Source organism: Heloderma suspectum, chromosome 2, assembly GCF_057233095.1.
Source record: "Heloderma suspectum isolate Gila_16-S chromosome 2, 16-S_ref, whole genome shotgun sequence".
In the NCBI taxonomy this organism is placed as follows: domain Eukaryota; kingdom Metazoa; phylum Chordata; class Lepidosauria; order Squamata; family Helodermatidae; genus Heloderma; species Heloderma suspectum.
Window position 1 is genome coordinate 402,570,886 of NC_139459.1, and position 72,089 is coordinate 402,642,974.

The following is a 72,089-nucleotide window of genomic DNA, read 5'->3' on the forward strand; positions in this document are numbered from 1 at the left end:
GTGTGTGTTTACTCTTTACAGATAGACGGGGCGCTCCTACTCGGCTTGAATTTAGCCGGCGAGGGATGGGGCGCCTCCCCCCCGGACTGAATTAGGGTCGGGCGAGGCGGGTCACCTCCCCCCCTCGCCTGAACTTCAGGGGGAGAACCGAAGCACCTCCCCCCCACTGCGAAGCAAGCTGCGGGACGAGGTACGTCCCTTTCATCCATTCCTACATGTGAAACCCCTCCATGTGAACCAGGATCAAGATCAGTGGCATTGCTAGCTTCTTAAAAGATCAGGGGCATAGGTGAATAACAGACATTTGCATCTATCTATCTACCTATCTATCTATCTATCTATCTATCTATGTTGAAGCGCACCTCTAATATATATATGGCTGTGCATGTGGCGTGCTTGTGTATGTATAGAGATTATATGCATACATACCTAAGAGGTGCACGGTCAGACACCCAGTTCAGCATATTGGAAAATATCGTGCTTCTGCTCAGGCCAATTGGTAGTCAGACTGTTTCAGCTCATCACAAAACCTGAGTCAATGTTTGGAAAAATGAGTCTTTATGCTTCCTGTTGACTACCATGGAAAACTAGAAAAAACTAGGGATGTCGGAGAATTTCTCCACGAATCTCCAGGAGGCTGAATGCCAATGCATTCGGCCCCCCGAAATTGGTGGAGAAACGGTCCGTCACCCCCCCGCCACCCCCCGGGATGGGACTTACCTTGCGACGGCGGTGCGGCGGCTGCGGCGGCCGGTCTTCAGACCGGCTGCCACCGCCACCATTTCTAAGTGAAAACAACAACAACAACAAATGTGATAGGCTACGTAAATCTTTACGTAGCCTATCACGGGTAGATTTTCAAAAAACACCGTGATAGGCTACATAAAAGTTTACGTAGCCTATCACGGCTGACTGCAGGCCAGTGACGGAAACAGCGGCGACTACGGCTGCCGCCATTTGCTTCCCGGCAGACGACGAGGTTTCGCAGCTGGGGAGATTGGGCACCTCCCCACCGGCCAGAATTTCGGCAGGGAGGGGCGGAGTGCCTCCCCCCCACTGCAAAGCAAGCATCGGGATCAGGTAAGGGACTTTCGTCCATCCCTAGAAAAAACCTGTACCTTTTTCTCTTGGTCAGAACTGGATGATAATTTCAGGCACAGTAGGCCCTAGGAGGGGATTACATCTGCCCAACGTCAGAAAAATAGGTGCAGAGTTTATATTTTGATTTTCTTTTAAAGGGAACTGCTAATAACATTTTTATTACTTGGAAGAATTGGATAAAACCTTCAGGATTCATTGCACCATCAGAGGAGATCGTGTCTGCCAAAGTTCAGAATGATAGCCACAAGGGTTTGGGGGTCTTCAAATGAGGACATACTTGTCTCCCTATATTCCTTGTGGACCACTGCTGTGAAAATTACAGACAGCCTAGAGTTGTCCCTAAGTAAGAAACCAGCAGAGTTTCAGAAGGATAGGTGCAGCAGTTCATGTGGAAGGGGAATTCTCCAATTTGGGGGAGGGAGTGATTTGCTTTCCCTTCCCCCATTCCCCAATATGTTTGGGTAAATTTGTATGAAACTGCACAGGTCATGAGAGGTGTCCCCCGGGCAAGAAACCTCCAAAGTTTCTCAAGGATACATGCATGAAAAGTTAGAGTCACTCGAATTTATTTACATTTCACCAATGTTAGCTGCAGGGGAACATGGGTGGGAAGGTGCTGTTGCACTCATGCCCTGCTTGTGGGTTTCCCATGGGCATCTGGCTGGCCACTGCATGAACAGAATGCTGGACTAGATGGACCTTGGCCTGATGCAGCATGGCTCTTCTTATGTTCTTACATAGGGAGCATGTGCAGAATGTTTTTCTTTCAGCACTGGGCACTGACATTCTCCCCCTACCAATTCTATCCCCCCCCCATGCAACCATCCCTCCTCATCCTGCCATCCTCCAGCAACTCTTCATCAAAACAGATGTCTTGCTTTGTGCAACTCTCCTCTACCTCCTCCTTGTTCTGCACAAGCTCTCACTGCATCTTCCTCCCCATGAGTTAATGTGTGCCAAGACTTCGCCAGGATTCAGCCAATGAGCCTGTTTTCAAAACTAGGGCTAAGTTATGGAGAATCTCTGAGCATGTACTAAGCGCCTTTCCCTCACCACTGAACCGAGAGTTCATGCAAAAACAACAAAAAAACACAAATGACAAAATGACACAAGACTGAGCAGGAAGGGTAGTCAATTCCTTAGACACAATTGGGTAGGCATTGTATTAATCCTGCAGTACCATGCTCACAACTCAGGACTTATTTCTGAGTAAACATGCAGAACATCAAGGTGCAAACCTCCCTGCAAAAGTAACTTGTGCTGGAATCCTATGCACCCTTTCCTGCAGGTAAGCCTCATTAAACATAATGGGACTTCAGAGTAGGCGTACATAGGATTGCATAAATTGGCAATATTTATCTCCCTGCACTTAAATAACAAACCAAAATCTCCTATTTCTATTAAAGCTTTCTGTTTATAGGAACATAGGAAGCTGCCTTACATGGAGCCAGACCCTGGGTCCATCTAGCGCAGTACTGTTGACACTGACTGGCGGCATCAGCTGTCCGGGGTTTCAGGCCCGATTCTTTCCTAGCCCTCCTGGGAACTTCTGCTACAGCCCTTCCTGTGGCTGGATAATGGCAACTGACAAAAAAAACAGCCCCAGATTTGTGTCTCTGCAACCCCGTGAACCCACTTTTCTCGAAGGCTTGAGTGAGAAGAAGGAGAAAAAAAAACACTCTTGTCTGTTTAAAGTCAAAAGATCAGTACTTCTCTTCCCCACCAAAGAGAATGTTCCTTAAGAATTCCCTGAAATATGCTCTGGATGGAATAAAGGAGAGAAAGAAAGAACAGGATAGGGGTGGGAAGAAGGAAAGAAGAATGGGGCTTGGAAATGCATGCATAGGTGGGGGCTAGGGAGAATTCCCTAAGCCAAGTGGCTCTGATCAGAGAGGTGGTACTAACTAGGGATGTCAGAGAAATCCACTCAAAAGTCAAATGGGACCGAATTCAAACACATTCGGCCCGCCGAACCATCCCCCTTGACGGGGCACCCCGGTCTACTCAAATCGGATCTCACGCGATACTTTTTTTTTTCTCTGCCGAAAATTTTACGAAGGAAACTTTGCAAATTGGGATGAAAGATGGCGAAAGGGATTTTACTAAACTATTTAATAAATATGCAGTTTCCTGCTACGACGTGGCTTTCTTTCGCTGAGAGGGACAGGGTCACGAACTGCATGTAGCCTCATCTTTTGTTTTATTGTCTGTGTGTGAAGGTGAGGTCAGGTTCAGGTCAGGTGAGGTCAGGTGAGCAAGATCCCTCCAGGCCACCCCCCCACCCCCCAGGAAAATAACATCATTGACGGGAGGGAACTTCTTGACCATTTATCCCGCGGAGTCCCACCTTCACAAAGGACGGCGGTGTATGTCCAGCAGCCTCAGTTGCTCCAGTCCAGACTCCAGAGTCCAGACTTGAACAGAGGCACCGCTACTGCACACAGAGTGTCCGTCCCAGCAGCTGCAAGGAGTGTGTTTCTGCATCCCCCCATTATACGGCACTGCAGTTCAGTGAAGGTATGTTTACTTTACCTGAATGTGCCACTGTGCATAGTGATTTTGGGGTGAGTTGGAGGAGCAGGGGGAACTGGGTGGGAAGGCATCCTCTCTCCAGCAGCCTTTGTTAGTGTGCTGGGCAGGGAAGGACTCCATCCCCCAGCATCCTGGGTTTTTCAGGATTAATCCATGTGCCTAGGTATTTCTGAGTGGGTTGGGGTGGGGGGAACTGGGTGGGAGGGAAGACATCCTCCAGCAGCCATTGTTAGTCTGCAAGGACTCCATCCCCCATCCTCCTGGGCTTTCCAGGATTAATCCATGTGCCTATGCATTTCTGAGTGGGTTGGGGTGGGGGGAACTGGGTGGGGACTCCATCCCCCATCTTCCTGGGCTTTCCAGGATTAATCCATCTGCCTATGTATTTCTGAGTGGGTTGGGGCGGGGGGAACTGGGTGGGGACTCCTTCCCCCATCCTCCTGGGCTTTCCAGGATTAATCCATGTGCCTATGCATTTCTGAGTGGGTTGGGGGGTGCGGGGAGAACTGGGTGGGAGGGAAGGCATCCTCCAGCAGCCTTTGTTAGTCTGCCGGCCCCGGGAAGGACTCCATCCTCCAGCATCCTGTGTGTACTGTAGGCCTGTGTTTTTCAAGCTGCATGGATGGACTCCATCCTCCATCCTGGGCTTTTCAGCCTAATCTGCTGTACAATATGCCCCTATTTAGTGAGCATTGGATGGCTGGATTGGTGGGTAACTACTTCTACACTGCACTATATCTGCGATTGTAGGCTGTTCACATGATTTCAGCTTTGCCACATGCATTTTTGTCTCCTTCTGCCCAGAGACATGAACATGGAGAAAAGAGGAACTCGTGGTCAATCCGGCACTCAAAAGAGGCGTGGATGCCTGGCGAGAACATACACCGCTGAGGTTGCATTTCAGCGGTATTTTAAGAATGAGATGGAAGAGGAGGAAGCCCAAGGTGTGACCAGCAGCGACAGCAGCCCCAGCCCCAGTCCACCCTGCACCCGTAAGCAGCGCACACCACCAATTTCTGCTGCAGAAAGTGGCACAGGCACAGCCGGCCACAACTCCAGAGGAAGAGGAAGAAAGTTCATGGATGGTGAGCGGAAGAGCAGTGTCTCCAAAGCGGATGAAAATGTTCCCAAGGAGACTCTACAGCAGCGGAATGAAGGTCAAGATATCTACGTCATTCCAAAGGATGAATCTGGTAAGACTCTGTCATCACAGGCGCTTGTAAATATCTGGATACAAATACATATCTTCGAATATTTGAATAGTCCCTACATTAGCCTTCTGCAACCTGCAGCCTTCCAGATGTTTTGGGCTACAACTCCCAGCACCGTTGACCATTGGTCATGCCGGCTGGGTCTGATGGGAGTTGAAATCCAAAACCTTTGGAGGGGACCATTTGGGGAAGGGATCTTCTTCTTCAACACGACAAAACATACACGACTGTTTTACATTCATTCATATTCATTGCTGTGAACATATTTCATATTATTTAAATGTTACATGGTACTCCAGTACTGAAGAAAACCCCAACTCTTTAAAAGAACTGCAATACTTTCTCAAACAATGCACCTTTTTGGTGGGAAACACTAAAGTGTTTTGTGCTTGCTTTGTTTCCAAAGCCATTCATCACAGTCTGCTGTCTTGTTTGGCCTTGATCTCTTTGTCATGCTGGCCCCCCCGGCCAGAATTTCGGCTGGGCGAGACGGGAAGACACCCCCCCTCACATGAACTTCGGCGGGAGAAGCGAAGCGCCTCCCCCCCACTGCAAAAAAAGCTGCGGGACAAGGTAAGTCCCTCTCGGACATCCCTAGTGGCATAGCCATTCCAGCCCTGGCTTCTGAAATCAGACGGGTACTCCAACAGGCCCCTACATGGATCACTGCCTTGCTGTGGCGAAGGGGCTTACATAACTCAGTGAAGCCATAAGCTATGCTGTGCAGGGCCACCCAAGACGGACAGGTCATGGCAGAGAGTTCTGACAAAATGTGGTCCACTGGAGAAGGAAATGGCAACCCTTCCCGACCATCTGCTCCCATCGGTAGTACATGCCTTGGTCTCCTCTTGTTTAGACTCCTGTAATGCGCTCTACGTGGGGTTACCCTTGAAGACGGTTCGGAAACTGCAGCTGGTACAGAACGCGGCAGCTCGCTTGATTAAAGCCAGCTGCCGGCGAGATCACATCACTCCAGTGCTGAAGGAATTGCACTGGTTACCAGTTGTTTTCCGGGCCAAATTCAAGGTGTTGGTTTTGACCTTTAAAACCCTATATGGTTCCGGCCCAGCCTACCTTAAGGAGCACCTCCAGCAGCACCAGACAGGCCGCTTAACAAGATCAGCCTCGGATGGCCTTCTCTCTGTCCCATCAGCCAGTACGGCTAGACTGGTGGGGATGAGGGAGAGGGCCTTTTCTGTGGTGGCCCCCACTCTGTGGAACTCCCTCCCTAGGGAACTTCATCATGCCTCCTCTTTAATGAGCTTCCGTTGTGCATTAAAAACGTGGTTGTTCAGGCAGGCATTTGGGGTGGGTTAGGGTATTTTAGAAAATGTTTTTATTGTAGAATTTTATTGTTTTAAACTGTTTTTATTGTATGTTGTACATCGCCCAGAGTGGCTGGGTGACCAGCCAGATGGGTGATTAATAAATTTAATAATAATTAATTAATAAATAAAATCATGGAGAAAGCAAGAGAATTCCAGAAAAACCTCTATTTCTGCTTCATTGAATAAGCGAAAGCCTTTGATTGTGTGGATCACAACAAACTGTGGCAAATTCTTAAAGTGATGGGAGTAACAGACCACCTTACCTGTCTCCTGAGAAACCTGTACGAGGGTCAAGAAGCAACAGTAAGAATCAGACATGGAACAACCGATTGTTTCAAAATTGTGAAAGGAGTACGACAAGGTTGCGTATTGTCACCCCGCCTATTTAACTTATATGCAGAGTACATCATGAGAAACGCCAGGTTGGATGAATCACAGGTCGGAATTAAGATTGCTGGGATAATTATCAACAACCTCCGACATGCAGACGATACCACCCTAATGGCAAAAGCGAAGAAGATTTAAAGAGCCTCTTGTTGAGGGTGAAAGAGGAGAGTGCAATAGCTGGTTTGAAACTCAACATTAAGAAAACGAAGATCATGGCATCTACCCCCATCACTTCCTGGCATATAGAAGGGGAAGAAATGGAAGCAGTGACAGATTTCACCTTCTTGGGCTCCAAGATCACTGCAGACGGTGACTGTAGCCATGAAATTAAAAGACGCTTGCTTCTTGGGAGGAAAGCTATGGCAAACCTAGGCAGCATAGTAAGAAGCAGAGACATCACCTTGCCGACAAAGGTCCGTCTAATCAAAGCTATGGTTTTTCCAGTAGTAATGTATGGCTGTGAGAGCTGGACTATAAGGAAGGCTGAGCGCCGAAGAATGGATGCTTTCGAACTGTGGTGCTGGAGAAGACTCTTACGAGTCCACTGGATTGCAAGGAGGTCAAATCAGTCCATCCTAAAGGAAATCAACCCTGACTGCTCATTGGAAGGACAGATCCTGAAGCTGAAGCTCAAATATTTTGGCCACCTAATGCGAAGAGAAAACTCTCTGGAAAAGACCCTGATGCTGGGAAAGACTGAAGGCAAAAGGAGACGGGGATGGCAGAGGATGAGATGGCTAGATAGCATCACGGATGCAATGAATATGAACTTGAGCACGCTCCGGGAGAGAGCGCAGGACACGAAGGCCTGGCGTGCTGTGGTGGTCCATGGGGTCACGAAGAGTCGGACATGACTGAACGACTGAACAACAACAACTCCAACAGGATTTGAAATGTGCAGTTGGAGGAAGTGTACATTTAACGAGTAACACATGGACAAGTAACCAAACAAAGTCTTATCTGTGTGTCACCACGCAATGGGTATCCATCAGTGCGAGCAGCCAACTGACTCGGAGAACATCGACATTGTCCCTCACAATGCTCTCAGAGACCCACACAGCAGAAAACTTCAGCAGTAGCATCAGTGGTGTTGTTCAGTCCTGGTTGCCCCCTTTAAATCTAACAGTGGGCTGTGTAGCAACAGACAATGCCGCCAACTACCTAAAAGCAGCCCGCATTGCATGGCTAAACCACGTTCCGTGCATTGCGCACTGTTTGAACCTTGTGGTGCGTTCCGGATTGAGCAACGCATCTCCTAAAATAGGCAAGCTCCTTAAGGTGGCTCGATCCATTTACACCCACTTCAGGCAGTCCTGCTCAGCAATGGAGGCAATCGGTGCCATCCAACGTAGCCGTGGCCTTCCAGCACACAAATTCATTTTGGATGTGTGCAGACGCTGGAACAGCACATTGCATATGCTCCAGAGACTCTGTGAGCAGAGATCAGCTATAAAAGACTACATTACTGAGAAACAACACCACTCCAAATTTTTTGTCACACCACATCAGTGGCTCTGGATGCAAGACCTGGTGGACATTTTAAACATTTTTGATGAATGCACAACGGCACTGAGTGCAGACTATGCCACACTGGGCCAAGTTCTACCTGTGCTGAAGATTATAGAGGGGGTGCTGAGAAAACGGCATGCTGAGCTTTGTGAGCACATCAGTGCTGTAGGCAGTCAAGTCCCCAATCCTGCAGTTAGGCTTGCTGAATTCCTTCTGCAGGAGCTGGGCACCAACAAATACATCACTTTGATGAGGGGGAACATGAAATACATTGCTGCTGCATTCCTTGAACCACGGTTCCGGGATAGCACAACAAGGGCGGTGCTGCCAAACCAGAACCCTGACTTCCAAAGTGTAAAAACATACATCACAGAGAAAGACATGGAGTGCTGCCACAGCCAGAGAGATCTGCTGGATGAGAAGGAGCTGGGGAAGAGTGAGGCTAGTAGGACTACTACCTCCCCTGAAGATAATATGTGCAGCAGTAGCACCATCACCAGCAGGAGGGGTGATGATGACGCCACAGCAGCTGCACCACCAACACAACATACAGAGTCAGACACAGGGGCATCTTGTCTCAAGTTCAACTTGGACTCCTCAATGGCAGTAGGGATGGACGAAAGTCACTCACCTGATCCCGAAGCTTGCTTCGCTGTGGGAGGGAGGCGCCCCATCCCTTCCCCCGAAATTCTGGGTGGGGGGAGGTTCCCTGTCCCTCCCCCCCAAAATTATGGGCAGGGGGGAGGCGCCCCATCCCTCCTCGCTGAAATTCTGGCCAGGGGGGAGCGCCCCACCTCTCTGGCTGCGAAAGTTCTGCTCCTGCCTGGAGGCCCGGTACTCAAATGGTGGCGGCCATAGCCACCGCCGTTTGTGTCCCTGGCCTGCAGTCAGCCGTGATAGGCTACATAAAAGTTTACGTAGCCTATCACAGCTGACTTTAGGGGGGAAAAGCGCGTACGCAAATGGCGGCACCCATGGGCACCGCCATTTGCCTTCCTTATTTTGGCACGGGTAGTCTACGTAAACATTTACATTTAAGCAAATAGCGTTGCCCTTATTTTCTCCATAGTCTACGTAAATATTTATGTAGACTACCTGTGCCAAAATAAGGAACACAAATGGCGGCGCCCATGGGCGCCGCCATTTGCGTACTCGCTTTTTTTTTTTTTCAAATCTACCCATGATAGGCTACATAAATCTTTACGTAGCCTATCACGTTTGTTGTTTTTTTTCACTTGGAAATGGCGGCGGCAGCAGCAGCCAGTTGGAAGACCGGCCGCCGCTGGCCCCGCCGAACCGCCGCCGGGTGCCGCCGCCGCGAGGGACATTTGGCAAAGGTTATTCCCATCCCGGGAGGGTGGCGGGGGGTGGTGGACTGTAGCTCCATCAATTTCGGGGGGCCGAATGTGTTGGCATTCGGCCTCCTGGAGATTCGTGGAGAAATTCTCCGACATCCCTAAATGGCATTGGAGCTCGGTGTAAGTGGGAGCAGGCAGGGGGAATGTGCCGAAGCAGCCAGGAAAGAATCAGCTTATGATGTGGCTATCCAGGAACTGGAAGCTTATTCCAGAGAGAGTTTCTCGGGAACACAGAGCAGCCCAGAGAGTGATCCTCTCCTATACTGGGAGGCAAAATGTGGCGTTTGGCCAAATCTGACCAAAGTCGCCATTTGGCATCTATCTTGCCCTCCCTCGAGTGTGGCCTCTGAAAGGCTTTTCTCCACCACTGGCAACATTGTCACCACCCACCGAAGCAGACTCACGCCACAACATGTCTCCACCCTCGCCTTCATACGCTCCAACAGGGGATGGATTCCCGAGGAGCACCTCCCCCCCCCAGCTGTCAGCAGAGTGGAGCAGTCAACAAGTGACGAGGAGGACCCCTGGGATGATGATACTGCTGCTAATGTGAGCCAGAGTTCTGAGGGCAATGAGGCAGAATGATAAAATTTGTGAGTGTGGTCACACTGAGGTGTCCCTCAGAACTTTGTCCAAACAAGCAGTCCCTGTCTGGCCTGGGCAGAGCCCAAAGCACTGGCAATATGTGGCGGAGCTTTATAATACCTCACATGCAGAGTCCAGTTGCGCTGCCCGACTGTGTGTGGCAGACTATGCAACAGCGTACATCCCTACTACACACACACACAGAGTTTTCTATGCATCCCAGTGTACTTCGCTATCGACTGTATATGTGTATCTTTACCCCTCTGAATGTTAGTATGATTCTGATTCCTCAAATGTATGCATAGTTCTAATTCCCTTGATGTGTGCTTTTAATTCATTTAAAATTCTTTCATAAATCAAGGAATTGCTTTCAAAGTCCTTGTTGTGGTCTCTCTCTGGACTCCCTCAGCTTTTGATTTTTCCTAAGCACCGAGAGTTCTATGTGAAAAGATCCCTCTGGTATGTGTCCAGTTTACATGTATGTGATATGCACCTCCACGTAAAACAAAGCATACTTCATAGAATCATAGAGTCATAGAACCAGAGGGTTGGAAGGGGCCTACAAGGCCATCGAGTCCAACCCCCTGCTCAATGCAGGTATCCAAGTCAGAGCATCCCTGGCAGATGGCTGTCCAGACTCGTCTTGAATGCATTCATTCGTAACATCAGGGATGCTGACTGACCATCTCCCCATGAGGAAAGCTTACAGCAGCTGGGCTTGTTTGGCCGGGAAGGCATTCTTGTTGCGGTTAACAGTAAGCAAACACCGAGATCATTGTGTACAATGATCTAGATTTAAAAAATTAAATCTGTGGACTTGAACCAAGGAATTCTTAGCTTTTTTTTAGAAAGAACTTTATATACAAACAGAACAGATCAAAACAAAACACAGAAACAATTGCAACGTTGGGCTGGGCACTGGCTGGCTGCAGGCCTCCATTCGTAGTAGGAGGATGCAGTTCCCGCTCCATGGCCTCCACGCTTCTTTGAAGACCGTCACCTGTGTGTAGAAAGAGCAGAATAAAGCACAATGGTAATATGCATCTTGCAGGCAGAGTTGTTAGCTCAGGTCAGGTGCCGTTCTGTAGTACTACTTACAGGTCCTCCTGAGCATCCGGACGTCTCTCATCAGACGCATCAGGAGCACAAGAGGAGGGGCTTCATCTGTGGAAGAAGGGTGGCCTTCCTCCACAGATGCTGCTCCTCTTGCTGCTGGCTCTTCCTCCTCTTCCTCTTCCTCTTCTTCCTCTTCCTCCTCCTCCTCCTCCTTGTCCTCTCCCTCTCCACGCCCCTCAGTGCCTCCTCCACCAGCAAGGCACGAGGCGCAGCTGGGGGATGTCACAAATGCTATTTGCGTTGCCCTTATTTTCGCTGTAGTCTACGTAAATCTTTACGTAGACTAGACATGCCAAACTAAGGAATGCAAATGGCGGCACCCCATGGGCGCCGCCATTTGAGTACGTGCTTTTTTTTCCCCCAAAGTCACCCGTGATAGGCTACGTAAATCGTTACGTAGCCTATCACAGGTGTGTGTGTGTGTGTTTTTACTTTACTTTTTTTTCGCAGCCGGGGAGACGGGGCGCTCCTCCCCGGCCTGAATTTTGGCAGCGAGGGATGGGGCGCCTCCCCAGACTGAATTTCAGCTGGGCGAGGCGGGGCGCCTCCCCCCCTCACCTGAACTTCGGGGGGAGAACCAAAACGCCTCCCCCCAACCACGAAAGAAGCTGTGGGACCAGGTAAGTCCCTTTCGTCCATCCCTAATATTTAGTTAAGCTTGATGATGGGATGGGATAACTATAACTTACCAGGCATATACCTCTGCAAAAATGGGGGCTGGCCTGCTTTGACCCACACTCCATGGATGCGCCAGTAGTAGGTGGGGGGTTGGACAGTGGTGCCCTCCTCTGGGCAGCAGCAATCTCCTCTCTGATGAAGGACTGCTTTAGTGCCTTCCATTTGGACCTCAATTGTCCACCTGTGCGATGGTGGCCCGCTCGCTCCATCCTCCTCTTTATCTGGGCCCAATAAAGTTCATTGCGGCAGGAGGAGCTGCCAAACAGCACTGCCACCGCCTCGCTACGCTTAAAGTTGATGAGGAGGGCCTTGGTCTCCTCATGGTCCCACCTCCTGCCACGCACTGGTGCAGCCATTTTAGAGCAGCCACACCACTACTACACACAAACACACACACACAACAAGACAGCCATACACAACCACTACTTAACTACATGCACACAGACCAAACTGGACAGAAACACCACAATGCACAACTACACACACACACACACACACACCAGACAAAACCACCACAATGCACAAACAACAGGAAATCCACTAAGCACCACAACTAACACACCACCACCAACACACAACAGAACTCCACCCACAAATCACCACGCAGACGCAAGCGCAAATGCAGACGACATTCAGGAAGTTAGCAGGAAGTTGACGACAGATTTTGCGGAAGCGGAGCTGCAGCCCCGTTTTTTTTATTGTGAGGCGGGTAGGTTAACAAGACCAGTAAACGCGAGGATCATCAAGCACAAATACACAGAAATTAATAAAATCACAGTCCCTGTCCCTGTCTGAGAAAACAAGACAGCGGGGGAGCGCACAGAGGGCAGGAAACATTTCGGGTAGCAACGAAAAAAAATACGTAAATAATTATGGAAATAGCGGGAAAGTTCTGGCCAAGGCAATCCACAATGGCGAGAGTGTGGAAGAAGCTACGAGGGGATTCCCCCCTAGGGAGGAAATACGTAAGCAATAACAACAAGGGAGGATGCGGAGGAAGTTACATAGGGTCAATTCCGGCCGACGGAAACTACGTAAATATTTGCAACGAATAGTCTTTCTCAGAATGGCGGAACAGGACGGGCAGCTGTTGGGCGCGGAGAATTTTTCGACATTTGCTGTGATTTTATTTTCGTAACTTTCGAGGTGAGAAAAAAAAACACAGTATTTCGAGGGTTTGTGGACAGCGGGGGAGGACAGAGGACGCCGACTGCAAAAGTCAACCGGGATGGTAGGAGCACAATTCGTACATCCCTAGTAACTTCAGAGGAATTTAGGAGTCTGTTGCGGGTTTGTAAAGACTGCATGTACTTCCATTAACTTTATCAGGTGAGTTGGCTGGGGGGTTTTCTAGCTCTTTTGAAGCTGTTTAGAACCTATTTGAAAGCCTCAGCAGTTCCTCCATCATGAAGCCACATAGTCCTAGCCCTCCTTTAGGGCAAATTAGAGTGGAGGGGGACAAAGGCATCTGTGTTGATTGGATCTAGGGATGTCAGAGAATTCCATCATGGATTCCGAGGGGGGCGAATGCCAGCACATTTGGCCCCTGGAAATCCATGGCGCAACAAAGGCCCCCCCACCAAAGGCGCGTGAAAAGGACTACTTACCTGCTGCCGCTGCGGCCACCATTCGCTTCTTCATCATACCCATCATAGGCTACGTAAATACTTACGTAGTCTATCACAGCTAACGCAGGAACGCCATTTGCATCCCTGCGGAGGCCGTGAGAGGCTACGTAAGTATTTACGTAGGCTGTCACAGCAAGCAAAAAACAACAACAGCATACGCAAATGGCAGCAACTATTTTTTCCCCGTAATAGCTTACGTAAATATTTACATAGGCTAAAATGGCGAAATAAAGGGAACACAAATGGCGGCTTCCGTAGCTGCCGCCATTTGCGTATGCTGTTTTTTTTCCCTGCCATGATAGGCTACCTAAATATTTACATAGCCTATCATGGTTAAATACAGGTATGCAAACAGCGGTGGCTATGGCAGCCACCATTTGCGTGCCTGCTGCCCAGTGGCCGGATGTCCGGCTGTGGGTGGAGCTGGCCGGCAGCTCTGCGGAATCCCCGCGAAGCGGAGCCGGCCAGGTCAGGATTTCAGGGGGAGGTGAGGAGTGCCTCCTCCCCACCGCGAATCACCCCATCAAAAAGTTAAGTGACTTTCATACATCCCTAATTGGATGCTTTGCTGTACTGAAGCTAGTAAACTTCTGCAGAAGCCAAAGATTCCAGTTTGGGGCACTGAAATCAGATGCTGGGTGAAATACCAGTATTTTGCATGGAGTCCTTCCTTCCCTTCCTTCTCCCTCTTCAAAATTTCATTGCAAGCAAGCTCCCGACAGTGGGCATGGAAGAGCAGAAAAGTAGTCGAAGGGATGATTTTTGCTCCTAAAAAAAAATAAAAAACCTACACCAGAGACTAGGGATAGCGACCTCCTCACCTTAAACAGCTTCTGATTAGAATCTCTGATCCCCTGTGTAACTTGACAGTTTTTACTTTTGTTTTCTTCTTGGAGAAAAGGAAACTTTACTCATGGCTAGCACAAAAGGTACTGGACCTAAGTGCCTGAACTGTGTCAGATTCAGTCAGCTGTTTAGGGGATGCCAGGTCCCCAACCTCTATGCATTGATGCGGAAGCATCCCCCCCCCCAAAAAAAACAAACTATACCTTTTTGCTTTCACAGAATTTCTTGAAAATAGCAGATTGTTCCAGTGACTAGCACAAAAATCCCTGAACCAAACTGCATGAAATTGAGGAGGTTCAACCAGCTCCATGAGGGCTACGACATCTCCAAAATTTATGAATTTATCATACAAACTACAAAAGTCATGGTTGATTCTGTTTTCCCTATCCAGCATGGCCAATAGTCAGGGATGCTGGGCGTTGCAGTCCAAAACATGTAGAGAGCATGGGGCTGGAGGAGGCTGGGGTAGATGAGGGACCATACTGTCTTCTGGCTATGTTGGGTTTTTCTGCTGCTGCTTCTTTATTTAGGTTGCATCGTAAGACTGCACTATCAACTCTGACCAATAGAAGGTGCTGTGGAGTTAGGGGTTGCACAAAATGGTGGATGAACCAATACGGCCACCATCCGAAGCCTGCACACCCCTATAAAAATGGCAGACTATTGGTGTATTTGGAATAAAGAATCAGATTTATTCTTTTGTTTTCATCATCAGATGCTCCTTTGTTTTCAGATCAGGACTCAGTACAATCATGTAGCCCTTGGGGAGAAAGATGCAGCCCAGCAAGCCAGCACTGGAGGCCAAGATGGAGAAAACCTGCACGGCTACCATGTATTTCCCCTTGGTGCTCAGGTAAGTGGGCACAAAGGACACCCAAACACTGCAGAAGAACTTCATGCTGAAGGTGATCAGCTTGGCTTCATTGAAGGTGCCAGGCAGCTTCCTGGCTAGAAAAGCCACTGTGAAGCAGATGGCAGCCAGGAAGCCCATGTAGCCAAGGGCAGCATAAAACATGGTGACAGACCCTTCGTTGCATTTCAGGATGATCTGTCCAGGCTGCGAGTGCATGTCAGTGTCAGGGAAAGGCGGAGAGATGCCAAGCCAGATGGAGCAGATGACAACTTGGACACCGGAACAGGAAAGGATGATGGAGTTGGCCAAACTCTTCCCCAGCCATCTCCTCACCCTGTTCCCTGGCTTTGTGGCCAGGAAGGCCAGCACCACAGTGATCGTTTTGGCCAACAGAGAAGAGACTGCAACTGAGAAGATGATGCTGAAGGCCATTTGTCACAGGAGGCAGGTTGCTTTCCATGGCTGACCAATGAAGAGGAAGGAGGACAGAAAGGAGAGCAGGAGGGAGACGAGGAGAATGTAGGAGTGGTGCCTGTTGTTGGCTTTGACTACCGGAGTATCCTGGTATTTTATGAAGATTCCTAACACAAAGCCTGTGATTAAGGACAAGAATAGGGCAAAGGAAGCCAGGATGATACCCAAATATTCTTCGTAGGACAGGAAGGTGATATCCTTGGGGATACATTGATCCCGGTCCTTGTTTGGATGCTGATTATCCGGACACTTGGTGCAATGTTCTGTGTCTGGAAAAACAAGAGAAACATCTCCCTTGCATGCTTGCCAACCTCTGATCTTTTACAATCCACCAACGATATTTTTCTGGTGTGATTGGCGGGACATATTAATGACATGCAGGACATGGTCAGGCCTGCTGGGCCTCGTCAGTCTTCCATGGCCACAATCCACATTAGGTGTTTCATGTGTTTAAACATGACCTTAACCCAGCGATGGGATAACTCCCTTCCGTGGGCCTAATCTGGCCTGGAAATGTTCCCCATTTCTTCCATGAAACATTCATGAATCCCTCCAGAGGGATGAGTGGATGCCGGAAAGAATCCCTCCTGTTATCTCCAACCTGTGATTGGAGATCAATGTGGGGAATGCATGGTGGCCGAGTATGTTTTGTGCATTTTGTGGATTATCCATGTGGTACGTTCGCTGGGAATGTAGTGATGTCAGGGGCCTGGCCCTCTCCCTGATGTCTTTCAGGGCACAGAGGGCAGGCTAGGAAGGCCGAACAAAATTGAGTCCCACACTTCTGCTTTAACAATCATTTTGTTTGAGGAGGACAGGTGAGAGGATCCAGCAGTATTCCCGGAGACTGCCTTTTGAGTCCTCAGACGGTTGCCAAGGAGCTCCTCCTTTTCAGGGAAATTCCAGGTCAATGGCCCACGATGACTAGGATCTTGGTGACTCCTCTGCACAGGGACAGCCATTTGGGGAAAGAGCTTGCCTGTCTTCCCCACCCCGCTCCCACAGCTTAGACTAAGAATAGAGAAAAGTTTCATTGACACAGAGGAGGGGACACAGGGCCAGTTTGCACATCACGAGAAGCCACCATGAGACAAACAGTGCTGACAACCAAGTGAAGGTTGTTGGGTCATGCGAACAGGGTCACAGAGAGCTGAACATGGGCTCTGCAAACATCTTGGGGTGCTGGATGTGGGAAAAGTGGACTACAACTCCCACCACCCACATCCAGCCTTGTTTACACTCTGCCTCCACCTGTGCTCAGCCAATGCTCAACCAGGACCATCCTGTGAAGCTGCCTCCTGGGAGAGGCGGGACAGATAAAGGGAAGGGCTCCTTCACACAACGCAGGGTTGAACAATGGAATTCACTTCCGCATGAGGTTGTGACGGCCACCAGTTTGGATGGCTTTGAATGGGGGTTGAACAAAGTCCTGGAGGAGAAGGCTATCCATTGATACTAGTCCTGACAGCTTTGTGCTTCCTCCAGTATCAGAGGAAGTGAGCCTATGTACACCACTGATGGGGAACATGGATGGGAGGGTTTTATTGCCCTCATGTCCTACTTGTGGTTTTCCTACTCATTTATTTTGTTGGCCCTTGTCTGAACAGGGTACAGGACTAGACGGGCATTTGATCTGACCCAGCATGGCTGTTTTATTCCTGTGTTCATTTGTGAACAAACTGAAACATTACAAAATGCCACGAAGCCACCACTGAGAAATTCTCCGCCAACCCTACCACTGACCTCCTTCCAAAGGAAACCAAACCTTGGCACAAACTCCATCCATGCAATTTCTTACTGCTCAGAGACGTCGGGTGAACATTTATTTATTTTACTTGATTTCTTTCATTTCCATACCACCCAATAGTCAAAGCTATCTGGGCGGTTCACAAAAATTAAAACTAAAAAGCTCAGGATAAAACAATATAATATATAACGCTTTCAAACCACATTAGTACAATACCACCAGAATACAACCTGGCAGCAATGCAGGAATTTAAAATAGGGATTTAAAAATGCCTGGGAGAATAAATAGGTGCCGGAAGGAGTACAAAGTAGATGCCAGGTGAGCCTCCCTAGGGAGCTCATTCCACAGCCGGGGTGCCACAGCAGAAAAGGCCCTCCTGCTTGTAGCGAGCCGCCTCACTAACATAACAATATGAACCATGGAGGGCTTGCACGCGGCGTAAAGTGCCAGAGACACGTGCAGGCTGGGGGTGCTGATCCCGGCCCCATCCTCTGCCTCCCCGTGCCCCAACCCTCAGCTCGTCCTCCCAGATTATTTTTCATTAGTCATTTTGTGGAATAAATTGTGGCTTCTCCCCTCCTCCCCAGGGCCTGCACTTTCCTCTGGAGTCACCCACCTTCCTGGCTGGAGATGGTCCCCTCTGCACAGGGAGGACAGTCGTAGCAGCAAAGCGGCTTTCCTTCCTGAACCACCTTGACGGATCCAGGGCGACAGCTTCCCACCCACCTGGAATGAGCCAGGGGCTACGCATAAAGATAATAAGAGTCAAGGAAAAGGTGTTAGGGCCGATTGAGCTACAGGAATGAGAGAGAGTCGGAAGGACGCAACAGGGCCTCTAGGACTGAATGTGAAACCGTTTCGCAGTTTACCACCCCCTCCCTCCCCGCCCCGCCCCGGCTTCTCCTCCCCTTCCGCTCTTGTTTCCCTTGTGTCCAATTTTGAGGGACCTGTCCTCTTGTAGTATCATACAGCCTGGTGGCGCTATATCACTGTACAAAGAGTTGAAGTACCATTAACCTGCAACCTGTGTTTGTGCAGAGGCAATCCTTCTGGTGCGCAGCTTGGTTGCAGGGTGGGGAAAGGGCTCCCCTCTCTCTGAGATCTGGAAGAACTGCTCCTCATTGGAATGGGCAGGAAGTCAAAGGCAGCCCAGCCTGGAGCATCTTCCCCAGCCAGGTGCCCATCAGCTGTGTGCAACAGCAACTCCCATCATTCTCAGCTAATGCCCATGAAGGCTTGGAAACATGGAAGGTGCACTCTAATGTATTTTGAGGGCACCAGGGTCGGGAATAGTCACCTGGAACCTACTACATTGATTAGAGGTTAAGAGATGGGAAAACAAATTGAAAATCTTGAAAAATTGCTGCTTGTTGGAAGTTCCAGGCTGACCGGGAAACTGTTCCATTTAGCAGAGGACAAGAGATGGTAATAAATGCCGTGGAATGAAAGGAATCGTTTTCCTCACCTTGTTGAACCACTGGGGCCACACAATGGCATCGTGATCAATGGTGACCTTGAGGCCTGCTGGGGATCCCCGTCTTTCCATACTCCCAAAATTCACTTGGACCACAGACTTGTTGGGGAACTTCACCCAGTTCACGATGTCAAAGGCGGCTGCTAGGTCTCCGTTCTCATCCAAATGCCACCTTTCCATGGAATTATTGTACAACTGGGAGTTTCTCAGGAAAGGGTGAAGCTAGAACAGCAGAGAAATCATGGAGGAAAGCATGGAGTAAACTAGAAACCACACTCGATTTCTCAGTACTACCCATCTCTAGGGATGGCGGAGAATTTCTCCCCGAAACTTCGGGGGGCCGAGCACCAATGTGTTCGGCCCCCTGAACAAGTTTCAGGGAGAAATCCTCCGCACCCCCCCCCCGGGACGGGACTTACCTTCACCGAATGTCCCTCCCGGTGGCTGGTCCGGCCGGCGGTTCAGCGGGTGTTCGAGCGAGGCGGGAGCGGCAGCCGGTCTTTCGACCGGCTGCCGCCACCGCCCCCATTGCAATGAAAGAAAAGAAAAAAACGCCCCCTGATAGGCTACGTGACGATTCACGTAGCCTATTACGGCTAGATTTGCAAAGTCAGCCATGATAGGCTACGTCAATCGTCACGTAGCCTATCATGGGTGACTTAAAAAAAAAAAAAAGAAGTGTGTATGGATAATGGCGGCCCCCATAGGGAGCCGCCATTCCCCTTCCTTATTTGGTCGCTGTAGTCTACGTAAAGATTGACGTAGACTACGGAGAAAATAAGGGCAACGCTATTTGCGTTGCCCTTATTTTCGCCGTAGTCTACGTAAACTTTTACGTAGACTACAGCAACTAAATAAGGAACGCGAATGGCGGCTCCCTATGGGGGCCGCCATTAGCGTACGTGCTTTTTTTTTTTTTTAAAGTCACTCGTGATAGGCTACGTGACAATTCACGTAGCCTATCATGGCTGACTTTGCAGATCTACCCGTGTTAGGCTACGTGAATCGTCACGTAGCCTATCAGGGGGCGTTTTTGTTTTGTTTTTTAAACCTTCGCGTTCGCGGCCGGGCGAGGCGGGAATCCTCCTCCCCGGCCTGAATTTCGGCCGGGGCGAGGCGGGAAGCCTCCCCCCGGTCTGAATTTTGGCCGGGGCGAGGCGGGAAGCCTCCCCTCCCAGCCTGAACTTCGCAGGGGGACCAGCGAAGCGCCTCCCCCCCACCGCGAACGTCCTTTGAGGACAGGTAAGTGACTTTCGTCCACCCCTACCCATCTCATGCTTGAATCTTCTATGGCTCAGTGTTGGGTCAGGACTCAAGTGGCTGGGTGTGTCTCTTAACCTTCCCAAGGGACCTGGTTTCATCCCTGAGTGTTATCTCTGTGCTTTAGCCCTTTGGGGATCTGAAGCCGACTCATACGCTGCAATCGCCCTCTGAGGTCCCCCTCCAGATGCCTCCTCTGAGGGAGCTTTGGAGGACGGGAACGTGGCAGGTGGTGGCCCCTCGGTGATGGATCCCGCTTCCCCGTGAGGTTCGTCCAGGGCCCCAGTGCCATCCCTTTGGTGCCAGGCTAAGACTTTCCTCTTTCCCCAGGCATTTGACAGCATATGGTAAAAACCAGGCCTGGGATTTCTAGTGTGGATTGTGCTTCCCTTGTTCTATGGAAACGGTTTCTAGATTATGTTTTCTAATTGGTTTTCAGGTTTTAATCTTTGGTAAACCACCCAGGCAGCTTTGGCTATTGGGAAGTATAGACATGTGATAAATAATGCTAAGAAAATGTAGGTGCATAAATTAGTTCAGCAATCTGGGCCTGGTATTACCTCTGGCAAAGGGGGGTTGACCTCTCCATGGGGCACAATCTCAGCCCAGCTGAAAGGCAGCAAGTTGTCAGGTAATGAAGGCAGAGGTCCTACGCACCCAAACCTGGTAATAAGTTCGTCTGAAGTCAGTAGGACCTTGGCTACAGGAGGCAAAAACAGGATCGAGCTGTAAATATAGGTTTAGCATACATTTGGGAAAGAATCTGGATTTCTTGCATCAGCCATCAAATTGTTCAAACTGATTGTTTAAAAGTGCTCCTGTCCTGCCAGAAAATGATTCTTGACATGAAAGAAAACCAGATGCAAGAACCTTGTCTGCACATCGTGGAAAAAGGCAAGTTTAATTCAGCATAATGGGGGAATGTTCAGCTTGGCACTTTTGTAAAAGTCACCAGAAAAGTCAGAAATGTATGTTCCAGTTAAACACTATCAGTACATGACCCATCCATTTGTATCCAGACCCTTTTCAGATGCCAGCACTACACCCATGACAACGTCACGGACAAAGGGAAGGAAGGAGGGGCAACAGTGGACCCAGTAGGTGTCAAACTGGCAGCCCAGTCAAGGAGGGAGGAAGGACCAGCAGCATGGCTGACTCCAGTGGTGGAGCATGGGGAACAGGCCAGGGCAGAAACAGAGGGGCTGCGCCCATCTTGGGACTGTGGCCAGATGGGTTGAGTCCTCAGGGGCCGGTGTCAGGAGGCCAAAAGGGAGCGCAGCACAGGGGGTTTCGCAGCTGGTTTTGCACCATAGATATCCAACATTTCACATCACTGTCTTATGTTCTCAGCTTCTAAATCCAGAGCACTCATGCTTGAATTGTACCATTGATTCGGCAGGGCTATCTCTATCTGTGATGGGAAAGGGAATACCTGCCATGGCTGCAGCCTTTGAGCGTCCAGCCTGTCTCCACTTTCCACCACCGTCCTCTTGGATTTGGATGCATAAGCAGCATCCAAGGCACGGGCCACAGCATGGACAGTGTTGTAAATGATGTAGCTGTCTAGAGACAGGATTCTCTCCACGACCTCTTCTGGAAGGGTCTCTGGTTTCTCATTTTCTCTGCATCTTGTCCAGCCTTTCACAGACAATGCATGCTTCGAATAGGCACAATTAAATGCTTTCTTCACAAACTGCTTGAGAATAAAGCAAAAGTCTGAAAAGCCATCGTATCTTGAGCTTTTATTTTGCTGGAGAGTGAAGGAAAATATACCAAGGATAAGGTGGAGAGAAGGATGATAAGATGTCAACTCCAAGGCAAATTCCCACAAAGCCGTTGTGACCCAGACTTTCCCTACAATGGGTTTCATTAATACTTCAACATAATGTTGCATAAGATGTATTCCAATCAAGAAGTATCTAGTCTCTGCACAATAAACAAAGACGTTGACTTGTCTCCAATGGTGGAATGAAGGCTGAGGGAAGTCCACTGTGTTTGTATTCAGTCCTGAGATCCTTTGTGAGAAAGCAACACAAACACTGTTCCCAGTGAGCTCGGGGGTCAAGGCCCTCAGGCATCTCTCTCCGTTGTCAGTGTCCGGAGCAACGAGACCGATCAATATCCATCTAAAATGCAGGAGCAGTTTGACAATCCCCGGATACTGGGCTCCTTCTTTGGGGACCATCCGGTAGAAGAAAGGGAACTCAGTTTTATCACTCCGAACATGGGAAACAAAAGCGTAACTGACCTGGCAAACCAAGGAAGAGACTGATGTTTTGTTTTCCTTCACAACCACATTTCAGTTCTTCATTGGATACTTCTGAAAGATGGCCAGATGACCCCAATTAATTGGAAATACCTGTGCCATCTTTCATAGCAGTGGAACAAACAGTCAGAATTATATGATGAATAAAACTTTCAGGCTGAAGGATGAGAGAACAGTGCAATACGAATACGCCCTAAACTATGGAGCTTCTCCTGAGTGTCCAGAAGGGAAGCAAGTTCCCAACAGCTCATCTCACACTCCCAGCAGTATTGAATGTGGCCAAAAACAGAACCCCGAATAGGAACACACTTGATTTTTAAGTGTGACCAGCAGCTGCAAACAGCTTGCCCTCCCCCTCACCGGTGTCTCCAACTGCCCCCTTCTTTTCGGAGTTATAAGCATGAATGAGGAGCAAACCACACATGACCTTAATTACGAGACTCGCTCATGAGTGCAGGAGCTTTCTTTCACAAATACCCTGTGTGCACCCTAAACACATTCAGACCCAAGGGGGGGAGCCCTATCATTTGCCTCCCACTGTGGATCCAGGACACCTCTTTCATGGGTGGGGGAAGCTCCCACTGAAGTTCTCTAGAGAACTTTTTGATTCCTTTGGAGAGAACCCCAAGCAGAGTTAGGCTCAGCCTGTAAACAACCCCCACACACACTGCACCAGAGGGATTTTGTTGATGCCCAGCATGGTTGAAATCTGGATGGAGGTGTCAGAGTGAGAACCTTCCAGAACAGCCAATGGGTGATGCCTTCTTCCACAGCTGTAGTTGGGAACATTTCCCTGCCCAGGAGACAGCAGGTCTAGCAGGACATCCAAAGTCATTCTTGCATTGAAATAGTTGTCATGGATGTCGTAGCCCAGTGTGATGTTGGGTAAGAGTTTGGGACTCTGGTTGATCTCCTGGGTGGCCAACAAGAAGGGCAGAATCTTCCAGTACTCTGTGTCTCCTTTCCTGATAAAGAAAGTGTCACATTGTCATCCTCTCTGCAATGAGACAAAAACATTCAGTTGTTGCTTCTTTTACTCCGAAGCAAATATCTCTGGGTTACATTTCCAGAGCTTTCCTCATGCTAGCAGTCATCCAGAGCCCAAACCGGAAGCACAACACCCAATCCCCATGTTGTGCTTTGCTTGTGTAGAGGCAGCCAGGAAAAGCTGGAAGAGCCTTGGCTGAGTGTCAGGATCCAGGATCCATTTCAAAACAAACCCGCAGAGCAGATGGACACCCCAGTGCCAGAATTAGGCATGTGTGCAGCCCTTGGAATCGAGAAAGAAACTGCGACAGGACAATGGATTAAGATGATTTCTTAAATGATGGGGCGTTCTTCTCCTCGCAACAAGGTGAGGAGACCAGGGCAGTTGGCTCTTCCCTTCCTGCTCATATTACGTAACTGTAAAACGCACACACATATAAATAAACTCCCCACCTTCATCTAGTAACAAGTTAGTTTTCCAGGTAAAAAAAACCCCAACCAAAGCAATTCATTTTTTAAAAAAGTTATGGAAATAGAAAGTCAGCACAAGTGTTGGGGATATCCCATGTATTGCATGGAGCGCCACATGTATGTAGCAGCCCCTGGCATCTGGAAAACCCGCTCTTGTGTAGTTTGGGAGGGAGAAAATGTGACATCTTCCAAATGCCTCCTGAAAACACACAAAAGCTTTGGCTGTGGGGAGGTATACAAATGTAAATAGTAATTATTATTATAATTATCCCCTTCATGGATCACCACCTTGTTTTGGCGAAGCGGCTTGCGTAACACAGTGTAGCCATAAGCTATGCCGTGCAGGGCCACCCAAGACGGACAGGTCATGGCAGAGTGTTCTGACAAAATGTGGTCCACTGGAGAAGGAAATGGCAACCCACTCCAGTATTCTTGCCAAGAAAACCCCGTGGAACATATCACAAGGCTAAAAGAGATGATGCCAGAAGATGAGAACCTCAGGTCGGAAGGTGTCCAATATACTACTGGGAAAGAGCAGAGGGTATTTCCAAGTAGTGCCAGAAAGAGTGAAGCGGCTGGGCCAAAGCCGAAAGGACACTCAGCTGTGGATGTGTCCGATGTTGAAAAGAAAATCGGATGCTGTAAAGAACGATATTGTTTAGGAACCTGGAATGTCAGATCAATGAATCAAGGTAAGCTGGAGGTGGTCAAACATGAGATGGCAAGATTGAACATTGACATCTTGGGAATCAGCGAACTAAAATGGACAGGCAAGGGCGAATTTAATTCAGGTGACCATCATATCTACTACTGTGGGCAAGAATCCCTTTGAAGAAATGGAGTAGCACTCATAGTCAACAAAAGGGTGGGAAAAGCGGTACTGGGGTACAATCTTAAAAACAACAGAATGATCTCAGTATGAATCCAAGGCAAACCATTCAACATCACAGTAATTCAAATCTATGCCCCAACCACTGAGGCCAAAGAAACTGAGGTTGATCGGTTCTATGAAGACCTACAACACCTTCTAGAATTAACACCAAAAAAAGATGTCCCCTTCATCATAGGGGATTGGAATGCTAAAGTAGGATGTCAAGAAATCACCAGGATAACAGGGAGGCATGGCCTTGGTGTACAAAATGAAGCAGGACAAAAGCTAATAGAGTTTTGCCAAGAGAACATGCTGATCATAGCAAATGCTCTTTTCCAACAGCACAAGAGACGACTCTACACATGGACATCACCAGTGGTCAATATCGAAATCAGATTGATTATGTCCTTTGCAGCCAAAGATGGAGAAGCTCTATACAGTCAATAAAAACAAGACCTGGAGCTGACTGTGGCTCAGATCATAAGCTGCTTCTTGCAAAATTTCGGCTTAATTTGAAGAACGTAGGGAAAACCACTAAACCATTCAGGTATGACCTCAATCACATCCCTGATGAATATACAGTGGAGGTGAGGAATAGATTTAAGGGATTAGACCTGATAGACAGAGTGCCTGAGGAACTATGAACGGAGGTCTGTAACGTTGTTCATGAGGCAGCAACTCAATCCATCCCAAAGAAAAAGAAATGCAAGAAAGCCAAGTGGTTGTCTGATGAGGCTTTACAAGTAGCTGAGGAAGGACAGGAAGTGAAAAGTAAGGGAGAAAGGGGAAGATATATCCAACTAAAGTGCTGCACTCAATGTGCCAACAAATTTGGAACACTCAACAGTGGCCGCAAGACTGGAAAAGGTCAGTTTACATTCCAATTCCAAAGAAGGGCAACGGCAAAGAGTGCTCAAACTACCGCACAATTGCACTCATTTCACATGCCAGCAAGGTGATGCTTGAAATCCTACAAGCTAGGCTTCAACAGTATGCGAACCGAGAACCACCGGAAGTACAAGCTGGGTTTCGAAGAGGCAGAAGAACTAGAGATCAAATCGCCAACATTCGCCGGAACATGGAGAAAGCAAGAGAATTCCAGAAAAATGTCTATTTCTGCTTCATTGACTACACTAAAGCCTTTGATTGTGTGGATCACAACAAACTGTGGCAAATTCTTAAAGTGATGGGAGTACCAGACCACCTTACCTGTCACCTGAGAAACCTATACGAGGGTCAAGAAGCAACAGTAAGAACCAGACATGGAACAACCAATTGGTTCAAAATTGGGAAAGGAGTACGACAAGGCTGCATATTGTCGCCCTGCTTATTTAACTTACATGCGGAGCACATCATGAGAAACTCCGGGTTGGATGAATCACAGGTCGGAATTAAGATTGCCGGGAGAATTATCAACAACCTCCAATGTGCAGACGATACCACCCTAATGGCAGAAAGCAAAGAGGATCTAAAGAGCCTCTTGTTGAGGGTGGAAGAGGAGAGTGGAAAAGCTGGTTTGAAACTCAACATTCAAAAAATGAAGATTATGGCATCTGGCCCCATCACTTCCTGGCATATAGAAAGGGAAGAAATGGAAGCAGTGGCAGATTTTACTTTCTTGGGCTCCAAGATCACCGCAGACAGTGACTGCAGCCATGAAATTAAAAGACGCTTGCTCCTTGGGAGGAAAGCTATGGCACACCTAGACAGCATAGTAAGAAGCAGAGACATCACCTTGCCGACAAAGGTCATCTAATCAAAGCTATGGTTTTCCCAGTAGTAATGTATGGCTGTGAGAGCTGGACTATAAGGAAGGCTGAGCGCCAAAGAATTGATGCTTTCGAACTGTGGTGCTGGAGAAGACTCTTACGAGTCCCCTGGACTGCAAGGAGGTCAAATCAGTCAATCCTAAAGGAAAACAACCATGAGTGCCCATTGGAAGGACAGATACTGAAGCTGAAGCTCAAATATTTTGGCCACCTAATGCGAAGAGAAAACTCTCTGGAAAAGTCCCTGATGCTGGGAAAGACTGAAGGGAGAAGAAGAAGGGGATGGCAGAGGATGAGATGGCTAGATAGCATCACCGATGCAATGAATATGAACTTGAGCACACTCCGGGAGAGAGCGCAGGACAGGAAGGCCTGGCGTGCTATGGTCCATGGGGTCACGAAGAGTCGGACAAGACTGAACGACTGAACAACAAATTATAATTATAATTATAATGCCTGGTGCAAAGGTCGTGGACAGCATGTACCATCTAGGTAGCATAGCCAGGGAGGAGTCAGTGGCTGTGGTCCCTTTTGGTACCATTGATGTGGGGAAATGTAGTCATGATGTCCTGGAAGTCAAATTTAGGTTTCTAGGGAGGAAGCTGAAATCCAGGACCACCAAAGTGGCTTTCTCGGAAATGCTACCTGCTTCACGCTCAGGGCCAGCTAGAGAGGCGTAGCTGAGGAATCTCATAGCGAGGATGAGATGGTGGTGCAGGGAGGAGGGGTTCAGCTTTGTTAGGAGCTGGGGAACGTTTTGGGAGAAGCCAGGTAAGGCTATCAATGGCTATTAGTCCTGATGGCTGTATGCTACGTCCAGTAGCAGAGGCAGTATGCCTATGTACACCAGTTGCTCTTCTGAGAATTCTGCACTGAGTGGTCTGTGGAGAATACATTCCCAAGTCACTGTGTCATAATAACAACACAACAACAGCATGAAGAAGGAGATGATGAAGGCAAGGGCGAGGGCGAGGGTGAAGGAGAAGAAGGAGGAGGAGGAGGAGGAGAAGAGGAGGAGGAGGAGGAGGAAGAAGAATTAGTATTCATCTACATTGCCCCCCAGGGAGGTTAATGTTACTGCAGCTATACAGCATTTCTGTCCTGAGTTGTCTGTGGTGGGCTACATTCCAAAGTCAGTGTGTCTTAATAACAACACAACAGCAAGTAGAAGATGAAGGCGAGAGTGAAGAAGAAGAAGAAGAAGAAGAAGAAGAAGAAGAAGAAGAAGAAGAAGAAGAAGAAGAAGAAGAAGTATTCATCTACACTGTCCCCCAGGGAGATTAATTTTACTGCAGCTGTACTATTTTTAGCTTTTTTCTTGTGTTTTAAGGTACTGAAAGCACATCATATCTACAAGGCAATTTTTATCTTTAGCCTCATGTTATCCCTGTTTTAATTATCATCTTCATAGTTAGTTCAAGAATCCCAAGACACTTACTGGGCATATAATGTATTGTGTGCTGTTAAAAGCTGAGGTGGTATCACTCACCACAACCCTGGAATGTAGTCCACTGTTCTAATCTCAACCTGCAAATCAAGGGACGTTCCTCCACCGCATCTCGCAAACTCATGCAGCAGCAGAAGCACCTCACCTGCAACAACCTGCGGAAGCTGAAAATCCCACATCCTCCTGTTTTTTACTGTTGGAAATGGTTATATCTACATATTCCAACACAAACATGTAACATGCCCTAAGATTTGCCGGAGGGCTAAAGAGTGGCCAATATAATGTCAATGTTGGCACGTCTAGTCTACGTAAACATTTACATAGACGCTAGGCTATTTGCGTTCTCCTTATTTTCGCCGTAGTCTACGTAAATGTTTACATAGACTAGATGTGCCAAAAGAAGGAACGCAAATGGCAGCGCCAATGGGCGCCGCCATTTGCGTACATGCGGTTGTTGTTTTTTTTACTCAGCCATGATAGGCTACGTAAACATTTACGTAGCCTATCACAGTATTTTTTAAAAAGCTAGCCGTGATAGGCTACTAAATCTTTACGAGGCCTATCACCATTTCTTTTGGTTTTTTTACTGGAAATGGTGGCGGCGGCGGCAGCCGGTTGAAAGACCGGCCGCCACTGCCACTGCTGAACCGCCACCGCCGCTGAAAGGGAGATTCATCCAAGGTAAGTCCCGTCCCGGGGGAGGTGGGGAGGACAGACCGTTTCGCCACCGATTTTGGGGGGCCGAATGTGCTGGCATTCGGCCTCCCCGAGATTCATGGCAAAATTTTCTGACATCCCTATGTAGGATGCAACAACCTCATCCCTGACAGGACAGGTGGCCGTCCAGCCCTGCTGAAACCCCTCCAGGGAGAGAGACCCTGCCACTTCCCGAGGCCACCTGTTCCACTCCTGAACAGCCGGTTTCACAAGGAAGGTTCTCGTAAGGCAGACTTCCCCCAGCAAGTGTCCTCCAGATGTTTTGGACTTCAACTCCCATCATCCCCAGCCAACACAGAAAATGGTGGGAGTGCTGAGAGTTGTAGTCCAAAGGATGTAGAGTGCCCCAGGTTGCGATCTTTCCCCTAATGTTTAGCTCAGTTCCACTTCCCTGCAACTTCCCACCTCTGGTTCTGGTCTTTGGGTTTCCCATGAGAGCAACAGAAACCAATCCTGCTCCATCTTCAGCACAAAAGCCTGGGAGATATTTGAGGATGGCTCTCATGTCTCCCCTTCGTCTGGCTGGACATACCCAGTTCTTTTGATCTTTCCTCAGAGGAGTTGGTGTCCAGACAAACATTTGCAGTCTTACTGAAGAGTCATGGGGGGGTTGGTGGGGGAGAGAGTGCTCTCCCCCCCTCGCACAGCCTGGGTCTGCTCACATGGGTAAGGAAAGCGGAGCAGATGTTCCTTCTACACAACCACATGACAGCAGATTAAATTTTCCTCTCTTATGTTGCCACACTGGTAAAAATGAGCCAGCAGGCTGGGCACTGAATGGAGTGATGATGCACCCCCCACCACCACCAAAGGCAAAACAGGGCAGGGATTTCTCAGTTCCCAGCTAAGAGGGACAGTCCTGGGCCATTCGGAATGAGTGGCTCTTATGAACACGGTAGAGAGTGGAGCATCAGCAACTCCCCTCCAGCTCACACACCTGATGACATACTCATGAAGCCTGGTAGACGGGGGCTGGTCGAACGGGGGTGGCAGAAACATCGCTCCCGTGGCATAGATGAGTGCGCCAACGAGGAGGTCCCCCGGCCTGTAGTGGTTCAGTGGGGCTGATTCATCCCTTTCCAAAGTCAAGGGGCATCTGGCCCGGAGCTGCCCCAGGCCACCTGCTTCCCGCAGGTGGCCTGGGGCAGAAGCAGAAGTGAGAGCAGCAGCGTTCTCGTTCTGGGTACGCCTGGTGCAGCCTCCATCCTCCTGCCTGCTCCTCTCAGCTGACTGGATGTGCAGTTAGAGGGAGGCAAAGTCCTCTTACAAGACGGAGGGGACAGTGGCTTCCCCCATATAGATGAAGCCCAGGGAGATGAGGGTTCACATCTGGAGGGGGTGGGAGCAAATCCACTCCACACAGCCCCTCGCAGAGCCCTCCTCACCAGACCTCGAGCTCAGCCAAGCTCTCCGTGGCACAGGAGGCCTGTGCAAGACGCTGCTTCATGTCGCTCGGTATTCTGATGTTTACCTCAGCAGACTCGAAGGGGCAATTTGAAAAAAGAGTCTCTTCAGTTTTGGCAGAAAGAAGCATAAACCACTATGATTTTAATAATTATGGGTGGAGGAAGTTGCATCTCCTCTACAATTTCCTGAACTCTCCATTTCGACTGGAGAAAAAAAGTTTCTGACAACTCACAGATGCAGCTTCACACTGTTGACATGGGCCGGGGGGGGGGGGGGACAGGTGAGCTTGACCTGGCCTTTACCTGTGAAACACCTCCACGTGAACCAGGATCAAGATCAGGGGCATTGCTAGGTTCTTAAAAGATCAGGGGCAGGGGTGAATAACACACATTTGCATCTATCTATCTATCTATCTATCTATCTATCTATCTATCTATCTATCATCTATTTATCTATCTATCTATCTATCTATCTATCTATCATCTATCTATGTTGAAGCGCACCACTAATATATATATTTCTGTGCATGCGGCGTGCTTGTGTATGTATAGAGATTATATGCATACATACCTAAGAGATGCACGGTCAGACACCCAGTTCAGCATATTGGAAAACATCGCGCTTCTGCTCAGGCCAATTGGTAGTCAGACCGCTTCAGCTCATCACAAAACCTGACTCAATGTTTGGAAAAATGAGTCTTTATGCTTCCTGTTGACTAACATGGAAAACTAGAAAAAAACTGTACCTTTTTCTCTTAGTCAAAACTGGGTGATAATTTCAAGCACAGTAGTAGCCGCCTTGGAGGGGATTACATCTGCCCAACATCAGAAAAATAGGTGCAGAGTTTATATTTTGATTTTCTTTTAAAGGGAACTGCTAATAACATTTTTATTACTTGGAAGAATTGGATAAAACATTCAGGATTCATTGCACCATCAAAGGAGATCGTGTCTGCCAAAGTTCAGAATGATAGCCACAAGGGTTTGGGGGGTCTTCAAAGGAGGACATACTTGTCTCCCTATATTCTTGAATATTGAGCCACTTGAATATATTCTTGAATATTGAGCGACTTGAATTTATTTACATTTCACCAATGTTAGCTGCAGGGGAACATGGGTGGGAAGGTGCTGTTGCACTCATGCCCTGCTTGTGGGTTTCCCATGGGCATCTGGCTGGCCACTGCATGAACAGAATGCTGGACTAGATGGACCTTGGTCAGATGCAGCATGGCTCTTCTTATGTTCTTACATAGGGACCATGTGCAGAATGTTTTTCTTTCAGCACTGGGCACTGACATTCTCCCCCTACAATTCCTATCCCCCTCCATGAAACCATCCCTCCTCATCCTACCATCCTCCAGCAACTCTTCATCACAACAGATGTCTTGCTTTGTGCAACTCTCCTCTACCTCCTCCTTGGTCTGCACAAGCTCTCATTGCATCTTCCTCCCCATGAGTTCATGTGTGCCAAGACTTTACCAGGATTCAGCCAATGAGCCTGTTTTCAAAACTAGGGCTAAGTTATGGAGAACCTCTGAGCATGTACTAAGCGCCTTTCCCTCACCACTGAACCTAGAGTTCATGCAAAAACAACAAAAAAACACAAATGACAAAACACGCATAGGACTGAGCAGGAAGGGTAGTCAGTTCCTAAGACGCAATTGGGTAGGCACTGTAATAAGACTGCAGTACTATGCTCACAACTCAGGACTTATTTCTGAGAAAACATTAAGAATATCAAGGTGCAAACCTCCCTGAAAAAGTAACTTGTGCTGGAAACCTATGCACCCTTTCTTGCGGGTAAGCCTCATTCAACATAATGGGACTTCAGAGTTGGCATACCTTGCTGTTGTTGTTGTTGTTTATTCCATCAGTCTCTGAGAATCAAGCTTGCTCCTATCCAGGATTCTGTTGCTTGTTGTTGTTGTTCGCTTCCGACTCTTCGTGACTTCATGGACCAGCCCATGCCAGTGCTTCCTGTTGGCCGTCGCCATCCCAAGCTCCCCCAAGGTCGAGTCCCTCACCTCCAGGATATCATCCATCCATCTTGCCCTTGGTCGGCCCCTCTTCCTTTGGCCTTCCTCTTTCCCTAGCATCAGCATCTTCTCCAGGGTCTCCTGTCTTCTCATTATGTGGCCGAAGTACTTCAGTTTTGCCTTTCATATCATTCCCTCAAGTGAGCAGTCTGGCTTTATTTCCTGGACTATGGACTGGATGGATCTTCTTGCAGTCCAAGGCACTCTCAGAATTTTCCTCCAGCACCACAGTTCAAAAGTATCTAACTTCCTTCACTCAGCCTTCCTTATGGCCCAGGTCTCGCAGCCATAGGTTACTACGGGGAAGACCATTGCTTGAACTATGCGGACCTTTGTTGTCAGTGTGATGTCTCTGCTCTTCACTATTTTATCAAGATTTGTCATTGCTGTCCTCCCAAGAAGTAAACATCTTCTGATTTCCTGGCTGCAGTCAGCGTCTGCAGTAATCTTTGCGCCTAGAAAGACAAAGTCTGTCACTGCCTTCATGTTTTCTCCCTCGATTTGCCAGTTATCAATCAAGCTGGTTGCCATAATCTTGGGGGGGGGGTAGGTTTAACTGCAACCCAGCTTTTGCACTTTCTTCTTTCACCTTCATCATAAGCTTCCTCAGCTCCTCCTCGCTTTCAGCCATCAAAGTGGTATCATCTGCATATCTGAGATTGTTAATGTTTCTTCCAGCGATTTTAACGCCAGCCTTGGCTTCATCAAGCCCAGCACGTCGCATGATGTGTTCTGTGTACAGGTTGAATAGGTAGGGTGAGAGTATACAACCCTGCCATACTCCTTTCCCAATCTTAAACCGGTCCATTGTTCCATGGTCTGTTCTTACCGTTGCTACTTGGTTGTTATACAGATTCCTCAGGAGGCACACAAGGTGACTTGGTATCCCCATATGAAAATACGTACGAAAATCACTTACCTTTCGCAGATTATGTTTATGGGGGGGGAGGCATTCCATCCCTCCCCCCAGAATCCTGGACAGGGGGTGAGGCGCTCCGTTCCTCCCCCCACAGAATCCTGGCCAGCCGGCTCCGCTCCGCAGGGATTCTGCGGAGCTGCCGGCCGGCTCGGCAAGCAGCCAGACATCCGGCCGCTGGCTAGCAGGGACGCAAATGGTGGTGGACATAGCCACCGCCGTTTGCATCGCTGCAGTCAGCCATGATAGGCTACATAAATGTTTACGTAGCCTAACACGTCTAACTTAAAAAAATAAATAAATAACAAAGACTTTTTTAAACACTTCTCTTCTGCTACTGTTAGGACCTTGCCATCTTTGTTTTTGATGTCCTTCCTTTTCTGTTATCTTATTCCGCTTCCACACATTGTTTTTTTAAAAATAATTCTTTATCTTTTCTGACTAACCTCTGGAATTTTGCATTTAATGGGGCGTATCTTTCGCTATCACTGTTGCCTTTTGCTTTCCTTCTTTCTTGGGCTACTTCCAGTGTCTCAGCAGACAGCCATCTTGCCTTCTTGGTCTTCTTTTTCTTTGGGACGTTTTTTGTTGCTGCCTCCTGAGCAATGTTGCGAACTTCTGTCCATAGGTCTTCCAGGACCCTATCTACTAGATCTAGTCCCTTAAATCTATTCTTCACCTCCACTGCATATTCATGAGGAATATTAGTGAGCTCGTATCTAACTGTTCTGCGGGTCTTATTCTCCTATTCTCTTTAGTCTGATTCTAAATTGTGCAATAAGAAGTTCATGATCTGAACTACAATCAGCTCCAGGTCTGGTTTTCACCAACTGCATAGATGTCCGCCACCTTTGGCTACAAAGGATGTAGTCAATCTGATTTCGGTGTCAACCGTCTGGTGAAGTCCATGTATAAAGTCATCTCTTAGGTTGTTGGAAGAGAGTGTTTGTTATGCACAGTGAGTTGTCTTGGTAAAATTCTATCAGCCTATGTCCTGCTTCATTTTGTTCTGTGGTCTGTTCTTACCATTGCTACTTGGTCATTATACAGATTCCTCAGGAGGCAGACAAGATGACTTGGTATCCCCATACCACCAAGAACTTGCCACAATTTGTTATGGTCCACACAGTCAAAGGCTTTAGAATAGTCTAGGGATGGGGGTGAATTTCTCCCCGAAACTTCAGGGCGCCGAGTGCCAATGTGTTCGGACCCCTGAAGTAGTTTCGGGGAGAAATTCTCCGCCCCCCTGCCCCCCGCCCCCCTGGGACGGGTCTTACCTTTCCCGAATGTCCCTCCCGGCGGTGGGTCCTGGCAGCGGTTCGTCAGGTCTACGGCAGGGGCAGAGGCGGCAGCCGGTCTTTCGACCGGCTGCCGTCGCCGCCATTCCAAGCAAAGTAAAAAAAAACCATGCCCCCGTGATAGGCTACGTGACGATTAACGTAGCCTATCATGGCTAGATTTGCAAAGTCAGCCGTGATAGGCTACTTAAATCGTCACGTAGCCTATCACAGGTGACTTAAAAAAAAAAAAAAGCGCGTATGGCTAATGGCGGCCCCCATAGGGAGCCGCCATTCACATTCCTTATTTGGTCGCTGTAGTCTACGTAAAGATTACGTAGACTACGGCAAAAATAAGGGCAATGCTATTTGCGTTGCCCTTATTTTCGCCGTAGTCTACGTAAATCTTTACGTAGACTACAGTGACCAAATAAGGAACGCGAATGGCGGCTCCCTATGGGGGCCGCCATTTGCGTACGCGCTTTTTTTTTTAAAGTCACCCGTGATAGGCTACGTGACGATTAACGTAGCCTATCACGGCTGACTTTGCAGATCTAGCCATGATAGGCTATGTTAATCTTCATGTAGCCTATCACGGGGGCGTTTTTTTTTTTAACTTTTTATTTCGTGGCCAGGCGAGGCGGGAAGCCTGCCCTCCGGCCTGAATTTCGGCCGGGCAAGGCGGGAAGCCTGCCCCCTGGCCTGAACTTCGGCCGGGCGAGGCGGGAAGCCTCCCCCCCCAGCCTGAACTTCGGGGGGAACAGCGAAGCGCCTCCCCCCACCACGAAGCAAGCTGCGAGACGAGGTAAGTGACTTTTGTACACTGCTAGAATAGTCAATAAAACAGAAATAGATGTTTTTCTGAAACTTCCTGGCTTTCTCCATTATCCAGCAGATATTGGCAATTTGGTCTCTAGTTCCTCTGCCTTTTCTAAACCCAGCTTGTACATCTGGCAATTCTTGTTCCATGAATTGCTGGAGCCTACCTTGCAAGATCTTGAGCATTATCTTACTGGCATGTGAAATAAGTGCCACCGTTCGATAGTTTGAACATTCTTTGGTGCTTCCTTTTTTTTGGTATGGGGATATAAGTGGATTTTTTCCAATCTGTTGGCCATTCTTGTGTTTTCCAAATTTACTGACATATGGCATGCATCAACTTGACAGCATCATCTTGTAAGATTTTAAACAGTTCAGCTGGGATACCGTCATCTCCTGCTGCCTTGTTATTAGCAATGCTTCTTAAGGCCCATTCCACCTCACTCTTCAGGATGTCTGGCTCTACCTCACTGACCACACCGTCAAATCATAGGGATGTACGAAAGTCACTTACATTTTCGCAGCTTGGCTTCGCGGTGAGGGGGAGGCGCTTCACTTCTCCCCCTGAAGTTCAGGCGAGGGGGGGGAGGCATCCCGCCTCGGCCAGATGAAATTCAGGCCGGGGGGGGGAGGCACTCCGCCTTGCCCGGAAGAAATTCAGGCCGGGGAGAACCGCCCCGTCTCCCCGGCCACGAAACAAAAAGTGAAAAAAAAAGTGATAGGCTACATAACAATTAACGTAGCCTATCACGGCTAGATTTCCAAAGTCAGCCGTGATAGGCTACGTTAATCGTCACGTAGCCTATCACGGGTGACTTTGGGGGGGGGGAAAGCACGTACGCAAATGGAGGCGGCCCATGGGCGCCGCCATTTGCGTTCCTTATTTTGGCACATCTAGTCTATGTAAAGATTTACGTTGACTACGGCGAAAATAAGGGCAACGCAAATAAATAAATAAATAAATATGTATTTATTTTTTTCCCCAAAGTCACCCGTGATAGGCTACGTGACGATTAACGTAGCCTATCACGGTTGACTTTGGAAATCTAGCCGTGATAGGCTACGTTAATCGTTACATAGCCTATCACTTTTTTTTTTTTTTTACTTTAGTTTGTAATGGCGGCGGCGGCATCCAGTCGGAAGTCCGCCCGCTGCCCCGCCCCCGCCGACCCGCCGCCAGGACCCGCCGACGAGAGGGACATTCGCAGGAGGTAAGTCCCATCCCGGGGGGGTGGGGGCCAAGAATTTCACCACCAATTTTGGGGGGCCGAATGCGTTGGCATTCGGCCTCACCGAGATTCGTGGAGAAATTCTTCGAAATTCTCCGCCATACCTACAAATCTACCCCCAGTATTATTATCCTTCCTATACAGATCTTCCGTATATTCTTGCCACCTTTTCTTGATCTCTTCTGCTTCTGTTAGGTCCTTGCCATCTTTGTTTTTGATCATACCCATTTTGGCCTGGAATTTACCTCCGATGTTCCTAATTTTCTGGAAGAGGTCTCTTGTCCTTCTTATTCTATTATCTTCTTCCACTTCCGCGCATTGCTTGTTTAAAAATAATCCCTTATCTCTTCTGGCCAACCTCTGGAATTTTGCATTTAATTGGCCACATCTCCACCTACCACTGTTGCCTTTTGCTTTCCTTCTTTCTTGGGCTGCTTCCAGTGTCTCAGCTGACAGCCATCTTGCCTTCTTGGTTTTCTTTTTCTTTGGGACGTTTTTTGTTGCTGCCTCCTGAACAATGTTGCGAACTTCTGTCCATAGTTTTTCCGGGACCCTATCTACTAAATCTAGTCCCTTCAATCTATTCTTCACCTCCACTGCATATTCATGAGGAATATTCGTGAGCTCATATCTAACTGAGCTGTGGGTCTTCCCTATTCTCCTTAGTCTGATTCTAAATTGTGCAATAAGAAGTTTGCGATCTGAACTACAACCATCTCCAGGTCTTATTTTTACCAACTGCATAGATGTCTGCCACCTTTGGCTACAAATGATGTAGTCAATCTGATTTCGGTGTCGACCGTCTGGTGAAGTCCATGTATAAAGTCGTCTCTTAGGTTGTTGGAAGAGAGCATTTGTTATGCATAGTGAGTTGTCTTGGCAAAATTCTATCAGCCTATGTCCCACTTCATTTTGTTCTCCCAGACCATGCTTGCCTGTAATTCCAGGTGTCGTTTGACTACCCACCTTAGCATTCCAGTCTCCTGTAATGAAAATAACATCTCTTTTTGGCGTATTATCCAGTAGGTGCTGCAGATCCTCATAGAAGTGATGTACTTCTGCTTCTGCAGCATCTGTGGTTGGGGTGTATATTTGGATCACTGTGATGTTAAATGGCTTACCCTGAATTCGAATTGAGATCATTCTGTCATTTTTTGGATTGTATCCAAGCACTGCTTTATCCACGTTATTCTTAATGATGAAGGGTACTCCATTTCTTCTGTGTTCCTCTTGTCCACAGTAGTAGATCTGGTGTTCATTTGATGTGAAGTGGCCCATTCCAGTCCATTTCAGTTCACTGACACCCAAATTGCTATATTTAATCTTGACATCTACCCAATAACCACATCCAATTTGCCCTGGCTCATAGATCTTACATTCCAGGTTCCTATGGTGTGTTGATCTTTAGAACATCGGATTCATCATTCACCACCAGCACCGTCGGCTGCTAGCCGTCCTTTCGGCTTTGAGCTAGCTGCGTCATCACATCTGGGGCTAGTTGAACTTATCCTCTGTTCCTCTCCAGTAGCATTTTGACCATCTTCCGACCTGGGAGTCCCATCTTCCGATGGTATACCGACATATCTCCGGTTGTACTGATCCATTTAGTTTTCATGGCAAGAATACTGGGGTGGGTTGCCGTTTCCTTCCCCAGGGATCGTATTTAGTCTGACCTCTCTGCCATGACCTTCCCATCTTGGGACAGACGCCATCTAGCTCAGCCCTCTGCTCAGTGCAGGATCTGCAGTGTAGGACAGAACAGCATCCCTGACAGGTGGCCGTCCAGCCCTGCTGAAAGCCCTCCAAGGAGAGAGACCCTGCCACTTCCCGAGGCCACCTGTTCCACTGCTCAATGGCTTGTTTTCACGAGGAAACTTCCCACACCCAGTGTCGCCCCACTGTTTTGGACTTCATCTACCACCATCCCCAGCCAGCACAGAAAATGGTAGGAATGCTACCAGTTGTAGTCTAAAGGACCGAGACGGCAGCAGGTTGGTAAATTTTTCCTAATGTTTAGCTCAGTTCTGCTTCCCTGCGACTTCCGACCGTTGGTCCTGGTCCTCCTCTCGGGAGAAATATGGACCAGTCCTGCTCCGTCTTTGGCACATCAGCCTGTCAGATATTTGAGGACTGCTCCCATGTCTGCTCTTCATCTGGCTAAACATGCCCGGCTATTTTGACCCTTCCTCAGAGGATTTGGATCTGCTCACATGGCTTAAAAGAGGAGCAGATGTTCCTTCTGCACACCCACACGACAGCATATCAAATTGTCCTGAATTATGTTGCCACACTTCTGAAAATGAGCCAGCAGGCTGGGCACTGAACGGAGTGATAATGCACCCCCCCCCCCGGCAAAACTGGGCAGGGATTTCCCTGTTCCTGGCTCAAAGGGACAGTCCTGGGCCATTCAGGATGAGCAGAGAACATGAAATTATTAGCTGGTGGAAGAGCAGCAGCTCCCCTCCAACTCACACACAGAATGACTTACCCGTGAAGCCTGACAGACGGAGGCTTGTTGAGCGGGGATGGCAGAAAGAGAACTCCTGTGGCATAGGTGACCGTGCCAATGAGGGGGTCCCCTGGCCTGTAATGGTTCAGTGGGGCCGATTCATCCCTTTCCAAAGTCAAAGGGCATCTGGCCCAGAGCATCCCGCAGGTGGCCTGGGGCAGCAGCAGAAGCGAGAGCAGCAGCGTTCTCTTTCTGGGTGCACCTGGCACAGCCTCCATCCTCCTGCCTGCTCCTCTGAGCTAACTGGATGTGCAATTAGAGGGAGACACAGTCCTCTTGCAAGACGGAGGGGTCAGTGGCTTTCCCCATATAGGTGGAGCCCAGGGAGGAGAAGGTTCACATCTGGAGGGGGTGGGAGCAAATCAGCTCCACACAGCCGCAGAGCCCTCCTCAGCTGACCCCAAGCTCAGCCAAGCTCTCCGTGGCTCAGGAGGCCTGTGCAAGACGCTGCTTCATCTTGCTCGGTATTCTGATGTTTACCTCAGCGGACTCAAAGGGGAGATTTGAGAAAAGAGTCCCTTGAGGTTTGGCAGAAAGAAGAATAAACCACTATGATTTTGATAATTACATGTGGAGGAAGTTGCATCACTTCTCCAATTTCCTGAACTCTCCATTCGGCTGGAGAAAAAATGTTTGCAACAACTCACAGATACCGCTCCACACTCTTGACATGGGCTGGAGGAGGGGGGACAGGTGAGCTTGGCCTGGCCTTTACCTGTGAAACACCTCCATGTGAACCAGGATCAAGATCAGGCGTGTTGCTCGGTTTTTCAAAAATCCGGGGCACAGGCCCATAACACACATTTGCATATCTATCTCTCTATCTCTCTATCTCTCTATCTCTCTATCTATCTATCATTGTCTAAGCACACCTCTAATATATATATATATATATGTGTGTGTGTGTGTGGTTATGTCATGTGTGCATGTAGTGTGCTTGTGTGTGTGTAGAGATTACATACATACATACATGCATACATAAGAAGTGTGTAGTCAGACACCCAATTCAACATATTGGAAAACATCCCTCTTCTGCTCGGACCAATTGGTAGTCAGACCACTTCAGCTCAGCACCAAACCTGAGTCAATGTTTGGAAAAATGAGTCTTTATGCTTCCTGTTGACTGACATTGGAAACTAGGGGTGGACATAAGGCACTTACCTTTCGTCGAAGCTTGTTCGCGGTGGGGGGGAGGCGCTTCGCTGCTCCCCCCGCAAAGTTCAGGCCGGGGGGGAGGATTCCCGCCTTGCCCGGCCGAAATTCAGGCCAGGGAGGAGGCTTCCCACCTTGCCCGGCCGCGAACTCCATTGTTTTTTTTTAAAAAAAAAAACGCCCCCGTGATAGGCTACGTGATGATTAACGTAGCCTATCACGGCTAGATCTGCAAAGTCAGCCGTGATAGGCTACGTTAATCGTCACGTAGCCTATCACGGGCGACTTTAAAAAAAAAAAGCGCGTACGCTAATGGCGGCCCCCATAGGGAGCCGCCATTCGCGTTCCTTATTTAGTCGCTGTAGTCTACGTAAATCTTTATGTAGACTACAGTGACCAAATAAGGAACGGGAATGGCGGCTCCCTATAGGGGCCGCCATTATCTGTACGTGCTTTTTTTTTTAAGTCACCCATGATAGGCTACGTGACGATTTACGTAGTCTGTCACGGCTGACTTTGCAAATCTAGCCATGATAGGCTACATTAATCGTCACGTAGCCTATCACGGGGGCGTTTTTTTCTTTTCTTTTATTGGAATGTTGGTGGCGGCAGCTGGTCGAAAGACCGGCTGCCGCTCCCGCCCCGCTCAAACACCCACCAAACTGCCGGCCGGACCCGCCGCCGGGAGGGACATTCGGCGAAGGTAAGTCCCGTCCCGGGGGGGTGCGGGGGGCAGGGGGGGTACGGAGGATTTCTCCCCAAAACTTGTTCGGGGGGCTGAACACGTTGGCGCTCGGCCCCCCGAAGTTTCGGGGAGAAATTCTCCGCCATCCCTATTGGAAACTAGAAAAAACCTGTACCTTTTCCTCTTTGTCAGAACTGGATGATAATTCCAGGCACAGTAGCCCCAGAGAAGGGGATTGCACCTGCCCAATGTCAGAAAAATAGGTGCAGAGTTTATATTCTGATTTTCTTTTAAAGGGAACTGCCAATAACATTTTTATTGCTTGGAAGAAGTGGATAAAGAATTCAGGATTCATTGCCCATCAGAGAAGATTGTATCTGCCAAAGTTCAGAATGATAGCCACAAGGGTTTTTGAGGTCTCCAAAAGAGGACATACTTATCTCCCTATTTTCCTTGTGGGCCACTGTTCTGAAAATTACAGACAACCTAGAGTTGTCCCTAAGTAAGAAACCAGCAAACATTCAGAAGGACAGGTGCAGCAGTTCATGTGGAAGGGGAACATCATGTAGAACATCAAGGTGCAAACCTCCCTGCAAAAGTAACTCATGCTCGAATCCTATGCACACTTTCCTGAGGTAAGCCTCATTAAACATAATGGGAGTTAGGAATAGGCATACATAGGATTGCATAAATTCACAATTTTTATCTCCCTGGAGATGCTGGGGTTCAAACCTGGGAACTTCTGCTGCAGCCCTTCCTGTGGCTGGATAATGGCAACCGACAAACAAAACAGCCCCAGATTTGTGTCTCTGCAACCTAGGGATGGCGGAGAATTTCTCCCCGAAACTTCGGGGGGCCGAGCGCCAACGTGTTCGGCCCCCCGAACAAGTTTCGGGGAGAAATCCTCCGCACCCCCCCGCCCCCCGCACCCCCCCCGGGACGGGACTTACCTTCCCTGAATGTCCCTCCTGGCGGCGGGTCCGGCTGGCGGTTCGTCCGGTGCTCGAGCGGGGCGGGAGCGGCAGCCGGTCTTTCGACCAGCTGCCGCCCCCGCCATTGCAATGAAAGAAAAAAAAAAAACACGTCCCCTGATAGGCTACGTGATGATTCACGTAGCCTATCACGGCAAGATTTGCAAAGTCAGCCGTGATAGGCTACGTGAATCGTCACGTAGCCTATCACGGGTGACTTTAAAAAAAAAAAAAGCGCGTATGCGAATGGCGGCCCCCATAGGGAGCCGCCATTCCCCTTCCTTATTTGGTCGCTGAAGTCTATGTCAATGTTTACGTAGACTACAGCGAAAATAAGGGCAACGCAAATAGCGTTGCCCTTATTTTCGCCGTAGTCTACGTAAACATTTACGTAGACTACAGCAACTAAATAAGGAACGCGAATGGCGGCTCCCTATGGGGGCCGCCATTCACGTACGCGCTTTTTTTTTTTTTTTTTTTTAAGTTACCCGTGATAGGCTACGTGACGATTCACGTAGCCTATCACGGCTGACTTTCCAGATCTAGCCGTGATAGGCTACGTGAATCGTCACGTAGCCTATCAGGGGACGTTGTTTTTTTATTATTTATTTATTTATTTATTTATTTATTTCATTTCTATACCGCCCAATAGCCGAAGCTTTTTACTTTCGTGTTCGCGGCCGGGCGAGGCGGGAAGCCTCCTCCCCGGCCTGAATTTCGGCCGGGCGAGGCGGGAAGCCTCCCCCCTGGCCTGAATTTCGGCCGGGCGAGGCGGGAAGCCTCCCCCCCCGGCCTGAACTTCGCGGGGGGAGCAGCGAAGCGCCTCCCCCCCACCGCGAACGGCCTTCGACGACAGGTAAGTGACTTTCATCCACCCCTACTGCAACCCCGTGAACCCACTTTTCTCAAAGGCTTGAGTGAGAAGGAGAAAAAAACAATGCTCTTGTCTGTTTAACGTCAAAACATCAGAACTTCTCTTCCCCATCAAAGAGAATTTTCTTTAAGAATTCCCCAAGATATGCTCTGGGTGGAATAAAGGAGAGAAAGAAAGAACAGGATAGGGGTGGGAAGAAGGAAAGAAGAATGGGGCTTGGAAATGCATCATTATTATTATTATTATTATTAAATTTATTAATCACCCATCTGGCTGGTCACCCAGCCACTCTGGGCGATGTACAACTGGGCGATGTACAACAATAAAACAGTTTAAAACAATAAAATTCTACAATAAAAACATTTTCTAAAATACCCTAACCCACCCCAAATGCCTGCCTGAACAATCATGTTTTTAATGCACGACGGAAGCTCATTACAGAGCGGGCATGACCGAGTTCCCTAGGGAGGGAGTTCCACAGAGTGGGGGCCACCAGAGAAAAGGCCCTCTCCCTCGTCCCCACCAGTCTAGCTGTCCTGGTTATGGGACAGAGAGAAGGCCATCCCGGGCTGGTCTTGTTAAGCGGCCTGTCTGGTGCTGCTGGAGGTGCTCCTTAAGATAGGCTGGGCCGGAACCATATAGGGTTTTAAAGGTCAAAACCAACACCTTGAATTTGGCCGGGAAAACAACTGGTAACCAGTGCAACTCCTTCAGCACTGGAGTGATGTGATCTCGCCGGCGGCTGCCTTTAATCAGGCGAGCCACCGCGTTCTGTACCAGCTGCAGTTTCCGAACTGTCTTCAAGGGTAATCCCACGTAGAGCACATTACAGTAGTCTAAACAAGAGGAGACCAGATGCATGCATGGGCGGGGGCTAGGGACAATTCCCTAAGCCAAGTGGCTCCGATAAGAGAGGTGGTACTAACTTCAGAGGAGTTTAGGAGTATGTGCAGGGTTTGTGAAGATTGCATGTACTTCCATTAACTTTATCAGGTGAGGTGGCTGGGGGCTTTTTCTAGCTCTTTTGAAACTGTTTAGAACCTATTTGAAAGTCTAAGCAGTTCCTCCATCATGAAGCCACGTAGTCCTAGCCCTCCTTTAGGACAAATTAGAGTGGAGGGGGAGAAAGATGTCTGTGGAGGCTGATTGGATCTAGGGATGTCAGAGAATTCTGCCATGGATTCCGAGGGGGCCGAATGTGCTGACATTCGGCCCCCGGAAATCCGTGGTGCAACGAAGCCCCCCCCCACGAAAGCGCTCGAAACGGACTACTTCCCTGTTGCCGCTGCGGCCGCCATTTGCTTCTTCATCATACCCATGATAGGCTATGTAAATACTTACGTAGCCTATCACGGCTAACGCAGGAACGCCATTTGCATCCCTGCAGAGGCCCTGATAGGCTACCTAAGTATTTACGTAGGCTATCACAGCAAGCAAAAAACAACAACAGCGTACGCAAATGGCAGCTGCTATGGCAGCCGCCATTTGCGTTCCCTTTTTTTCCCTGTAATAGCTTATGTAAATATTTACGTAGGCTAAAACAGCGAAAAAAAGGGAACACAAATGGTGGCTGCCGTAGCTGCCGCCATTTGTGTATGCTGTTTTTTTTCCCTGCCATGATAGGCTACGTAAATATTTACGTAGCCTATCATGGTTAAATACAGGGATGCAAACAGCGGTGGCTACGGCAGCCACCATTTGTGTCCCTGCTGCCCAGCGGCCGGATGTCCGGCTGTGGGCGGAGCTGGCCGGCAGCTCCACGGAATCCCCGCGAAGCGGAGCCGGCCGGGTCATGATTTCGGGGGGAGGTGAGGAGCGCCTCCTCCCCCCCGCCAATCACCCCACCAAAAAGGTAAGTGACTTTCGTACATCCCTAATTGGATGCTTTGCTGTACTGAAGCTACTAAACTTCTGCAGAAGCCAAGGATTCCAGTTTGGGGCATTGAAATCAGATGCTGGGTGAAATATCAGTATTTCGCATGGAGTCCTTCCTTCCCTTCCTTCTCCCTCTTCAAAATTTCATTGCAAGCAAGCTCCCGACAGTGGGCATGGAAGAGCAGAAAAGTTGCAGTCCAAAACACGTAGAGAGCACCAGGCTGGTGGAGGCTGGGGTAGATGAGGGACCATACTGTCTTCTGGCTATGTTGGGTTTTTCTGCTGCTGCTTCTTTATTTTGGTTGCATTGTAGCAGCCATATCGAGGGTCAGACTAAGTAGCCTCATGCGGTCTCATGCTTCATGTTCTTGCTGAGCTCTTGCTCTCTGAAATATATGTTTGTAAGCTGACAAGATGCAGGAATGTCTTATCTAGTTAGCAAGGCTAAGGTCAGAATGCTGTATATCATGTTCCCTGCTGTTCTCTGCTTATCATGGCTACCCTATAACCCATTTCCTGGGATATAAACAATGGTGCTAAGAGAGGAAATGTTGAGGACTGCAACCCCACAAGGGCGGGAGAGGAGGAGCCGTTTCATATGTGTCATAATGTCTATAAAAAGAATCTGCTGATGTAAATCAGGGCTTTGGGCTCTTTGGAAGTGATTCCAGCCTTAAGCCCGCGCGTTAAATAAAGAAAAACTCTTTTTTCTTCACTCCGTGGTCTCTCTGACTGAGTTCTGCAACATAAATGGTGCTGTGACTCGGATGTGGCAGGCTCTGAGACAGAGAGGTGGCAGCTGCCTGCTCTTAATCGCCGCACCGGGAGGGAGAGCTCAGTGCACGCCTCCCTTTCTTGGCACCACCGACCTTTTTGTTGGGTGAACAGGAGAAAGCCTGCGCCGGGCCTGCCTGAATGGCTGTGAGCGGCAGGAGAACCTTGGGTAGCGGAGGAAGGAACTTGAGCCCTGCCTGTATCGCAGCTGCAATTGAGTTGAAACCCACATTGGAGCCTTCAGGAGAAAGGCAAGTATATGGAGTAAAAACAGGGCCCCGCCTTTAGGAGAAAGGCCGCTGGGCAGAAAAAAAGAGGGCACCGCCTTATGAAGAAGGTCAGTGTTAGTATACATATACAAAAGGTGACCCACCCGATTGGGGGTGGAGGGGGGACTTGATCACTCCCCCGAGCAGGCACTAATACTCAGCAAGGTGCTGAGGAAACTGCTTCGCTCTAGTGGAAAAGTGGGAAAAGTGGGTGGCAGGGACATATGAATGAAGTGGTGAAATTGATGATTGTATGAGTGGCTACTGCGGTTTCTGTCGCATACCGTTGACCGTCCGGGTGCCCAGGCCAGTAGCAAAGTGCGTGGTGTGAAATTCCTTTTGTGTCGGCCAGTGAGACCCCTTACTCACTGACCAATCCCCTTTCCCTCCTTGTGTCTGTCTTTATCTTAGGAGAGAGGCTATGGGAGGTGGGGGAAGCAAGGCTTGCACCCCCTTGAGATGTGTGTTAAAAAAATTTTTTTTTTAAGAATTCAGAATGGAGAGAGGAAACAGCAAAAAAGCTCAAGGTCGAGCTAAAAAAAAGAACAAGATCTGAGGCTGTTAATTAGAGAAATGTTGCAAGACAGCCTGGCTTTTGACGAAGCGTGGGAGTGTGAGACCGAAGAAGTAGCCATTAGCCTAATGCGCCGGGAGGGGGGGCAGGAGAATTGCCCACAACGTTCTGAGTTGTGCAACATCATCACCTCGCCTAATTGAGATGAAATCCCTAAGAAATGGAAACTGAAAATGAAGACCCAGAAGATAAAGGCGCAAAATGGAATAAAGGTGAAGAATCAGCCCCCAGGGCACAGGCTAGACCCCTCTTCGAGTGGAAAGTGTGCCATGCCCATAGGACGGTCCCAAGGCAGAATGAAGCAGAGAGACCATGATGAAGATCTCTGTCAAGGTAGCCGTGTTTAGCTTTGAACTGTCCTAGAATTTCATAGAGCCTGTAGCTACTGACCATCAGCTATGTGATTTCTGAAGAGCGTAACCGTTAAGCTTTTGCCGTGGGATTCCCTGCAATGAAGAAATCTCACTGATTCAAGTGTCCAGTGTTAGACTGCCTGAGTGTGTGTGCTGAAGAGACGGAGAAACCAGACAGCATGTTCCTGGCCAAGCCAAAATCACGCTACTACCATGCTCCTGGAAGCTGCAATAAACTGTGCAAGCTGGGAGACCCAACCTGATTGAGAAGAAAAGAAGATATTGGTGTAACTGTCTTAAAAAAACAGTGAAATCTGTGTAGCTGGCTGGCTGAGGATGTCAATGATGTTACAACTTTAAATTAAGACTATTTTCCTGTTTAAAACCCCAGTGAAGAAAGCTGACCCGAGTTATTTGTTGCCCGTGCCAAAGCAAAGATTTGGCTGCCCTGTACCTCATCGTATCCTGTTTTAAGCTTGGGATTTACAAATCCAAACAAACTGGGAAGCTTGCCTTTGAAGTCCTGCAAATCACCCCACCACCTCCCGAAGAAGATTAATGGCTGCCTGCAAAATGCAAGTATAAGGCGATGCCCATCACCCACCCCCCAGCGTCCTGAGTTTCGGCACTTTGCTTTCATGTACCAACTTGAAGGGGAAGAAAAGAAAAGAGGTGTGTGTGTGTGTGTGTGTGTGTGTGTGATATTGTAAATCCCTGGCTAGCTTGTCTAGTGATAGATAGCCCCGAGATCTTTCCCCCTGTAATTGCTGGATCTGCTCCATCATGCCTTACCATGCAAGAAGTGTTTTCCATTCATTGTGTTAAATTGCAAAAAAAAGTTTGTTGTGTGTATTTTATGATTTCTTAGATATCATAAAATATATGTGATATTTGCAGATTAGTGTTAGTTGCAACTCCAAATGATACTGAGTGTGGTTCCCAATGGTTGAAAAGAAGAAAGACAAAGACAAGTAGAGAAAGACAGAGACAAGTAGAAAAAAACAGAGAAATAGAGAAAGTGGCAGACAGATAGAGAAGGGGAAAAAAGAAGAAAGAGGAGGCAAGAAGCAAAGAGAAAGAACATTTGTAGAGAAGAAGCGTGGCCATAGTTACCCCCAGGGTGAATTAAAAGCAGCTGATTATGCCTGGAGCTTATTACCTGGGGGTAAAGTAGCCACAATAATGTAATAGTTCTTTAAGATGAGAAAATGTAACTAGAAGGAGAAGAAGAGCCTATCCCAAATGTGCGTCATTGGGACTAGTGTAGAGCAGAAAGGTTTAAGTAAGTGAGTTTAACTTGCAAAAAAGACAAATAAAGAGACAAGGCTGGTGCATAGAGTAGAGAGTTTTATATAAAAAGTTTGAAACATGATCTGCAATACAGGCAGATCAGCAAGAAAAAGAAAGCAAAAGAAAGAGGGAGAGATTTCTCTTCCCATACTAATGAGTAAAAGTGTTATCAAGCACTTTGCCTGGGAAGTGAAGTTTGTTTACAGGAAGCTGTGCCTGAGAACCAAACACTTCTAGCCTATGCTGAAAATGCTTGCTAGTGTTGTGCTGCCTCATGGGTAACATGTATGGTATAAAACCCATTTAGCCCAATGGCTCATGGTTCAGAGAAGCTGTCTGATCCAACCATTAGGTACGCCTGTGTGCTGTAAGTTACCCAATAAAGTCTCCTTGTAAGTAAAGAAAAACAACAACAAACCCTCACTGAAATCCCAACACAAGTGGGGCTAGAGCACCTCACCCAGTATCAAACCCTGCTGTTAAAAGCCATGAGGGCAGGTATGAAGAAGTCAGTTAATATAACCAAGGTGTCTAAAGTGCTGCAAGGTGCCACCGAGGCCCCAGAGCGTACTTGGAGTGTCTTTTAAATGCCTATCGCCAGTATGCCCCCCTCGACCCAGAGGCCCAAGAAGATGTAGACGAAGAAATGAAAAAGACCCGGCAGAGGCAGAAGATTCTTAAGAAAGAACCTGTGTGCCCAGTGTGGACAAGATAGACATTGGTGGCGTGAATGCCCAAATAAAATAAATCAAATACACAAAAGAGAAAACCAAAGGGGCCAGAACGGGCGAGGGAGGAGACAGCTTGGTTAGCAACCAAACTGGCAAAAGCAGGGGTCTATAAAAATGTATAAAGAAGCCCCCTTCATTAAAGTGGCTAAAGCCAAAAGCCTTAAATAAGACAGACTGGGCCCCCTTAATCTCAGCCCCAGAAAGCCCCTAGTCACTGCCACTGTGAGGGGCCGTGACATTGACTTCATAATTGACACTGGAGCGGCATCAAGAGCAAGCAAACGTTAGCCTTAAACAAGAAGTCCAAACACTGGGCAAAGTTCTTCAAGCCCAGCATCGCTTTGTCTTAGAAAATAAGCCCCAATTCCCATTACAGAGATTCATCCTTTCCAACCAGGAGATGAAGTATGGGTCAAAAAGTGGAAAAATGACCCTTTAACTCCCAGATGGAGAGGACCAAAAACTGTTATACTTTCCACCCCCACAGCTGTGAAAGTAGCTGGAATTAAACCCTGGATACAATGGACACGAGTCAAGAGAGTGAGAGGGGGGGAATGGACTGTAAACAGAAATCCTAAAAATCCTTTGAAAATTATTCTGAAAAAGCAGTAAGAAGACTCAGGCTAGACCTTACTGTGGGCACACCGGGAGACTGTCCACCCTGTGTACGGTCAGACCTGCAACTGGAGAACTGAAGAAGGGGACTAGACCCTACTGCAGCTAGCCAGGTGATAGCTGCCCGGTGTACGGTCAGATCCCAAAGAAGATCAAACATGCGTGTTGTAGTGTTAGTAGTGTTGCATTGTGTTTCCTTATTAACGTGTACTAAGGGGGGGTCTGCCCCTAGAGGGGGATGTCTGTCCCAGCGATTCGCTGATAATTACTGGCTTCACCTGGCTAACATCACGAGAGTAAAACATTTTTGTTTGCCAAGAGATATACCTGCAAACAGGCTTTTTTATGTTTTTCTCCTCCATCATTTAGGCTGTGAAGTACACCAGACACTTTGTTGTTTCATAACAATGGGACAAAACAATTGGCTAGATTAGTTAACCTCTTGGCTTCCAGATCTCAGCTGGCTCAAGGCATTGTTCATGCTAATTCTAGCAGTGTTGTTCATAGGGGTACTGTTATGCCTTTGCATTCCTTGTCTTATGCGCTGTTTAACCAATCTGTTTTATGTCTCGGCTAGTAAAACTGCCGCCCTCTACGCTCTAATAGCCCAACAGGAGATTAAGTGATATGTCTGTTATAAAAAAATTTGTATGGTGCTTTGCAGACTATTATGAGCATTCGCTTATCAGAAATGCTATAATTGTAATGAAATTATGCATTTAAGGGGGGAATGTAGCAGCCATATCGGGGGTCAGACTAAGTAGCCTCATGCAGTCTCATGCTTCATGTTCTTGCTGAGCTCTTGCTCTCTGAAATATATGTTTGTAAGCTGACAAGATGCAGGAATGTCTTATCTAGTTAGCAAGGCTAAGGTCAGAATGGTGTATATCATGTTCTCTGCTGTTCTCTGCTTATCATGGCTACCCTATAACCCATTTCCTGGGATATAAACAATGGTGCTAAGAGAGGAAATGTTGAGGACTGCAACCCCACATGGGAGGGAGAGGAAGAGCCGTTTCATATGTGTCATAATGTCTATAAAAACAATCTGCTGATGTAAATCGGGGCTTTTGGCTCTTTGGAAGTGATTCCAGCCTTAAGCCCGCGCGTTAAATAAAGAAAAACCCTTTTTTCTTCACTCCGTGGTCTCTCTGACTCTGAGTTCTGCAACAGCATGGTGCCGGATTACACACCATGCAGATGCAGGGAGAACAAGAGTTAGAGATAAAGGTTTTCCCTACAAGGTGTCTTACAAAACTTTAAAATAAATAAGCAAAAAAATGGGATGTGATCGCTTGAAACAGGTTAGACAAATGTATGTCGGAGAAGGCTATCAATGGCTGCTGGTCATGATGGATATTTGCAAGCTCCAGTTTCAGAGGAAGTAAACCTGTGTAAACCAGTTGCTGGGGAACATGGGCCGGAGGGGTCAATTCTTCCAAAGGAATGGGTGGTTAGAGAAGCGTTTTTGGGCTTCAACCCTAAAGGGCCTCCTCCACCTATTCCCCACCAATCCCCCCTCCACAACCCCCCCCCTTTGAGGAGTGAGGAAGGGGAAGGGAGTCGTACTTCACAGTGTCATGACAACAAGGCCTAAGCCATACGTTCTTATAATTTTCATTTTTGAATCTTTGGTACCAAGCGGGACAGACCTGGGGGTCACTTGCATGAAGTGGGATGTGTCTGGGGAACTGGAATTCAAAGTGATGATGGTCTAAAGCTGGCAAGTTTCAGTGTCAAAAGGATGACTCATCGTGAGACTGCACTATCAACTCTGACCAATAGACGGTGCTGTGGAGTTAGGGGTTGCACAAAATGGTGGATGAACCAGTACGGCCACCATCCGAAGCCTGCACACCCCTATAAAAATGGCAGACTATTGGTGTATTTGGAATAAAGAATCAGATTTATTCTTTTGTTTTCATCATCAGATGCTCCTTTGTATTCAGATCAGGCCTCAGTACAATCATGTAGCCCTTGGGGAGAAAGATGCAGCCCAGTAAGCCAGCACTGGAGGCCAAGATGGAGAAGACCTGCACGGCTACCATGTATTTCCCCTTGGTGCTCAGGTAGGTGGGCACAAAGGACACCCAAACGCTGCAGAAGACCAGCATGCTGAAAGTGATCAGCTTGGCTTCATTGAAGGTGCCAGGCAGCTTCCTGGAAAGGAAAGCCACCGTGAAGCAGATGGCAGCCAGGAAGCCCATGTAGCCAAGGGCAGCATAAAACATGGCGACAGACCCTTCGTTGCATTGCAGGATGATCTGTCCAGGCTGGGAGTGCATGTCAGTGTCAGGGAATGGTGGAGAGATGCCAAGCCAGATGGAGCAGATGACAACTTGGACACCGGAACAGGAAAGGACAATGGAGTTGGCCAAACTCTTCCCCAGCCATCCCCTCACCCTGTTCCCTGGCTTTGTGGCCAGGAAGGCCAGCACCACCGTGATCGTTTTGGCCAACAGAGAAGAGACCGCAACTGAGAAGATGATGCTGAAGGCCATTTGTCGCAGGAGGCAGGTTGCTTTCCATGGCTGACCAATGAAGAGGAAGGAGGACAGAAAAGAAAGCAGGAGGGAGACAAGGAGAATGTAGGAGAGGTCCCGGTTGTTGGCTTTGACTATGGGAGTATCCAGGTATTTTACGAAGATTCCTAACACAAAGCCTGTGATTAAGGACAAGAATAGGGCAAAGGAAGCCAGGATGATACCCAAATATTCTTCGTAGGACAGGAAGGTGATATCCTTGGGGATACATTGATCCCGGTCCTTGTTTGGATGCTGATCATCCGGACACTTGCTGCAATGGTCTGCATCTGGAAAAACAAGAGAAACATCTCCCTTATACCCTTAGCAATCTCTGTTCTTTTACATTCCATCAAAGATATTTTTCTGGTGTGATTAGCAGGACGTATTAATGACATGCAGGACATGGTCAGGCCTTCTGAGCCTCGTCAGTCTTCCATGGCCACAATCCACATTAGGTGTTTCATGTGTTTAAACATGACCTTAACCCAGGGATGGGGATACTCCCTTCTGTGGGCCTAATCTGGCCTGCAAACGTTCCCCATTGTTCCATGAAACCTTCATGAATCCCTCCAGAGGGAAGAGTGAATGCTGGAAAGAATCCCTGCTGTTATCTCCAACCTGTGATTGGAGATCAACGCGGGGAATGCGGGCTGGCCGAGTGTGTTTTGTGCATTTTGTGGATTTTGTGGATTATCCATGTGGTACGTTGGCTGGAATGACATGATGTCTGGGGCTTGGCCCTCTCCCTGATGTCTTTCAGGGCACGGAGGGCAGGCTAGGAAGGCGCTCAACAAAATTGAGTCCCCCACTTCTGCTGTAACAATCATTTTGTTTGAGGAGGACAGGTGAGAGGATCCAGCAGTATTCCTGGAGACTGCCTTTTGAGTCCTCAGACGGTTGCCAAGGAGCTCCTCCTTTTGAGGGAAATTCCAGGTCAATGGCCCACGATGACTAGGATCCTGGTGACTCCTCTGCAAGGGGACAGACATTTGGGGAAAGAGCTTGCCTGTCTTCCCCACCCCGCTCCCACAGCTTAGACAAAGAATAGAGCAAAGTTTCACTGACACAGAGGAGGGGACATCACGATAATCCAGTTTGCACATCACGATAATCCACCGTGGGACAAACAGTGCTGACAACCAACTGAAGGTAGTTGGGTCATGTGAACGGGGTCACGGAGAGCTGAATGTGGGCTCTGCAAGCATCTTGTGGTGCTGGATGTGGGAAAAGTGGACTACAACTCCCACCACCCACATCCAGCCTTATTTACACTGTGCCTCCACCAGAGCTCAGCCAATGCTCAACCAGGATCATCCCGTGAAGCTGCCTCCTGGGAGAGGCAGGACAGATAAAGGGAAGGGCTCCTTCACACAACGCAGAGCTGAACAACGGAATTCACTTCCTCAAGAGGTTGTGACGGCCACCAGTTTGGATGGCTCTGAATGGGGGTTGGACAAAGTCCTGGAGGAGAAGGCTATCCATCGATACTAGTCCTGACAGCTATGTGCTTCCTCCAGTATCAGAGGCAGTGAGTCTATGTACACCACTGATGGGGAACATGGATGGGAGGGTTTTATTGCCCTTGTGTCCTACTTGTGGTTTTCCCACTCATTTATTTTGTTGGCCCTTGTCTGAACAGGGTACAGGAGTAGATGGGCCTTTGATCTGACCCAGCATGGCTTTTTTATTCCTGTGTTCATTTGTGAACAAACTTAAACATTACAAAATGCCATGAAGCCACCACTGACTTCTTTCCAAAGGAAACCAAACCTTGGCACAAACTCCATCCATGGAATTTCTTACTGCTCAGAGACGTCGGGTGAACATTTATTTATTTTACTTGATTTCTTTCATTTCCATACCACCCAATAATGAAAGCTATCTGGGCGGTTCACAAAAATTAAAACCAAAAAGCTCAGGTTAAAACACTATATAATATAACGCATTAAAACCAGACTATTACAATACCACCGGAATACATCCTGGCAGCAATGCAGAGATTTATAATAGGGATTTAAAAATGCCTGGGAGAATAAATAGGCACCGGAAGGAGTACAACGTAGATGCCAGGTGAGCCTCCCTAGGGAGCTCATTCCACAGCCAGGGTGCCACAGCAGAAAAGGCCCTCGTTTTGGCAGCCACCCACCTCACTAACATAACAATACGAACCATGGAGGGCTTGCACATGATGTAAAGTCCCGGAGACACATGCAGGCTGGGGGTGCTGATCCCTGCCCCATCCTCTTCCTTCCCCTGCCCCAACCCTCAGTCCATCCTCCCAGATTATTTTTCATTAGTCGTTTTGTGGAATAAATTGTGGCTTCTCCCCTCCTCCCCAGGGCCTGCACTTTCCTCTGGAGTCACCCACCTTCCTGGCTGGAGATGGTCCCCTCCGCACAGGGAGGACAGTCATAGCAGCAAACCAGCTTTCCTTCCTGAACCACCTTGACGGATCCAGGGCGACAGCTTCCCACACACCTGGAATGAGGCAGGGTCTACACATAAAGATAAGAAGCGTCAAGGAATAGGTGTTAGGGCCAATTGAGCTACAGAAATGAGAGAGATTTGGAAGGACGCAACAGGGCCTCTAGGACTGAATGTGAAACTGTTTCCCAGTTTACCACCCCCTCCCTCCCCGCCCCCCAGGGTTTCTCCTCCCCTTCCGCTCTTGTTTCCCTTGTGTCCAATTTTGAGGGACCTGTCCTCTTTTAGTCCATCAAGTATCATACAGCCTGGTGGTGCTATATCACTGTACAAAGAGTTGAAGTACCATTAACCTGCAACCTGTGTTTGTGCAGAGGCAATCCTTCTGGTGCGCAGCTGGGTTGCAGCGTGGGGAAAGGGCTCCCCTCTCTCTGAGATCTGGAAGAACTGCTCCTCTTTGCAATGGGCAGGGAGTCAAAGGCAGCCCCGCCTGGAGCATTTTCCCCAGCCTGGTGCCCATCAGCTGTGTGCAACAGCAACTCCCATCATTCTCAGCTAATGCCCATGAAGGCCTGGAAACATGGAAGGTGCACTCCAATGTATTTTGAGGGCACCAGGGTCGGGAATAGTCACCTGGAACCAACTACATTGATTAGAGGTTAAGAGATGGTAGAACAAATTGAAAATCTTAAAAATTGCTACTAGTTGGAAGTTGCAGGCTGACTGGGAACCTGTTCCATTTAGCAGAGGCTAAGAGATGGTAAGTAAATACCGTGGAATGAAAGGAATCATTTTCCTTACCTTGTTGAACCACTGGGGCCACACAATGGCGTCCTGATCAATGGTGACCTTGAGGCCTGCTGGGGATTCCCGTCTTTCCATACTCCCAAACTTCACTTTAACAACAGACTTGTTGGGGAACTTTACCCAGTTCACGATGTCAAAGGCGGCTGCCACTAGGTCTCTGTTCTCATCCAAATACCGTCTCTCCATGGAAATATTGTAAAACTGGGAGTTTCTCAGGAAAGAGTGAAGCTAGAACAGCAGAGAAAGCATGGAGGAAAGCATGGAGCAAACCGGAAACCGCACTTGATTTCTCAGTGCTGCACATCTCATGCTTGAATCTTCTATGGCTCAGTGTTGGGTCAGGACTCAAGTGGCTGGGTGTTTCTCTTAACCTTCCCAAGGGACCCGGTTTCATCCCTGAGTGTTATTTCTGTGCTTTAGCCCTTTGGGGATCTGAAGCCGACTCATACGCTGCAATCGACCTCTTAGGTTCCCCTCCAGATGCCTCCTCTTGGGGAGCTTTGGAGGACTGGAATGTGGCAGGTGGTGGCCCCTCGGTGATGGATCCCGCTTCCCCCTGAGGTTCATCCAGTGCCCCAGTGCCGTCCCTTTAGTGCCAGGCTAAGACTTTCCTCTTGATTGTGCTTCCCTTGTTCTATGGAAATGGTTTCTAGATTATGTTTTCTATTTTCTTTTAAGGTTTTAATCTTTCATAAACCACCCAGGCAGCTTTGGCTATTGGGCAGTATAGACCTGTGATAAATAACGCTAAGAAAATTTAGGTGCATAAATTAGTTCAGTAATCTGGGCCTGGTATTACCACTGGCAAAGGGGGGCTGATCTCTCCACGGGGCACAATCTCAGCCCAGCTGAAAGGCAGCAAGCTGTCAGGTAATGAAGGAGGAGGTCCTATGCACCCAAACCTGGTCATAAGTTCAACTGAAGTCAGTGGGACCTGGGCTTGAGGAGGCACACACAGGATCGAGCTGTAAATATAGGTTTAGCATACGTTGGGGAAAGAATCTGGATTTCTTGCATCAGCCATCAAATTGTTCAAATTGATTGTTTAAAAGTGCTCCTTTCCTGCCAGAAAATGATTCTTGACATGAAATAAAACCAGATGCAAGAAACTTCACTGCACATCATGGAAAAAGGCAAGTTTAATTCAGCATAATCGGGGAACGTTCAGCTTGGCGCTTTTGTAAAAGTCACCAGAAAAATCAGAAATGTATGTTCCAGTTAAACACTATCAGTACATGACCCATCCATTTGTTTCCAGACCCTTTTCAGATCCCAGCACTACACCCATGACACCATCACGGACAAAGGGAAGGAGGGAGGGGCAACGGTGGACCCAGTAGGTGTCAAACTGGCAGCCCAGTCAAGGAGGGAGGAAGGACCAGCAGCATGGCTGACTCCAGTGGTGGAGCACGGGGAAAGGGCCAGGGCAGAAACAGAGGGGCTGCGCCCATCTTGGGACTGCGGCCAGATGGGTTGAGTCCCCAGGGGCCGGTGTCAGGAGGCCAAAAGAGAGAGCAGCACAGGAGGTTTCACAGCTGGTTTTGCACCATAGATATCCAACATTTCACCTCACTGTCTTATGTTCTCATCTTCTAAATCCAGGGCAATCATGCTTGAATTGTAGCATTGATTCGGCAGGGCTATCTCTATCTGTGATGGGAAAGGGAATACCTGCCATGGCTGCAGCCTTTGAGTGTCCAGCCTGTCTCTACTTTCCACCACCGTCCTCTTGGATTTGGATGCATAAGCAGCATCCAAGGCACGGGCCACAGCCTGGACAGTGTTGTAAATGATGTAGCTGTCTAGAGACAGGATTCTCTCCACGACCTCTTCTGGAAGGGTCTCTGGTTTCTCATTTTCTCTGCATCTTGTCCAGCCTTTCACAGACAATGCATGCTTCGAATAGGCACAATTAAATGCTTTCTTCACAAACTGCTTGAGAATAAAGCGAAAGTCTGAAATGCCATCGTATTTTGAGCTTTTATTTTGCTGGAGAGTGAAGGAAAATATACCAAGGATAAGGTGGAGAGAAGGATGATAAGATGTCAACTCCAAGGCAAATTCCCACAAAGCCGTTGTGACCCAGACTTTCCCTACAATGGGTTTCATCAATATTTCAACATAATGTTGCATAAGATGTATTCCAATCAAGAAGTATCTAGTCTCTGCACAATAAACAAAGACGTTGACTTGTCTCCAGTGGTGGAATGAAGCCTGAGGAAAGGCAAATTTCTTTGTATTCAGTCCTGAGATCCTTTGTGAGAAAGCAACACAAACACTGTCCCTGATGAACTCAGGGGTCAAGTCCCTCATGCATCTCTCTCCGTTGTCGGTGTCTGGAGCAATGAGACCGATCAATGTCCATCTAAAATGCAGGAGCAGTTTGACAATCCCCGGATACTGGGCTCCTTCTTTGGGGACCATCCGGTAGAAGAAAGGGAACTCAGTTTTATCACTCAGAACATGGGAAACAAAGGCGTAACTGACCTGGCAAACCAAGGAAGAGACTGATGGTTTGTTTTGCTTCACAACCACATTTCAGTTCTTCATTAGATACTTCTGAAAGATGGTCAGATGACCCCGATTAATTGAAATATCTGTGCCATCTTTCATAGCAGTGGAACAAACAGTCAGAATTATATGATGAATAAAACATTCAGGCTTCATCATGACAGAACAGTGTAAAACGAATATGCCCTAAACTGTGGAGCTTCTCCTGAGTGTCCAGAAGGGAAGCAAGTTCCCAACAGTTCATCTCACATTCCCAGCAGTATTGAATGTGGCCAAAAACAGAACCCCAAATAGGAACACACTTGATTTTTAAGTGTGACCAGCAGCTCCAAACAGCTTGCCCTCCCCCTTACCGGTTTCTCCGACTGCCCCCTTTTTTTCGGAGTTATAAGCATGAATGAGGAGCAAACCACACATGACCTTAATTATGAGATTCACTCATGAGTGCAGGAGCTTTCTTTCACAAATACCCTGTGTGCACCTAAAATACATTCGGACCCAAGGGGGGAGCCCTATCACTTTACACCCCACTGTGGATCCAGGTCACCTCTTTCATGGGTGGGGGAAGCTCCCACTGAAGTTCTCTGGAGAACTTTTGGATTCCTTTGGAGAGAACCCCAAGCAGAGTTACGGTCAGTCTCTAAACAATCCCCCCCCCCTGCACCTGAGGGATTTTGTAGATGCCCAGCATGGTTGAAATCTGGATGGAGATGTCAGAGTGAGAACCTTCCAGAACAGCCAATGGGTGATGCCTTCTTCCACAGCTGTAGTTGGGAACATTTCCCTGCCCAGGAGAGATCAGGTCTAGCAGGGCATCCGAAGTCATTCTTGCATCAAAATAGTTGTCATGGATGTCGTAGCCCAGCGTGACGTTGGGTAAGAGTCTGGGACTCTGGTTGATCTCCTGGGTGGCCAACAAGAAGGGCAGAATCTTCCAGTACTCTGTGTCTCCTTTCCTGATAAAAAAAAGTGTCACATTCTCATCCTGTCTGCAATGAGACAAAAACATTCCGTTGTTGCTTCTTTTACTCCGAAGCAAATATGTCTGGGTTACATTTCCAGAGCTTTCCTCATGCTAGCAGTCATCCAGAGCCCAAACCAGAAGCACAACACCCAATCCCCACTTAGTGCTTTGCTTGTGTAGAGGCAGCCAGGAAAAGCTGGAGGAGCCTTTGCTGAGTGTCAGGATCCAGGATCCATTTCAAAACAAACCCGCAGAGTAGATGGACACCCCAGTGCCAGAATTGGGCATGTGTGCAGCCCTTGGAATCGAGAAAGAAACTGCGACAGGACAATGGATTGAGATGATTTCTTAAATAATGGGGCGTTCTTCTCCTCGCAACAAGGCGAGGAGACCAGGGCAGTTGGCTCTTCCCTTCCTGCTCATATTAAGTAACTGTAAAAAACACACACATATACATAAACTCCCCACCTTCATCTAGTAACAAGTTAGTTTTCCAGGTAAAAAAAAACCCAACCAAAGCAATTCATTTTTTAAAAAAGTTATGAAAATAGAAAGTCAGCACAGGTGTTGGGCATATCCCATGTATTGCATGGAGTGCCACATGTATGTAGCAGCACCTGGCTTCTGGAAAACCCTCTCTCGTGTAGTTTGGGTGGATGAAAATGTGACATCTTCCAAATGCCTCCTGAAAACACACTTCTGCACCCTGGCTTTCCTTGTACTGTAAGTCAATTAATCAGGCCACTCCATTTTACTGCTCCTTGATTTTTACTGTCATTGGAATACTGTCGTATTTCAATATTGTGAACCGCTGAGAGATTTTATATTGAGTGGCATAGAAATGCCACCAATAAATAAATAAATTTCTGACTCTCTGCCTGCTGGACAGAAGTCATGGGTGTGTGTAATGAGCTCCTTGAAGACAAGGTTGCGGACCTGGAGGAACTAAGAGAGACAGAGAGGTTGGTGGAAGAGGCCTTCAGAGACCGGATAGTGGTGTCCCAGTCCCTGGGTGACAGCTCGTCTGCTGTCATGGAGAAAGGGGGTCTCTGAGTAGGAGGGAGTCATTCTGAGGAAAAGGGAAACGATTTCTTGGAAGGACCCATTCCTCAAATGACAAATATCCTCTAATGCCAAGGATGTTCCTCTGCGGGGAGGGCGGCTTGTGGTAGTGGGAGATTTGATCATCAGACACATAGATAGCTGTGTCTGTGATGGGTGTGAAGACCGCAGAGTGAATTTTTAAATTGGGCATATTGTACTTTTAATGTTTTAACCTCTGTAAACCGCCCTGAAAGCATTGGCTGTGGGGAGGTATACAAATGTAAATAGTAATTATAATTATAATTATAATGCCTAGTGCAAAGGTCATGGACAGCATGTACCATCTAGGTAGCATAGCCAGGGAGGAGTCAGTGGCTGTGGTCCATGTTGGTACCATTGATGTGGGGAAATGTAGTCATGATGTCCTGGAAGTCAAATTTAGGTTTCTAGGGAGGAAGCTGAAATCCAGGACCACCAAGGTGGCTTTCTCGGAAATGCTACCTGCTTCATGCTCAGGGCCAGCTAGACAGGCGAAACTGAGGTATCTCAAAGCGAGGATGAGATGGTGGTGCAGGGCGGAGGGGTTCAGATTTGTTAGGAGCTGGGGAACTTTTTGGGAGAAGCCAGGTAAGGCTATCAATGGCTATTAGTCCTGATGGCTGTATGCTACGTCCAGTAGCAGAGGCAGTATGCCTATGTACACCAGTTGCTGGGAACATGGGTGGGAAGGTGCTGGTGCACTCATGTCCTCCTTGTGGCTTTCCCATAGGGATGTACGAAAGGGACTGTCCCGCAGTTTTTTTTGGAGTGGGGGGAGGCGCTTCGCTTCTCCCCCCGAAGTTCATGCGAGGGGGGGGGTGTCTTCCCGCCTCGCCCAGCCGAAATTCAGACTGGGGAGAAGCGCCCCATCTCCCCGGCCGCGAACTTCAAAAGAAAAGTAAAAAAAAAAATAAACGCCCCTGTGATAGGCTACGTAACGATTAACATAGCCTATCACGGCTAGATTTGCAAAGTCAGCTGTGATAGGCTACATTAATCATTACGTATTTAGTATTTAGTCGTATTTAGTCTGACCTCTCTGCCATGACCTTCCCGTCTTGGGTCGGGTGTCTCTTCACGGTTTATTTCATGACGTCATTGAGGTGCTCAAGCTCCAGCACCACGACAAGGTAACGATCTCCTTTGCTGAAGTGGCAACATAATACAGGGCAATTTGATCTGCTGTCGTGTGGGTGTGCAGAAGGAACATCTGTTCCTCTTTTAAGCCATGTGAGCAGACCCAGGCGGGGAGAGCACTTCTCCCCCCCACCCCCACCCCATGACTGCCCAGTAAGAGTGCAAATGTTTGTCTGGACACCAACTCCTCTGAGGAAGGGTCAAAAGAGCTGGGCATGTTTAGCCAGATGAAGAGCAGACATGGGAGCAGTCCTCAAATATCTGACAGGCCGTTGTGCCAAAGACGGAGCAGGACTGGTCCATATTTCTCCCGAGAGGAGGACCAGGACCAAAGGTCGGAAGTTGCAGGGAAGCAGAATTGAGCTAAACATTAGGAAAAATTTACCAACCTGCTGCCCTCTCGGTCCTTTAGACTACAACTGTCAGCATTCCTACCATTTTCTGTGCTGGCTGGGGAAGCTGGGAGGTGAAGTCCAAAACAGCGGGGGGACACCGGGTGTGGGAAGTTTCCTCGTGAAAACAAGCCGTTGAGCAGTGGAACAGGCAGCCTCGGGAAGTGGCGGGTCTCTCTCCTTGGAGGGCTTTCAGCAGGGCTGGACGGCCACCTGTCAGGGATGCTGTTGTTGCGTCCTACACTGCAGATCTTGCACTGAGCAGGGGGCTGAGCTAGATGGCCTCCCAGGTCCCTTCTGAGTGTGAACATCTAGGGTTCATTTCCTAGTGATCCCCAACATGGCCTTTTCCTTTTCCCACACTTATTCCAACCCTCTGCTTTCTGTTCCTTTGAGCAACGTTTTCACCAAGCTCTGCACCACCATCTTGGATCCTATCAGCATATATGTGAAGTGAGGATTTTCTAGCAAATATGCACAACTTTATACTTAGCTTAAATTGCATTTGCCATTTCAGTGCATATTCCCCCAGTTTGGAGAGCTCTTTTTGGAGCTCATCAAAATCATTATTAGTTTTTTAACCACCCTACATTTGATGGTCTCTGCAAACTTGGCCAACTCACTGCTCACTCTGATTTGCAGATTACTTATGATCACTTTGACATGCATTGGTACCAATACAGAACCTTGTGGGAGACTCCTGTTTACATCTGTCCATTGGGGGAATTTACCATTTATTCCTACTCTTGCCTGCCTCTTCTTTAACCAGTTATTTGTCTCATCTCACTCCAGCACTGCTACATTTGCTGAGGAATCTTTGGTGAGGGACCTTGTCAAAACTCTATTTCTCTGTCCATCAGATCACCCTATTCATGTCTGTTTGAAACTCTCAGAAAACTCTCAAAGATTAATGGGATAAAACAGACCTTTGCAGAAGCCACCTTGATTCTTTTCCTGCAGGGGTGGTCATTTGATATGCTTGAAAAAAAAACTTTAACTTTTCAGAAATCTACCCAGAGCACACTTTAAGCTCACTGGCTTGCCATTTCCTGGATTCTCCCTGGATTCCTCAAAAAAAAAAAAAAAAGCATTGCATTGCAATTGGCCACTCCTCAGTCCTTTGGCCAACCATAGGGCAGGTTACATATTGATGTTCGAATATGTAAATATAATACTTTTCAACGATAAAAATGGGAGGATGTGGGATTTTTAGCTTCTGCCTGTAGTTGCAGGTGAGATGCTTCTGCTGCTGAATGTGTTTGTGAGAGGTGGTGGAGGGACTTCCCTTAATGTGCAGTTCGAGATAAGAACAGTGGGTTACATTTCAGGGTTATGTGAGTGACACCACCTCAGCTTTTAACAGCACACAATACATTATATGCCCAGTAAGTGCCTTGGAATCATTGAAATAACTACGGAGATGGAAATAAAACCAGGGGTAATGTGAAGCTAAGGATAAAAATAGCCTTGCAGATATGATGTGCTTTCACTACCTGAAATAAGATAAAAGCTAAGAATTGTAGAGCTGCAGTAAAATTAACCTCCCCAATCCAAGGGGGACAGTGTCACTGAATTCGTCATGGTCTTGGTCTTCTACTTGCTGTTGTCTTTGCTTTTGTCTATCCTGAATGCCCCACCAGTCGGCTTCATAGGATGACCTCAGGTTCTAATATTTTGCGAGAGGGAGAAACATGTCTCCCTATCCACATTCTCCACACCATGCATCATTCTGTACATCTCTATCATGTCTCCCCTTACCCTGCTTTTATCCAAGCTGAAAAATCACAACTGCTGTAACCTCCTTTCATAGGGGAGATGCTCCAGCCCCTTGATCATCTCAGTTGCCCCTTTCTGCCCTTTTTCCAGCTTTACACTATCTGTTTTCAGGTGTGGTGACCAGAACTGTACACAGTATTTAAAGTGTGGTCACTTCATAGATTTATATAAGGGCTGTCTGATGTTGCCCCTTCATGGATCACTGCCTTGTTGTGGCGAAAGGGCTTGCGTAACTCAGTGAAGCCATAAGCTATGCCGTGCAGGGCCACCCAAGATGGACAGGTCATGGCAGAGAGTTCTGACTAAATGTGGTCCAATGGAGAAGGAAATGGCAACCCACTACAGTATTCTTACCAAGAAAACCCCATGGAACATATCACAAGGCTAAAAGAGATGACGCCGGAGGATGAGCCCCTCAGGTCGGAAGGTGTCCAATATACTACTGGCTATTTGCGTTGCCCTTATTTTCGCCGTAGTCTACGTAAATCTTTACGTAGACTACAGGGACCAAATAATGAACGCGATTAGCGGCTCCCTATGGGGGCCGCCATTACATAGGTGCTTTTTTTTTTTCTTTTCAAAGTCACCCGTGAGGGGCATTTATTTATTTTTTTACTTTTCTTGTAATGGCGGCGGCAGCAGCCGGTCAAAAGACCGGCTGCCGCCCCCGCCCCTGACAAAGACCTGCCAAACCGCCGCCGGGACCCGCCGCCAGGAGCGACATTCGTAAAAGCTAAGTCCCATCCCAGGGAGGGGCGGGGGGCGGGGGGGCGGAGAATTTCTCCCTGAACCTTTGGGGGACCGAATGCGTTGGCACTCGGACCCCCGAAGTTTCGGCGAGAAATTCTCCCCCATCCCTACTTTCCCATGCGCAGCTAGTCGGCCGCTAGGTGAACAGGGTGCTGGACTAGGTGGACCCTGGGTCTGATCCAGCATGAGGGCTCTTCCTATGTTCGTATGTCTCTTCCTGCTCTTCCTTAAGTAAATTGCTCTGCATCTCTTCTGAGATTTCTGTCCTGAGTTGCCTGTGGTGGGCTACATTCCCAAGTCACTGTGTCATAATAACAACACAACAGCAAGTAGAAGAAGAAGAAGAAGAAGAAGAAGAAGAAGAAGAAGAAGAAGAATTCATCTACACTGCCGCCCAGGGAGGTTAATGTTACTGCAGCTGTAAAATTTTTAGCTTTTATCTTGTGTTTCATGGTACTGAAAGCACATCGTATCTACAAGGCAATTTTTATCTTTAGCCTCATGTTATCCCAGTTTTAATTATCATCTTCATAGTTAGTTCAAGAATCCCAAGACACTTACTGGGCATATAATGTATTGTGTGCTGTTAAAAGTTGAGGTGGTGTCACTCACAACAACCCTGGAATGTAGTCCACTGTTCTATCTCAACCTGCAAATCCAGGGAAGTTCCTCCACCGCCTCTCGCAAACACATGCAGCAGCAGAAGCACCTCACCTGCAACAACCTGCGGAAGCTGAAAATCCCACATCCTCCCATTTATATTGTTGAAAATGGTTATATCTACATATTCCAACACAAACATGTAACATGCCCTAAGATTCGCCGGAGGGCTAAAGAGTGGCCAATATAATGTTAATGTTGGTTGGTTGGTTGGTGGTTTTAAGGAATCCAAGAAGAATCCAGGAAATGGGAAGCCAGTTAGCTTGACATGTGTTCTGGCCTGGGTAGATTTCTGAAAAGTTAAAGTTTTTTTTTCAAACCTATCAAATGACCAGCCCTGCAGCAAAAGAATCAAGGTGTCTTCTGCAAGGATGTGTTTTGTCCCATTGATCTTTGGGAGTTCTATGCTATAGTGTCTATGCTATTTGTGTTCCCCTTATTTTCGCCATCTTAGTCTACGTAAATGTTTACGTAGACTAGACGTGCCAAAATAAGGAACGTAAATAGCGGCACCCATGGGCGCCGCCATTTGCGTACGCGCGGGGGTTTCTTGTTTTGTTTTTGCTCAGCTGTGATAGGCTACGTAAACATTTACGTAGCCTATCACGGTATCTTTTGAAAATCTAGCCGTGATAGGCTACGTAAATCTTTACGTAGCCTATCACGTTTTCTTTTGTTTTTTTACTGGAAATGGCGGCGGCCGCAGCCGGTTGGAAGACTGGCCGCCGCATCCGCCACTGCCGAACCGCTGCCGGAGCTGCCGCCAACAGGGAGATTCGCCCAAGGTAAGTCCCGTCCTGGGGGGGGCGGGGAGGCAGACTGTTTCGCCACCGATTTTGGGGGGCCGAATGCACTGGCATTCTGCCTCCCTGAGATTCGTGGCGAAATTCTCTGACATCCCTATTTAGGACGCAACAACCTCATCCCTGACAGGTGGCCGTCCAGCCCTGCTGAAACCACTCCAGGGAGAGAGACCCTGCCACATCCCGAGGCCACCTGTTCCACTACTGAACAGCTTGTTTCACAGGGACGCTTCTCCTAAGGCAGACTTCCCCCACCCAGTGTCCTCCAGATGTTTTGGACTTCAACTCCCATCATCCCCAGCCAACACAGAAAATGGTAGGAATGCTGAGAGTTGTAGTTCAAAGGATGTAGAGTGCCCCAGGTTGCTCCGTTTCTCCTAATATTTAGCTCAGTTCCACTTCCCTGCGACCTCCAACCTCTGGTTCTGGTCTTTGGGTTTCCCCATGAGAGCAACAGAAACCAATCCTGCTCCATCTTCAGCACAAAAGCCTGGGAGATATTTGAGGACAGCTCTCATGTCTCCCCTTTGTCTGGCTGGACATACCTGCCTCTTTTGACCCTTCCTTAGAGGAGTTGGTGTCCAGACACACATTTGCAGTCTTACTGGAGAGTCATGGGGGGATTGAGGAGGGGGGAAGAGTGCTCTTTCCCCTGAGCCACAGCCTGGGTTTGCTCACATGGCTTAAAAGAGGAGCAGATGTTCCTTCTGCACAGCCACATGACAGCAGATTAAATTTTCCTGTCTTATGTTGTCACACTGCTAAAAATGAGCCAGCAGGCTGGGCACTGAATGGAGTGATGATGCAGCCCCCCCCCACCAGCAAAGGCAAAACAGGCCAGGGATTTCTCAGTTCCCAGCTAAGAGGGACAGTCCTGGGCCATTCGGAATGAGTGGCACTCATGACATGGTAGAGAATGGAGCATCAGCAACTCCCCTCCAGCTCACACACAGGATGACATACCCATGAAGTCTGGTAGATGGGGGCTGGTCGAACGGGGGTGGCAGAAACATCGCTCCCGTGGCATAGATGAGTGCGCCAATGAGGAGGTCCCCCGGCCTATAGTGGTTCAGTGGGGCCGATTCATCCCTTTCCAAAGTCAAGCGGCATCTGGCCCGGAGCATCCCGCAGGTGGCCTGGGGCAGCAGCAGAAGTGAGAGCAGCAGCGTTCTCGTTCCGGGTATGCCTGGTGCAGCCTCCAACCTCCTGCCTGCTCCTCTCAATGTGTAGTTAGATGGAGGCAAAGTCATCTTACAAGACGGAGGGGACAGTGGCTTCCCCCATATAGATGAAGCCCAGGGAGACGAGGGTTCACATCTGGACGGGGTGGGAGCAAATCCACTCCAAACAGCCCCTCGCAGAGCCCTCTTCACCAGACCTTGAGCTCAGCCAAGCTCTCCGTGGCACAGGAGGCATGTGCAAGATGCTGCTTCATGTCGCTCGGTATTCTGATGTTTACCTCAGCGGACTCGAAGGGGCAATTTGAAAAAAGAGTCCCTTGAGTTTTGGCAGACAGAAGAATAAACCACTATAATTTTGATAATTATGTGTGGAAGAAGTTGTATCACCTCTGCAATTTCCTGAACTCTCCATTTCGGCTGGAGAAAAAATGTTTCCGACAACTCACAGATGCAGGTCCACACTGTTGACATGGGCCGGGGGGGTGGACAGGTGAGCTTGGCCTGGCCTTTACCTGTGAAACACCTCCATGTGAACCAGGATCAAGATCAGGGGCATTGCTAGGTTCTGAAAAGATCAGGGGCATAGGTGAATAACACACATTTGCATCTATCTATCTATCAATCTATGTTGAAGCGCGCACCTCTAATATATATATGTCTGTGCATGTGGCGTGCTTGTGTATGTATAGAGATTATATACATATATACCTAAGAGTTGCACAGTCAGACACCCAGTTCAGCATATTGGAAAAGATCACGCTTCTACTCAGGCCAATTGGTAGTCAGACCGCTTCAGCTCAGCACCAAACCTGAGTCAATGTTTCAAAAAATGAGTCTTTATGCTTCCTGTTGACTACCATGGAAAACCAGAAAAAACCTGTACCTTTTTCTCTTGGTCAGAACTGGATGATAATTTCAGGCACAGTAGCCCCCTAGCAGGAGATTACATCTGCCCAACGTCAGAAAAATAGGTGCAGAGTTTATATTTTGATTTTCATTTAAAGGGAACTGCTAATAACATTTTTATAACTTGGAAGAATTGGATAAAACATTCAGGATTCATTGCACCATCAGAGGAGATTGTGTCTGCCAAAGTTCAGAATGATAGCCACAAGGGTTTGGGGGGTCTTCAAAGGATGACATACTTGTCTCCCTATATTCCTTGTGAACCACTGCTGTGAAAATTACAGACAGCCTAGAGTTGTCCCTAAGTAAGAAACCAGCAGAGTTTCAGAAGGATAGGTGCAGCAGTTCATGTGGAAGGGGAATTCTCCAATTTGGGGGAGGGAGTGATTTGCTTTCCCTTCCCCCCTTCCCCAATATGTTTGGGTAAATTTGTATGAAACTGCACAGGTCATGAGAGGTGTCCCCTGGGCAAGAAACCTCCAAAGTTTCTCAAGGATACATGCATGAAAAGTTAGAGTCACTCGAATTTATTGACATTTCACCAATGTTAGCTGCAGGGGAAAAAGGGTGGGAAGGTGCTGTTGCACTCATGTCCTGCTTGTGGGTTTCCCATGGGCATCTGGCTGGCCACTGCATGAACAGAATGCTGGACTAGATGGACCTTGGTCTGATGCAGCATGGCTCTTCTTATGTTCTTACATAGGGAGCATGTGCAGAATGTTTTTCTTTCAGCACTGGGCACTTCCATTCTCCCCCTACCAATTCTATCCCCCTCCATGAAACCATCCTTCCTCATCCTACCATCCTCCAGCAACTCTTCATCAAAACAGATGTCTTGCTTTGTGCAACTCTCCTCTACCTCCTCCTCATTCTGCACAAGCTCTCATTGCATCTTACGCCCCATGAGTTCATGTGTGCCAAGACTTCACCAGGATTCAGCCAATGAGCCTGTTTTCAAAACTAGGGCTAAGTTATGGAGAACCTCTGAGCATGTACTAAGGGCCTTTCCCTCACCACTGAACCTAGAGTTCATGCAAAAACAACAAAAACCCACAAATGACAAAACATGCATAGGACTGAGCAGGAAGGGTAGTCAGTTCATTAGATGCAATTGGATAGGCACTGTATTAAGCCTGCTGTACTATGCTCAAATCTCAGGACTTATTTCTGAGAAAACATGAAGAATATCAAGGTGCAAACCTCCCTGCAAAAGTAACTTGTGCTGGAATCCTATGCACCCTTTCCTGCGGGTAAGCCTCATTCAACATAATGGGACTTCGGAGTAGGCATACCTTGTTGTTGTTGTTGTTGTTGTTGATTCCATCAGTCGCTGAGAATCAAGCTTGCTCCTATCCAGCATTCTGTTGCTTGTTGTTTTATATTCATTCAGTCGCTTCCGACTCTTTGTGGGCTCATGGACCAGCCCATGTCAGAGTGGTATCAGCCATCAAAGTGGTATCATCTGCATATCTGAGAGTGTTAATGTTTCTTCCAGCGATTTTAACTTCAGCCTTGGATTCATGAAGCCCAGCACGTCGCATGATGTGTTTTGCATACAGGTTGAATCGGTAGGGTGAGAGTATACAACCCTGCCATACTCCTTTCCCAGTCTTAAACCAGTGCATTGTTCCATGGTCTGTTCTTACCATTGCTACTTGGTTGTTATACAGATTCCTCAGGAGGCAGACAAGATGACTTGGTATCCCCATAGTAGGGATGTACAAAAATCACTTACCTTTCGCGGATTATGTTTATGGTGGTGGGGGGAGGCGTTCTGTCCCTCCCCCGAGAATCCTGGCCGGCTGGCTCCACTCTGCAGGGATTCTGCAGAGCCGCCGGCCTGCTCCGCCAGCAGCTGGACATCCGGCCGCTGGCTAGCAGGGACGCAAATGGCGGTGGCTGTAGCCGCCACCGTTTGCGTCCCTGCAGTCAGCCGTGATAGGCTACGTAAATGTTTACATAGCCTGTTATGTCTGACTTTAAAACAACAAGAACAACAATGCACCTACGCATTCCTTATTTTGGCACGTCTTAGTCTACGTCAAGATTCACGTAGACTAAGACGGAGAAAATGAGGGGAACGCAGATAGCGTAGCACATTTGCGTACGCGCGTTGTTGTTTTTTAAGTCAGACGTGATAGGCTACGTAAACATTCACGTAGGCTATCACGGGTTTTCTTTTAAAACCTAGCCGTGTTAGGCTATGTAAATCTTTACGAAGCCTATCATGTCTTTTTTTTTTTTTTTAAACTGGAAATGGCGGCGGTGGCAGCCGGTAGGAAGACCGGCCGCCGCAGCCACCGCTGCCGAACTGCCGCCGCCACCGCCACCGGAGCCACCGCCACCTGGAAGATCCGCCCTAGGTAAGTCTCGTCCTGAGGGGGGCGGGGGGGCAGGCCGTTCCACCACCGATTTTGGGCGGCCGAATGCGCTGGCATTTGGCCTCACCAAGATCCGTGGCGGAATTCTCTGACATCCCTAAAATCTGGGACCTTCTGTTACAGCCCTTCCTAATGCTGGATAATGGCAAGTGGCAAACAAAACAGCCCCAGATTTGTTGTTCTGCCACCCCGTGAACCCACTTTTCTCAAAGGCTTGAGTGAGGAGAAGGAGAAATAAACAACCCTCCTGTCTGTTTGTTTAAAGTCAAAAGTTCAGAACTTCTCTTCCCCACCAAAGAGAATGTTCTTTAAGAATTCCCCAAGATATGCTCTGGTGGAATAAAGAAGAGAAAGAAAGAACAGGATAGGGGTGGGAAGAAGGAAAGAAGAATGGGGATTGGAAATGCATGCATGGGCGGGGGCTAGAGAGAATTCCCTAAGCCAAGTGGCTCCGTTCACAGAGGCGGTACTTCAGAGGACTTTAGGAGTCTGTGGAGGGTTTGTAAACATTGCATGTACTTCCATTAACTTTATCAGGTGAGGTGGCTGGGGGCTTTTTCGAGTTCTTTTGAAACTGTAGAACCTATTTAAAAGCCTCAACAGTTCCTCAAGCATGACGCCACGTAGTCCTATCCCTCCTTCTGGAATAATTTGAGTCCTACAGCTACATAGGGCAAAATAGAGTGGAGGGGGAGAAAGACGTCTGTGGAGGCTGATTGGATCCTTTGCTGTACTGAAGCTGCTAAACTTCTGCAGAAGCCAAAGGTTTCTTTGTTCTGCAGAAGACAAAGGTTTCAAAAGTTTGGGGCAGTAAAATCAGATGGTGTGTGAAATACCAGTATTTCACATGGTGCTCTTTCTTCCCTTCCTTCTCCCTCTTCAAAATTTCATTGCAAGCAAGCTCCCAACAGTGGGCGTGGAAGATCAGAAAAGTAGGGGAGAGAGGATTTTTGCTCATAAACCCCCCCCCCATACCAAAGACTAGGGATAGCAACCTCCTCACCTTAAGCACATTCTGATGAGAATCTCTGATCCCCTGTGTTACTTGACAGGTTTTACTTTTGTTTTCGTCTTTGAGAAAAGGAAACTTTACTCATGGCTAGCACAAAAGCCACTGGACCTAAGTGCCTGAACTGTGTCAGATTCAGTCAGCTGTTTAGGGGATGCCAGGTCCCAACCTCTATGCACTGATGTGGAAGCACCCCCCAAAAAAAAGAAAACTATAGCTCTTTGCGTTGACAGAATTTCTTGAAAATAGCAAATTTTTCCAGTTCCGTTTTTCTGTTTTCCAATGGGAATGGAAAAATGGGAAAAGGAAAAAAAAAAAAGGCAATTAGGACAGCTCAAAATATCCTGGGCACAGCTCAAAAGATCTGGGGCCCATTCTGAGGTCCCTCCCTACAGATGCCCCATCTAACTATGAGCTCAATAGTTTATTCTTGATATGGGTGATACAGAATTCTGTTTCTGAAGAAGCGCCCTCTCAGACAGGATTTGTCTTTTGTCTTTTTACTGCAAAGTACAGTATTAACATAACAGCACTCAGTAGAAGAACTTGTGGATGCATCAATGCAAACCCATGAAACATCGGACATCATTCCTAAACAAGGCCTCCAAGCAGAGTCGAGGACATTCGCAAGTTCTCAGTGATAATCAGTATCAAGGTGACCAGGCTGATTCGACAGGCAACACGGTAAGGAAAGCGGATCCTGAAGGAGAGCTCCCACGGCTGCGTGCTCTGAGTCTCCGTTCTATGCATTTGGATGCTATAAAACTCATGCAAACTATGTTTTACTACTATTTATGTGACTTAGCTAAGCATGCCAAAGGTAGCATTTCTACCTTAAATCATCATATGTCTAAGTAAGATTACTGAATTATTAAGCTTCTTGGCAATATAAACGAGCAGAACAACATGCTTATACCAACGCTGTAGCCTTCTGTGACATGAGACGGGTATCTTTGGGACACAAAAATATTTCCCTGATATCATCCTGTCCTGTGAGCTTGTTTTCTTATTACTTATTTCATTACATTTACGATCTGGCGTAAGGTTTCCGGGTACCTTTCTGATAGCCCCTCTGGCCTCGTTACATAGCTCCTCGTTTTACGGCACCCTCTCTAACCCTGCGAAGTGACATCCGTAGCTGTAAACGTAACATTGGCCCCTCCTTCTTGGCTTCCTTCCTCATCAGTAAAGGGGGCTGAGATCCGTCTCTCCTGGCTCTGATCCGGCAAGCGACAGAGATGAGGCACCTGTCCTACCTGTGGGTCAAAAGACCAACCTGTGCTGCATTACCATTGGGATCTCAAGTTTAAGTCCAGAGGCACAGATGGTAGAATTCCCAAATTGGGCAGCGGGCACAAGATGGTGCAACTGTGAACGCTTGGCTTGATCTGCCATGCTTGGTGCTGCCCACTTCTGCTTCTGGGGCAGAAGTCTGAGCTGCCCATGTGTTAGATAAAAAGTTCTTGCTTTCGGTTTAGAAGAAAAGGATGCCAGGCAGGCAGCAGTGGATCCAACACTATTTTATTGAAACATTTTGCAAAACGGGTGCAGAGCAGTCTGGACCCCAAGACACATGTGCAAAAGCCTTTTATACCATATCACTTCTATTGTTCTTGCCAGTAACCAATGAAACAGTCAGTACATCAGCTTACCAAGTTAATAGCCAATAAACAGTCAGTATCAGCCTACCAAGCCCTTAGTCATGAGTGCATCATTATGGTTCTCTGTTTTGCTCCGCCCACATTTTTCCCGCCACTCGGGCTCCTACGTAACTGAGGCGCCAACGGTTATGGAGTCTCTTTTTCTAACA

At 48.1% G+C, this 72,089-nt stretch overlaps 1 pseudogene; it reads right to left on the reverse strand.

Moving 5' to 3' along the window:
- Nucleotides 1-14,970: 14,970 nt before the first annotated feature.
- Nucleotides 14,971-30,062, reverse strand: LOC146356670 (vomeronasal type-2 receptor 26-like; annotated as a pseudogene).
- Nucleotides 30,063-72,089: the final 42,027 nt, after the last annotated feature.